The sequence below is a fragment of the Dermacentor silvarum genome, chromosome 1 (assembly GCF_013339745.2).
Source record: "Dermacentor silvarum isolate Dsil-2018 chromosome 1, BIME_Dsil_1.4, whole genome shotgun sequence".
NCBI classification, from domain to species: domain Eukaryota; kingdom Metazoa; phylum Arthropoda; class Arachnida; order Ixodida; family Ixodidae; genus Dermacentor; species Dermacentor silvarum.
The window spans coordinates 46,380,275-46,434,213 of NC_051154.1; the positions used below are offsets into that span (position 1 = coordinate 46,380,275).

The 53,939-nt window shown below is 44.0% G+C and overlaps 1 protein-coding gene across 1 annotated transcript; it reads left to right on the forward strand.

Annotated features, from left to right (window-relative positions):
- Positions 1-5,887: 5,887 nt before the first annotated feature.
- On the forward strand, positions 5,888-25,036 carry LOC119462100 (zinc finger protein 184-like). The gene is made up of 4 exons (XM_037723449.2): positions 5,888-8,010; positions 19,947-20,137; positions 21,319-21,649; positions 22,185-25,036. The coding sequence occupies exons 1-4, from the start codon at positions 6,397-6,399 to the stop codon at positions 23,241-23,243; spliced, it is 3,195 nt and encodes a 1,064-aa protein (XP_037579377.1). The 5' UTR covers positions 5,888-6,396; the 3' UTR covers positions 23,244-25,036.
- The last annotated feature ends 28,903 nt before the right edge of the window (positions 25,037-53,939 follow it).

A 53,939-nucleotide genomic window follows, 5' to 3' on the forward strand; every position in this document is an offset into this window, starting at 1 on the left:
CTCTTCCTCCGTTGTATTATTAAAAATTATTCCGCCAGCAAAGAAACAGCTTGACTTGGCCTTTTGTCTCATTCTAACGACGAAAGCCTCCACAAAAGTTATTTTTCTTGACTCTAAATGTAATACAAGTCATATTCCAATGTGGTTAACTGTCTGGCTGCACAACTCGAACTGACGCCCTTCTAAAGCAAGAATTTGGAGGGAATGTATCCGATAAATAAATTCATTCACTGCATTTTATGTCAAGTGAAGAATTTTGACTCTTAACTAAGGCAAAATATTAAGCAGTATTAGTACATTGGGCTTCGCAATAGCAAAAAAAAAAAAAAAAAAAAACCTTGAGAAGTAAGGCCAGAAACTTGAAACGAAATCCGGGTTGCACTGCTGCCCCGAAGTTCCCCGCACTGGCTCGTCAAGACGTCACAGATTTTGAAAGCATTTGAATTTATCTATAGTTAACTGTTTTCTCATTAAGCAATTAAGGACTACTGTTTACACTACATTTTGAATAAACCCAAGGCTCAATTTAGCGAGTTTTGAGATCTGGCGACAAAACGCCTTAAATACAAAACAAAATTCGACATTCGTGACGTCGTACTTACGGGACGGTTCTGGGGCACAAAAAAAAAAAAATATCAGAAAAGAAAGTTTCATCTTGATGTCATCAATTATTTAGCAAAATATTTCTCAGAAAGAATGAATCAAAACTTGCGGATGAATACAGCAAAATGCCTCGAGCGGCCAATCGCGCGGCAATTTTGCGTGTTTTCGCGGGCTTATTTCACGCTAGGAAAAACACTTTTATGTAGCACCTATTGAGCAACAGAAAGCTGTATCGGGAGTTTTTCATGTTGCTCTACAGTTTTCTCACTGACACTTTTCATCTGATTATAATATTTTATACATTGATTTATTAATTAAGACTAAAGGAATGCAAAAAATAATCTGAGTATCTCCAAGCGACGGCAAACAACATTGCGAAATCTTGGTTCTGTCCAGCTACGTGGCATTTGCCTATTTTTAAATATTGGTGCATGATAGTTGGGACACTCTGTATAAAAGCATCGCACGCGTAATGCGAAGACGTTCGTTCGTATCCCACCTGCGGCCAGTTGTTCTACAGCGAAGCTGGTAGCCTCTATAGTTAGTCGGGATTTTTCATGTCCGCGTGCGCGACCTCTGCTCACACAAAAATGTGGGCCGATCCCGGAGACAGTGCAAAGAAGCGGGAAGCGCACAGTGTGCTGATTCTCCAAGAGCCATCACATGACGTCCTCAGGAGACATCATCAGTTGATGAAGATGTCATTACGTGACGTCACGTTTGACGTGATGAAGTCATCACATGACGTCATCAGGCGACGTCGTGACGATGCTGGTATCACGTATAACGTAAACTTTGACGTGATGGCGTCATCACGGGACGTTTGAGGTGATGACGGACTCACGTTTCGTTATCATGTCAAACCTGACGTCGGCACTTGGTCACATGGGTTTTGGTACCATCGGATGTTAACGCCAGATTTTTCGCTTCATGGGCTATTATTTCGTATTTTTAAAGAATACCCGCCTCAGCAGTTGTAGTTGGGGTTTTCCACAGCTTCGCCGGACATACGCTTTCGCAGGGCCGGGCTGTCGATTTTTCACCCACTTTCTTTTAGATTTATTTTTCCTTGCTTTAATGCAATGAACAACTGCAGTTAATTTCCCCTCTGCTGTTCTTGGTGTCATTGTTGGTTTCTTATGATATGACTAATAAAAATCGGGCCCCTTGGTTTCCTTTCTTCTCGTTCACACACACACACACACACACACACACACACACACACACACACACACACACACACACACACACACACACACACACACACACACACACATATATATATATATATATATATATATATATATATATATATATGTAGAACACAATTTCTAATTTCGGTTTCCGACATACTTCCGCGTAGACAGCTCTAGCACCAACTAGCACTGGTGGTTCGGAGCTTTTTAGCGATTCTGAGCACGTAACCTTATCAAATACTGACGCAACAAACTGCAGTTCACATTTTGTACCCAACAGCACACTCGCTTTTCACCAACAAAGACTATTAGAACTTGAAGCTGACCGACTCCAAGTTTGGCCTGTGCAATGAAAAGGATGCGCTGTGGGTTCTCAAAGCGATGGGTTTCTCAAGGCATAATTCTAATTACTTCATCAATCTTAAAACTAAATGCATTATCGCAAAGATTCCCTTTTATTGCGATAGCAATTATATGGACACCCCAAAGCGGATTTCTGCCGTCGGCGTCGCCGTCGTCGTCGCCATCGCCGTGAGGTTCCGTATGACGTCAATAGCGATGAAATCGTCGCCGCGCGCCGTAAGCTGTATGTGCGAGTGAAAGGGCGCAAAGGACGCGCGCTTTCACGGGGAGCGAACTCACGGCGGAGAGCTAACGCGCGTTCTGCGCCGTTATCCATGAAGGGCTGCAGAATCAGCTGTCGGAAATGCAACCGGATGTTCGCTAATGCACTGTGCCCAATTCATGCTGCGTTTAGCTGCGGCACCAACTGCCTATTTATGTAAAAAGGCTGTGAAGCGAGAATGTGGTAAAGACTTCCGACGCTGCTCGACTACAGCTCGACGAGTGTCCCGTTCTGATCACGTCGAAAACCTCCGAGCCGCCCCCAGAGGCACCGGCAACAGTCACCAACGCCGCGCGCGTTTGACGCGAACGCGGGCAAAACACCGACGGCGTCGACAACAGTTCTGCGTGTTGCCGGTGCTGCTGCATGTCCAAGTTTATACAGCTGATAAAACTACTATCCTTACTCCGTATAGCTCTCTACTAATTTGCTATCGCAATTGATATATGCTTCGCCTATCAAGTGAAACTGCGACAACTTTTTTTTTCCCCTTTCGTCCAAAGTTGTAGCACAACATTCCCCGATAAAGGGGAATTTCCCTGCACGGAACATCCCTGCGTATGCCGCAAGCATCTCGCTTTCGAGCTGGCAGAACGCTGTTCTTTCCGTCCGCCGCATGTTGCCAATTGTGTGCTGCGTCACCCCAACATCAACATGTCGCATCCGCGTAAAAAATACCGTCCGAGGAGTTCAAGCGCAATGCTAAACTTTGCTATCGCTTTCAAACCTTCGCCTTTAACTCTGGCACATTTCTTGCCTTACGTACTCACTGAACTGCGGCCGCCGCGACCGGGATCGAACCCGTGACCTCGGGCTCGGAAGCGCAACGCCACAGCCACAATAAGCTACCGGGGCGGGTTACTAGTTATAGAAATAACTGTAATTCACTGTAAAGTAATTTACATCCTTAAAGGTGAATGAGGATGTGAGTTAGATTTGCACTCCTCGTACCCATATTTACATCCATATTCACTTTTAAGTATTATACTGTTTAGGGTGTAAATTACTTCACAGTGTTGACGCATGTTCAGTTTCTTAATTCCATTGAATGCAGTGGTAATCGGTATTCTATAATTATATATATATATATATATATATATATATATATATATATATATATATATGTGTGTGTGTGTGTGTGTGTGTGTGTGTGTGTGTGTGTGTGTGTGTGTGTGTGTGTGTGTGTGTGTGTGTGTGGAGAGAGAGAGGAAGTCAGAGGGCCTGAGGACTTGGGGCTTGCTGCTTGCTCCCACGCGAGAACTAGTTCTCACGCCACTGGACATTACGTGGATATTCCTCGAGAAATAAGCATTCACACATTTTCTCGTGTGACTAAACCATGGTCACGGTCATCGTGTGTGCAAACAGTGCAATGCTATTGCATTGCACTGTCTGTTTTTAAGGGTGTAAATTACTTGATATTGTTGACGCATGTTCATATTCCTAATTCCATTGAATGCAGTGGTAATCGGTATTGTACAATAATATATATATATATATATATATATATATATATATATATGTGTGTGTGTGTGTGTGTGTGTGTGTGTGTGTGTGTGTGTGTGTGTGTGTGTGTGTGTGTGTGTGTGTGTGTGTGTGTGTGTGTGTGTGTGTGTGTGTGTAGAGAGAGAGAGGAAGTCAGAGGGCCTGAGGACTTGGGGCTTGCTGCTTGCTCCCACGCGAGAAATAGTTCTCACGCCACTGGACATTACGTGGATATTCCTCGAGAAATAAGCATTCACACATTTTCTCGTGTGACTAAACCATGGTCACGGTCATCGTGTGTGCAAACAGTGCAATGCTATTGCATTGCACTGTCTGTTTTTAAGGGTGTAAATTACTTGATATTGTTGACGCATGTTCATATTCCTAATTCCATTGAATGCAGTGGTAATCGGTATTGTACAATAATATATATATATATATATATATATATATATATATATATATATATATATATGTGTGTGTGTGTGTGTGTGTGTGTGTGTGTGTGTGTGTGTGTGTGTGTGTGTGTGTGTGTGTGTGTGTGTGTGTGTGTGTGTGGAGAGAGGAAGTCAGAGGGCCCGAGGGCTTAATTGCTGCTTGCTCCCACGCGAGAACTAGTTTTCACGCCACTGGACATTACGTGGATATTCCACGAGAAATAAGCATGTACAAATTTTGTCGTGTGACTAAACCGTTGTCACGGTCATCGTGTGTGCAAACAGCTAGTGCAATGCTATCGCATAACACATACACTTCGTGATGCGTTCTGCGTAATTTATGCAGATTGTGCGTTCAGTGTTAAAATGCTTCGTATATAACATTGATCCCGCAGTGCGTGGGATCTGCATAATTGTTTTTGGCATCGCATGTGCACATGATTTCGAAGATCCAGATGATGAGCAGCAGCATTTCGAGTTGCTTCATGGCTCGGGCTGTCAGCGCAGTTCATCGGAGTGGTTGAGGAATACTTCAGTTTCGCTGTCATCCTAAAGACTTCAGTGGATATGTAGGGTTGGTGGAATTTTTTTTATTATTATTTTTCTTAGTAGGGGTACCCACGAGAGAGGGGTGTCATGCAACTTTTGTTATGATTATTGAAAATGTAAAAACGTTCGTGTGACATGCGCTGAGGTCCAGCTGGTCAAAATTAATCCGGAGTCCCTCACTACGGTGTGTCTCATAATTCAACCATGGTTTTGGCACGTAACAATCCAGAATTTAATTAATTGAATCATTCGCGTTTGATTGGCACTGTTTCACGTATTTAATATTGAAACGTACGTAGCATTAGCCAACTAGGCCAGCAACAATTGCAGCGATACGTTACATTTTTCCAAGTTGTTGGAAACACCCAAGGAGGTTTAAATATGTGGTCAAATGCCCAGCGCGAAAAGCCTACCGTGGTTGTAAATGTTCTGAGTCCAGTTCGCCTTCTTTATACTACAGTAGTAGAACCTAACTAAAGTTGAAGTTTGAAGTTTATTTGTAGTGCAAGAGCAAAGAAAGCATACATCTTAGGTAGTACATTAGGAGGTCCCAAAGTAGAACTGTCTGGGAGACCTCCTGTTTTACAATGCATACGATATAATCACAATAAACAGCAGCAGGATGCATCCAACAAGCGATAACAACTTTACACAAATCAAAGTGTTATATAAAAACAAAATAACAAGAAAATAGTATAAAAATAAATATCATAAAAAGGTTATTTCATTATGATGAGCTAACAAAGGCATAAAAACAGATTATGAAGATAGTTTAACACCTCTCTCTCTGCACAATGTCCGACAGTTTTCCCCGCGCTTACTACCAGTGCTTACTACACCATATTGTAAGTTACTACACCACCGAACACGGCATGCTCCTCGGTTTTGGTTTCATAAGTTTCACATTATGAATGTGCCGCCATCTAACGGAACTGGCAGAAAGAAACATGCCTAACACAGCGTTGCTAGGATGTGTTTGCTAGTACCACGCGTAGAGTTTCCTCCGCCGCCCACCACCCCCGCCACCACCACTACGGACTGGGGTGCCAGTATTGAGCTTGTCGACGCCGTTAGCGTTTATCCCAGTTTATGCTGGTCGTGATGTAAACCGTGAACACTTCTTGACGAACTGCGCTTCCTTTCGTTGTATTGTGGAATGCCATATTCGTGGTTATGCGCTCTTCACAGCGGTTACCGGAACGATACTACGGTTTCTGCAAGAGTGGTAGAATTTGACGACGATTGACTTCGGCCACTGCTCTTCACTGGGAAAACAATGGTGATGAAGCAATCACTGACGGCACTATGGACCACCGTGTTTCGTGTTGCATGCTATACGATCGTCTGAGTCACCGGAAAGAACGATGCAAAATTGAAAAGTCTTTCGGTATTTTTAGACCGCAGTGGTTTTGTGCGATGTAAGTAAGCTAGCGCAAAGCGCGCGGTTCCTCAGCGCCATCATCTGGCTTGCAGCATCTCTTTGTACTACTAAAACGCGGTCATGGAAACCCGCGTATTCATAAACATCGATGTGGAGCCGTTTTGTACAAAACTTGTTTTCCCCGTTGGTGTCCCAGCAGCTGGCTATGTTCGGATTATTTTTGGAGATTTTGCTAAAACTTGCTCGAAGTACAGAGTTGAAAATGGTGGTGCGGCCAATTGTGAAAGTGACAGTGCGACAGCTGTCAATGACAAAGTATTCGTACGATCACCATCTGTTGACGGGGAACCTTTATGCACATTAAAGACAGCAGCTTTGCCCGATGACTTGAATGACGATTCCGTTGCGGCGGAGGAGCCGGAGGAACCGAAGGAAATTTGCGAGGAGCTTGCACCTCAGGTACCTGATCCGGAGGAGCCGAATGAACCCTCAGAAGCCCAGTCGAATGCCGCGCCCGCAAATGAGCTTTCCAGTGACCGGCGGAAACAAAAGAATCCTATGAAAATACGGTTAAGGACCGGGCCTCTTTCACCATTGCCTGATGCCGCACGAAGGTCGAGCCGGACTCGCAATGCAGCTACCGTTCGTTACGTAAGCAGTAGTTCAGATGATGATTTTAATCGTGACAGCGGGGACTCCGATTGGAGCGGGTCTGATGAATCGTACGAAAAGGCTCCAAAGCTCAAACGGACTAGGAGGGTCTCAGCACCAGTAAGAAGGGTGTCAACTGTTGGGAGAAAAGCGACGGCATCAAGGAAATCGTTACCGGCCAAGAAAGTATCAACACCTGCAAAAAAATCGTCCGCGCCTGTGCGGAAACCTACAGCTCCGTTAAAAAAGACTGCTGCTGTTGCAAAGGTTTCAAGTCCTGCGACAGAAACCCCAACTCCCAAAATTGCACCTCTCAACATAAAGGCACTGAAACAACAGTCTAAGGAGAGGCAAGCCTTGAAAGCGAGCAACAAAACAAAATCAGATGAAACTTTTACATGCGAGGAATGTGGTCAAATATTCAGTTCAAGACTAAAGTATAAAAAGCATTCATGGACACACAAGCCAAAAAATGAGCATCCACACAGATGTGATGTGTGTGACAAGCTCTTTGCAACCGCATTCACACTTGAGCGACATCAGGCTGCTCACTGCAAAGGCATGCCTAACTGCTGTGAGAAATGCAGGAAAGGATTTGCTACTCCGGAGGATTTGGCTAAACACGAAGAGACTCACAAGGACTATCGATGTGAATGTTGCTCCCAGCTCTACTTGAGCTATCGAGGGCTTCGAAAACATTACACACAGTTTCACAAAAATGAGATGTTACAGAAACAGCAAATCAGTAGCACTGCAAGAGAAGATGGAGCAACAGGCAAGGGTGAGTCTGAGAACGGTGCTGGTCAGAAGGAACACAAGTGTGTTACATGTGACCTCGGATGTGACAGTGAGGACGCATTAGCAGCGCACTACATGGAATCTCATCCAGATCAGCAAGTCTTTCCCTGTGAAACTTGCCGCAAGGTGTTCACAGATCGTGACATGCTTCAGACACATTTGCGCAAGCACATGCAGATTAAAACTGGAGAAAACTCAAGTGAGCAGACTTATCTTTGTAACATCTGTGACAAGGAGCTGAAGTCCCTGTCAACTCTTCGTGTTCATGTACAGTCTCACAACAAGGTTAGTACTGACAGTCAAGTTCTTTCTTGCACTTATCTTTTGTTGCTTGCCATGCTTATGCTGTGTACTGACATTAGTAAAATTACCTTGTATTTGCTCAGATGTCTTAACAAATGAATGATGTTATTGCTAGCTTCTAGGTAAAACAAACCATTTACATATTAGGGCACAACCAGTGATGCAAATGCTAAAATAGAGCATGTTTTTTCGAACAAAAGAATAAAACTGAATTTTCTGATATACTGTTTATCCCCCATGGATTTCCTGTGTCAATTATTCTGAAAATGTCAATAACTTAAATGTTACTGCACAAAATTTTTAAGCAAGAGAGCTGAAAAAAATTTTCTTTGTAGCAAACGGGGGGAGGGGAGGTCCATCTAGAAATGAAAAGTGCAGTCTGTGTGTAGCTACCACACTGCACTTCTCAATTCCAGACTGCATATACAGATGCTATGAAATTTTACTTTTTGGTGCCCTTGGGCTATTTAATTATTGCAATTAATTGTGCCTAACTGAAACACTGGCTAACGCTCATCAGTGCCATTGTCATATGGCAACTTTCACACATTTGTGCATAACTGCCGTATGATAATATTTAGGAGATTCTAAGACTGCTTACTCTGTAGTCAAACATAGGCAGACTTTGCTGTGTGTTTTGTGCAGTGTTACAGACAATGCTTGATACATGTTTTTTCATGCTTTTGTTCAAAAATGTTATAACCGGTATGTCTACAAGCAGTGTGTCCTTAAACATTGAGAGCTTCAAATGATGTGTAGCTCTCTGTTGTGGGTGTTGCCTTGGCCACTGATGGTCAACCTTGACACCAAGTGACTATTTTTTGCATGTGGAATAGGACAATGATTTTGCTAAATTATCTTGATTCTTATTGTCATCTACTGCAGTTCAGTACATAATTCATTCTCACATTCAGAAAAATGAATGTGGGATTTTTAAAGGCAATTTATTTTCACCTCAAGCTTCAAAATGTTTTGAACAGCGCTGAAGGACGGGAACACAAAGAGACAAGTAGACTAAGTTATTTTTCTAGGCTTCAAAGATTCCTGGAAATTTCACATCATTGCATCTACCTAAACAGGCTTCTTAAATAATTGAAGTTCAAAAAAGTTTTCAATAATACAAATTAGAAATGTAATTATCAGCATTTGGCACAACGCACTTGTGTCAAGAAAAGTTGATCTTGTGCGTTTAACAACTTTTCTGCAACGGTGAGGTAATTAGAGGGATGGTTCTTAAGCCCCGTGCATGTCACTCTGGCAAGTTGTAAACCAAGCAAAATAGGAAGTGAGAGACTCATAAGAAGTAAGGATGAACCGTTGCCTGCTTGCTTACCTGATATGTTGTGCAGGTAATGCATTGTCGAACCATCCTCAGCAAGCAAACAGTCATCATAGAACTTAAGCCATGTCATCTGCCATGTTCTATCAGTTTCAAGTATAAAGAGCAAGCAACAACATTGCCGATGCTTACTGCTTGGTTGCATCGCATGTCACTTTGTCCTACATGCACTAGTTTTTAATTTCGGTATTCAATCCACTATTTCTAACCAGAGAAAACAAAGTGAAAAGAAAACATGGAAGGCTTTGAAAACAACTTCAGAGGGAAGCCTCAGCTGCCTGTGATTCTTGTTGCTAAGGTAGAAACTCTTTCGGACTCTCCTAAGCAAGTGTTTTGTGTTGCTGGTTCCAGCCATGGAACATGAAGTGCCTAGTACTTTTTTGGGTGCTGACAGCGAGTTGAGTTGTTGCAGCCCACTACATTTTAATTATGATACAATAAGCTCTGCATATTGATTTTGTACATTGTATATTGAACATATTTTAAAATTTAACACTGTGTAAAGGCAGAAAAACATTAGCTGTATCATACAAAAAAAAGGCATTCAATATCTTGAATATGTACTGTTGCCAGTGCACTTAGATTTATTATTATCTGTTTTTTCTGAATATAGTGCAGCTGCAGAGTAAATACCTATATGCCTGCTTTGTAATGAAACCGCAATGAGCTAATAAAATGCCCTATGACTACCCTAGCAAAAAGTGGTGCCACCGCAACTGCTGGGCCAACTGTCATTGAACAATGTTAACAGTAAAAAAGCTGTCATACACTACTTTGCTTGCTCATTCTTCCAGCAAGAGATATTTGGATAATAAGCTTTCGTGAACCAGGCCAGATTTCGTCATCCAAATGCTTCTAATTTGGACTTATCTGAATTGCGGGATATGTTTAAACCTTTTTGTAAGCTTTTCTACAAGTATATCAATGGTTGACTGGAGTATGTGCATGCACATAGTACAGTGAGCTGCCATGGCCATTATGTCAGTTGCTAACATACCCTGAATGCATTTTTATGTTTGGAAATGGAAACTAGCATTCCTTGAGAGGGGGGGGGGGGGGGGGGGGATTGGAAGCAGAAAGTCAAATTGAGTTATTTTGTTCTGGTTAAGTTTGGGCGGTTCAGGTCCCATTCAACTCAGGAGTAAAAAATAGAGATGGTTCAAACCAGATTTAACTGGTTTTTAAGTTTGTTTGCTTAACCTAACAATAATTATAGAAAAAGAGCACAAATTTATTTTGCACAAAAACTCGCCGGTGCTCCTGAGCTGCATGGAAAGACAAAAAAAACAAGAAAGAAAAAAGAAAAAGGAAAAAAAAAAAAAGGCTACACATGCTGTTCTTCAGGCCACGAGTAGTGAAAAAAAATTACAATGTGGATGCACATCAGAAGCAATACGTCACTTCTATCACACCTACTTCAGTTCACATACCAGTGAGATAAAAAAATGATCGCTCTGCTAGGAAGTGCTCTTTTATTTCAGCAATAATACAACCTTTGTCAGAAAAGTTCCAGGACTATGCTAGTAAAAAATAATTTGTTCAGCTTGCAAACCAATGACTCTAGGCCTTTTCAAAGTAGTCCTCTCTGCTATTTATGCACAGTTGCCACCGTTCTAAACATAAATGTGCCATCACTTCTGGCCCTTTCCAAAAGTTCACCAGCAATTGTTTGTCTGGTTTCTATCTGTTTGTCTGTCGGTATGCGAGGGACGATTTTTGCATTCAATTTCTGTTTCCTTGTATGATTGCATAAGATCTAGTGACACATCCCTGTTCAATTTCAGGTCTTCTGATATCATGTGCACAGTACACGGTGATTTTCATGCAGTAACTGCACTACACATTTCACATTTGCAGCAGTATGTGACATAGATGAGTGGCTGATCCTGGGATAGTCTTGCATCGAATCTCTGCCCTCCCAAAACCTTTGGTGCCATTCAAAGACACAGCTTCTCAATGATGCTCCGTCACCAGGCCATTTCCCTAGCTGAATGCAGAACTTAATGCTAATTCTTTGCTCAGAATTTGTGTTCCTCATGTCGCTTGTTTACATGGGAGTCCTTCCAAGGCTATGTCTGCTCTGAACACATACAAAGTGACTCAATAACACCCATTTCTTGAGCTTTCATATCATAGAAAAAGAAATAAAAAATCAGTCCTGGGGGGGGGGGGGGGGGGGGAACTTTTCTGACAAAAAGTAATATTAGGTCTCCCGCCACCAGAGAGCTATATCCTCCTAAGACCCCTTTTACATGCCATTGCACATTGCCTTCTACATTTTTTATAATTTCACTTGCAAGTGATTACGCAAAATATTCATTCTGGGTATAAAGTACAGTACATGTGTAACTGTACAAAGCCACAAATGCGTGGATGAAAAGCTCCAGAGAAGGGCCAAGACAACGTAAAACTATTCCAATCTATTTCTATTCCAAATCCGCCGTTAGCCTTCCATGATAGGCCAAATGGCTCGGTTTCAGCTCTGGACCCGAGCCATTTTGACCTATTGCGGAGGGCTAACGGCGGATTTGGAATAAAAACAGATCGGGAATAGTTTTATGTTATCTCAGCCCTTCTCTGGAGCTTTTCATCCATGCATTTGTGGCTTCGTGGCTCAACCATGATACCTCGTTTGGAAATGCACATGAGTTTGCTGTCAATTTAGATGCAGCCATTTTGACCTATTGCAAAGGGCTAATGGCGGATTTGGAATTAGACAGATTGGAATAGTTTTACATTATTCCGGCAGAGGTGGCCAACTTGAACAGATCCATTATATTTTCTTTTCGGTTTCGTCCTGGAGTGAAAGAAATTGCAATATTCCAGTTTAAGCAAAAATAGCTGTTCTTTCTTTTTAGTTCAGTTCTGACTTGCAATGTGTTCTGGCCATCTGTCAAGCCTCATCCTGTTGGATAAGACTTCCTTTCATAGTTTTGTCTGGCTAATGCATTCTCGAACTTAAGCTGTATAAACACTGCACATCGAAAGCATTGATGTACAGCCACTAGTAAGCATCCACCTCATGGCCACCAGCCTTCTTTAGCCGTCTTTTTTTTTTTTTTTTTCATTGCCAGTCTTGTTATTTCTCGTGGTGCTGATGTGTAGTCATCGGGAACTGATGGTATGTATGACTGACGCAGTAGTTGAAATGGCTCTATAGTTGAATTACAATTATTAAAGGGACACTAAAAGGAAAAACGATTTCTTCTGTATCAGTACATTAACCTTCCAAAATACCGAAAACACCATTCTTAGCGCGAGAAGCCGCTTGGTAAGCCAGAAAAGAATGCAAAACACAGAGGCGAGTGACGACGCCACCTTGAAGTTCCCGCACCAGCAATCCGTGGCGTCATAGATTTTGACAGCGTCTTCTAGGTCCCAGTTAATTTTTTAGCGGTAAAGATTGACTACATTCTGTTCTAAAGGAGCTCAAGACTGAATATGGTAAGTTTCGCAAACTTTTACTGAGCCAACGTGGCCCAAATACGAAAAATTACTTTAGAAGTCGTGACGTCACACTGAAGTGCTGACGTCGGGGTTACCGCGCGAAATTAAAAGTATTAACTTTGAGCTTCATTTTCTCTTTTAATAATTGACCTATTGCAGTGTAATTAACGCCAGCAGAGTTTTCTAAGAATACTTTATCAGTCTAAGTTGATTTATTGTTTTGCTTTAGTGTCCCTTTAAAGCACACTTGCCTGGAAACGGGACTATGCATGTGGTGGTTGTCTACAGGCTTGCCACTTCACCAAGGCATGCATCTTAGCCATTGAAAAAAGTTATTTTCAAAATTAAAGATTATTATATTATGCAGAAGACATTGTTACTGCACAAAGAGGCACTTAATTTGTTGATCAATTCTTTATTGCACTACTGTAGCAATCTCAGAAAAACTGAAAATTGATTACTTGTTATTAATCACATTTGAATTATTTTGTAATTGTTTGATTACATTTTAAAGCTGTATATGTGTGTGAAAATTTGATTAATCCTTAAGTGGTGAATTGCTAGCTACATTATTCAGCAACAAAGTCAACAGCAATACAAGTTCGTGCAGGTGGCCGAGAACACTGCCATTGAGAATACCCCATGATTGGCATTACAACAGTTGAGCTGCAAAGTAGCCACATGCATGAGCATGTCTAGAAATTCGAGCCGAGCAGCTACTACTTTTTATTGTGATAGCAATTATATGGACATTTCAGGCGCATTTTCATTGTCGTCATCGCCGTGATGTTCCGTATAACGTCCAAGTGCAACAGCATCGTGGCCGTGTGCCGTATGCTGAAAGTGCGAGGGAAGGCATGTGAGGGGGGGTGAACCAACGATGGTGGTTCGATCTCGCCGGTGCAAAGGAAGCGCACCGTCTTCCGTCGTGCGCAAGGCACCGAGGGGGAGGGGAGGGGGGGGGGGGAGAGAGTTTTACTCTGGTGGCCGCTGCGTATGTATGGCAAAGCGATCTCTGATGGGGACAGAGTGCGCCGAGTGCCGATAGCTTCGTGTGCGCAGTGTTCTCGCCACTTGTTTCGCATTTAAGCGAGAGCCAGCACGAAGGTAAATTCACTTGCTGCTGCTGCCGCGCTTCCTCACGCCAGCGTTTTGATATCGAGTGTCTGTGGTCATCAAGTGAGATGTCTTCATGTTTGCTTGTGCGTGCGTGACACCACGCTTGTTAATTAAGTTAGTAAGCTAATAATGTTTACAAGTTTATATGGCCGATAAAACTACTATCCTTACTTCGTATAACTGTGTAATGATTTGCTATCGCAATTGATGCTTCGATTTAAGAAACTCCAATTTTCTTAGAAAATTTTTACATTCTGATGTGGCACCATGATAAAAGAATGTGTGGGCTATGGGATGCAGGTCTAGTGCATGCAGATCTGCCAACCTCAAAATTTAAATAGTACAGTCACGGCCAAACAATAATACATTTTGTTGGAAAATATCAAAACTTTTTGTTACTCACAATGTTAACTATAGTCGAGTACAGCTATAGAAGGCAGCGGCATTTTGCCCTCAAAGGCGGATACGCGGGAACCTCCACCAATGGGCGTGCACTCTAAACTGCCATCATGAGCCGGACGGCCAGTGACTCCACCGACGGGTAACATGGTTGCCCGCGCTTCGAACTGGGCGGAGCTCTTGAGTGGGACTATTTCTTTAGTCGCTGCCGCACTTCGGTCATCTGGGCAAGGCCTCTTCTGCCTTTTTAAGTTGTACCCGACTATAGGGGTGTACGAGTAAGGATTTTTGAGACTGAATGGAATACGAATTTAATACTTTTCGAATAATGAAAAGCCATTTTCGCAATTATAATATACAACGATATTCAAATCTTATAGTCGGGTACAACTTAAGGCAGGAGAGGCCCCCGTCCAGATGGCTGAAGTGTGGCAGCCAATTGCCTCCACGGACAGGGGTGGGGAAGAGGTTCAAGGGGCTAGCACTCTTTTTAGCACATTGTTTTGGTTAATTAAGGCTGAACGCATTTTTTCAACAAATGGTGACGGAAAAGCTGCTAATTTGCAGGAGTACACTAATTAACCTTTTAAGCAAGCATATTAAACCACATGTTACAAGGGAGTTCGTTTTTGTTGGTGCATGTCGAGCTGATGTTGCGCAAAAAATACTACAACGAAGGTGAAGACAGACAGGTACAGACAGGCGGGTACGAACGAACTCTCTATAGAAGGCCAACATGTGTGTCTCGTTTTGCGGGATTATAAATTCAAGACTATATTTAAACACCCTTGGCATTCTGTCAGCACGTTTGAAAATTGCAAATATATAAGGGGGGGGGGACAGCGTTTAGAGTTTTCATTCGATTGCATGAAGTTTATTTTTTTTATGCAGAACAAAGTGAAGCAAATTCTTAATTTAAAAGTCTTGATAGAACAAAGTGCAGATGTTTTCAAAACTAAGTACAATATCATTTTGCACAAGAAAAAACGAAAAAAAAAAAAAAACCTAAGCACTATAGACACGGAGCAGCCATATACCTTAAACAACACAATTAAAATATAACTAAGAACAAGAAGTATATATGCGCCCAAGAAGTATATATACGCATCATGTCCGCTACAATCCGGTACATACAATATCCAAAGAAATCACTAGGCCAACCGTGGCTGCCACATTCACGAAATAATAATTAAAAAAGAAATAACTGGAACTACACAAACTATACAGTTGCACCGTGTCACCTTGCACATATCTACAATACCCAACTAGGTTTCTTGGCCCACAACATGTAGGCTCGGTCCACAAACTGCAAATATTTCTTGTTTTCTTCATCTATTGCGTTCCTAATATTAGGTACACTTGGATCTTCGATAGAAATTTTCATCAGCGCGTCGACATGAGCCAGTGTCATGTGACATCTATCTGATGTTAGGATCCTGTTCATGGTGGAAAAGCTTCTTTTAACGGCAGCAGTTCCTAGGGGAAGAAGCAGTATCTTCATTGCAGCTGATGACAAAGCAAGGAACATTGGTTTTCTCTTGACTTATTCGCACGCAAGCATTAGCAGCGCTTGCTGTGAAGCCAGCTCTCCAGGATGCCGTCTGTAAATTAAATACTCAGCCACCATGTCAACCTCTGATGTCGTCCTCCCTGCGGGTCGCTGAATAGCACTGTCGTCTGCGCGCTGTGGTCTGCACGCTGAACATCAAAATTGGGCCTTAAAATTAAGGCCACGTAGCGTCCACCTCTGCAAAGAGTAAAGATTTCTTGATAGTGATCACCACAGTGCATGGGATCAGCATATCTTTTTTTTCCAGGATTAGTGCCTGTCTGAAAGAGGGGTGGGGGGGGGGGGGGGGGTTGGTCTGGAATCTGGAATAATTTTGGGGGGCTGTCGGGATCCTCCTGGGGGGGTTGTTAGGGGGGTGTTGGGGGTGTGTGTATAAATTCCTGGTGGGCCGTTCGGTTCGTGACGTCAGTCTAGTGGGCTTGCCCAGTGGTGCAGGCTTGTGCTGTTCAATCTGGAGTCCCACAAGGATCCGTAGTAGGCCCCCTTCTATTTCTCATTTACATTAACGACGTTCCTTCTTTAGTTTCTTCTAACATTCATCTTTTCGCTGATGACTGTGTAATTTTCCGTGAAATAGTTACTGATAACGATGCTAACATTCTTCAGTCAGATCTAAATTCTATATCTAACTGGTGCAATACTTGGCAAATGGAATTAAATATTAACAAGTGTAAAGTGATGCGTGTCTCTCGTGCATCTGTTAGTCCTTTTCCATATTACCTGAACAACTCTCCCTTAGACGCGGTTTCATCCTATAAATATTTAGGCGTTCATATCACATCTAATCTAAGTTAGTTTTTGCATATTGAGAAGATAATTAACAACGCTAATCGCATGTTAGGTTGTCACTTACACCGTAACTTTTCAGCAGCTCCTTCATTTTTAAAGCTCTTGTTATATAAAACACTCATTCGATCTAAATTAGAATATGCCACTCCAGTCTGGGATCCAAGCACTAACAATTTGGTTGCGTCACTAGAAATGGTACAGAATTGCTCTACTCGCTTCATCTGTTCCTGTTATAACTGCACTGCCAGTATAACTTCTATGAAATCTGATATCTCTCTTTCATCACTAGCATCCCTCCAAAAAAAATTCCGCTTGAACTTTTTTTATCGGCTTTACTATCACACAACCCTCCATGACGAATTCATTCTTCAGCCACATTATATATCTGACCGTGTTGACCATCGCTTTAAGGTTGGTATCGAGCCATGTCATACTAAAAACTTTCTTTACTCTTTTTTACCTCGAACTTCACAAGATTGGAATCGCCTTCCTTTCGACATTGTTTCCATTAATGATAACACCCGATTTAAATCTGCCTTAGCTAACATTGTATAATTAGGAGTTACCATGCCTTACCATGCTTTGTCATATTATTGTACACTATGTCTTATTCTCTACCCACTTCCCTCTGTAATGCTTCAGCCCTGAGGGTAAATAAATAAAATAAATAAACAGCTTGGCTAACGTTGGCTGGGACATTCTATATACTGATGTTGTGAAGAGGCCCTCTGCTCTACAGTTGCACCTAGAATTACTTGCAACACAAACAAAAATATTCATGAAGTTTACTAATAAAATATTCAAGTAATGGTGGCACAAATCTCGATTGCCATTGTACTTTGAATCTGTGGAGTGAATGGCGGTGATGCAAGTAGGTTCTTCGAAAAACTAGGCTCTGAAAAATAAGTCGTCAACTGTTTTTGCTTCCTTCTGAACTCAGTTTTGCCCTAAACTGCGTGCAAAAACAAGAATTTTGGTGTCATTGTGACAATTGTAAGCAAACACGTAAAATTTGGCAGGTATGCCCCTGTAGTTTAAGGGTTGTCAGCTCTGCAGCTAACGTTTTCAGAAGATGCCACAGAGTTTCCCATGAAAATGTCTGAAAACAACTTTTGAAAAACTGGTTTTAAAGGAGTATTGATGTGGCATTTTCAACTTTTTGTGTTAAATAAAGGCCAAACCCTCTCTATCCTAGAATAAATCTTAGCAAGCATTGGAAAACACTAAATAATTTACTATAGTACTTGTTTCTACAAAGCTGTTTTAGTTTCAATACCTGTAAAGTGATGGATGCATCATGCCATGATACACTGGGTTGCTTCATTCCTGCAATTGCAGTGGCTTCCAGATACAAGTGCAGTCATAAAAAATGCATGTAGCACTCTTCTTTATTGTTTTTATGGGCAACACCATCTTATTTAGCCTTATTGCTGCACAAAACAAATGTTGGTCTGTTTCATGACATCACAGTAACGTCTATAATGGCAAGTCTGGCATTATAAAATCAACTTTGGTATCAAGTTATCAGTCTTATTATTGTTTGTAGTTAATTATATTGGTTCATTCAAAAATTGGTTTCAATTAAGCACAAAGGACCCTGCAATATTAATACACCCAAAATAAAAAAGGGGAGCCTTTCTGAGTCATGTTGCTTATGTGTAAAGTGGCATAGGTTAAATTTTAGATGCTGGAATTTGGCCAGTTTGGTATGTTATGAATTTTCGAAAGTCTTTTAGAAAATTTTAAAAATGTTTTTGCATGAACCATGGTATTCTGTACTGTGATTAAAACCTATTATGCCTAAAGCTGCTCTTGAGTTAGGACAAGGCAACATTGCAAAACATCAGTGCTGACTAACGAGCTAACTGAGAAACCATCAATCGTCATTTGTAATTGTAGAGGCCTTTTGCAGTGTCAGGTCATTTAATACTGTGACCTATAGTGTTATTACATCATGTGACTCATTAAAATACTGTTGACAAAGACAACACACACGCACACAAAACATGGTTTGTTGAACTGACATCTAAAAAACTGCACTTTTGAAACAAGTTTTTCGTGTCCACTGTATAATACAAAAATGTAATTTTCTTTACTTTTCGTTATATCAGAAATTTAAGGGGGCCCTGAAACACCCCTTTCTTGAAACCTGAGCAATACGTTGGAATGAGTATAGTGCCTTAAGGAATATAGCGCCAAAGGGATTTTTGGAAAGGGCCTTATATAAATATAGATATAATGAGTGGAATATTTACTTTCCCCATTCTCCCTCAGCTGGGATGGTGTGGTAACAATGCTCTGCCTATTGGTTCTTTATTTTTCTACTTTTTGCAGTGTGCTTGTGTAAGTAACCTTGTAAGGTAGGTCTTTTCAAGGTTACCATAAAATGTTGTTTGCAGGCATTGGCCAAGGCAGAAGGAGAGTGAGGAGGGCAGTTTGCCTGCTTGCATCATTTTTACTATTGGCTACTTCTAAAAAATCCTTTAAACATTCTTGTGGTAGAAGCCTTCCAAATGGTGCTTTACAAATTTTAGTAACTTTTTCTGATGAGGCATAGCAGGAGGCACTTGCAGCCTCATGCTTATAGTCATTGTTGCAAAGGTTTATTCATAATGAGCTTTGCAATAACATGCAAACAGTGATGACCGAAGTGATTTTTTCACTCCTGCATTCTCATTAGCCTCAAAATTTTTAAGTGCATGTGTGCACTCCTGCATTATAGATAATTTGCAAAAAACTGGATGTTTGTGTCCCTGAAAGGTTCTTTTTCAGCCAAAAGCCTTAGTCCACAGGCTAAGTTCAGCATTGCTTTTCAAAAAAGAGATTGGGGAACACCATATGACCTGCATGCTTTTCAACAACTTGAGGTCCCTGCCTGTTAGAATGATGTGAAGTTGAAAAAAACGGACATCCTACATGCAGTTAATGGAAGTAACTGCAGTGGTTTTGCAAGGTAGCTAGTTTTGTGGAGTAGCCTGGATGCAGACATGCTGAGAGCTGAAAGAACCCATAACAGGTACCGCTCGAAAAGGTGACCTCTGCCTGCAATTACTGATGGGCTTCAGGAAGCAAGAAGGAAGAAGCCCTGTCACATGTTCCCATGTTGCAGAAGTGCTACGCTATGTGTCAGAAATCTTTAGCCCATTTTTAGTCACTTTTGTAGCAGTTTGACATGTCAGCAGTACAATGTTCATGAGCAGAACCCTTGGCATGGGATTTTGATTTTACATAATGATGTCATTTTTTCTGGTGCAGGTCCGGTCATTCACGTGCGATATTTGCCAAGAAAAGTACACTACAGCAAGTAACCTACGCAAGCATCGCAAAATCCATAACACAACGCGCATGTACAAATGCCCCCATTGCCCAAAGGAGTTCACGACTAATAACTACAAGTTGAAGCACATCAAGCGTGTGCACACAAGAGATTTCCAATATGGCTGCAGGTTTGTTGTACAGTTATTGTTGTTAAATTTTCTGTTGTGTAAGCCACTTTTTGTAAGAGCAGGTTGGAAAGGTAATGCATGCTGCACTTTCCTCAATATCTGTGCATGCATGTTTTAAGCTTTTCCAAAGTTTTTCATTAAGTTGTGGTCACTTTTTTTTTTCTGCAGTGAGTACTAGTCTAGTGCAACAATCTGGTTTGTTAGTACTGTTGTCCATAGGGGGGGGGGGGGGGGGGGAATTCTACTGTTTTAACATGTGAAATTGAGCTGCTGTAACCTTAAAAAGCATCGCTTTGAATTCATTATGTGTAGTTCACTGCTCATTATGTGTACGTCATATTACTAAGCAATGAACATGGGTAATTTTATAGCTGTGACATTAAACATTGTGCTTTAATTAGCAGCAGAGGCTACTGAAAGATTGTCTTTTGAATGCCCAGTTAGGACTTCTTTTTTATGGGGTAGCAGAGAAGTTGTGCCCTTCCATAACTACTGAGATTATTAGGTCTTACTGCTGCAAGTGAGTGGCCTCTCCTGAAGGTCAATTTAGCTTCACACAGTGATTGAGAATCATTTTGTTCTGTTAGGTAAACTAAAGTGAGATCTAAATGTGTTTTCACTTGTGTTTATCATTGATCTCCAACACATGGCAGCATGCGACCACAGAGCTCTTCTGTTTCATTAGCAGACATTTGGCATTCATCCATCCCTCACAAGAGTACATTGCAGTAGTTGCAGGAAGCTTTGCACAGACAAGTACTATACATCAAACCATGGAAAAACTTTGCTGCCTCCTATGGTGGCGTGTTTCTGTATGTGCATCATTGCATTTTCAGGCTGTGGCGTAAGCTGTCATCTGAAAAGCCTGCATTGACTGGGGGCAATGGGTAGTGATTTAAGTTTTTAGGGAAGACATACTGAGGAGCTGGAAGCCGAGTTGTAATGTTTCACGTTTCTCTGACTCCACTGTTACTTTACCCCTTAAAATTTTCCTGGGGGCACATCTCTTGGACAGTGTCTTAGAACCATCATAGAATGCATGAAAATATTTCTGATAGGAGTGCTTTATGGGCTCCAGGTGCATTGAAGGAGCCAAGATGTTTAACAAGTAATAGTCAGCAAATACATTGACTTAAAGAGCTTATTTTGTGTTTCCTCACCTTTTTTTTTTTTCTTTTTAGCCATTGCCCAAAGAAGTTCCTGGAGAAAAAGCGATTCCAACAACACATGGTACTCATGCATGCCAGTATGCTCACTGAAGACGACTATGCAACTATGACACTGGTAAAGAAGTTGCACTGTAGCCTGTGTTCCTACGTGACATACAGCAGCAAGAGCTTCAGGCAACATGAAGTTACCCACACTGGAAAGTATCCCCATACATGCAGTGAATGCAACAAAGGCTTCACATTCCGGTTCGAATTGACCAAGCACGTGCGCTGTGTGCACCAGGCCCAATTCTTCCGCTGCGAGAGCTGCAAGCGTACCTTTACAGCCGAGGAAACCTACAAGGTAAGCCAAAGATGCAGTGCACGGTGATTAAAACAAGTAACATCTGCTTGAGGTACAAAGCCCCTTGTGCACTTTTCTGTCATTCTACCATGTAATATTAACATCATGATGTTGCAACTAGTATGAAGATAAACTTCCTTGTCTTAAACACTAGTGTCAGGCTCCATCTCAGCATGTGTCCTTTCTACAGTCATCATAGAACAAGCTAGCAAGCCTCATTGCTACTTCGATCATCACATTTTTGAGCATGTCTGTAGTGTGCTATTCCTGAACATTACATATTTGCATGACATCAAATCTTCAATTATTATATATTTGTGCATGCTCTGCATTACTTATGGTATCTGCAATACTCTACATCATATAGGACATATAAGACTTTGTATCATTAGTTCTACAGGTGTGTCATGTCTTTAGTGGAATTCTCTGCTTGTTCACTTGTGTGCTGGCCCTAGGCATAGCTTGCAATCAGAAGAAATTATCCACCTCTTCTCTGTTCTTTTGTGAGTCTTACAAATGTTTTCATGCTGTGCAGATACACAAGGAGCACCATGACCGTGGGCTTGGTTTCACATGCACCGAATGTGGAAACATGTATGAGACTCAGGGTCACTATGAGCAGCACATGCAGGCGCATTCCAGTGACCTGCCTTATGAGTGCCCCACTTGCAACAAGCGCTTTGCCTTGACACGATCACTAAACCTTCATCGCCTCTCGCATGACAAACAGAGGACACCCCGGCCACGGCCTTACAGTGGAAATCGCAGTTGGGAGTATTACTGTGAACTTTGCAATGTCTTTTACAAATATGGTTCTAGCCTGGTGGCCCATCGTGTGTGTGTGCATGGAAATGGCCCGACTACTACTTGTCCTTATTGTGATAAGAAGTTCAATAGCCGGCTGACGCTGTCAATGCACATACGCATGCACACTCGGGAGCGCCCCATGCGCTGCAGCTATTGTGGGAAAACCTTCCGCGTCTGGAACAGCCTCAAACGACACGTTGTCACAAGTCACACGAAGGACTTCAAGCTTTTCTGTCCACTATGCAACAAAGGATTCGTCTCGAGGTCCTACCTAAAGGTGCATCTTAAGAGTGCACACAAAGCTGTAATGTCAGGCCCTGGTAAGCGGAAGCGGTTGCCTGATGGCCCCACTGCAGCACAGCATCCTCCTGCACGCACGACGACAGTACAAAAGCCGCCTGTCATCATACCCATGCCCGCTAAACTTGACCGCTCCACCCTCGTACCACAGGCCAGGAGGCCACGCCACCACACAGCAAAAGCAGCTGCTGTGTCCACTGCCCCTGTGGCTACCCAGCTTCCTCTGGTGCCCCCACCCACGCAGGTGGATGCCTCGCAGCAACCGCAGCCACACCGCCCACAACAGCTTCCAGTGGAGCGGCCTGAGCTGCAACAGCAGGCACAATTGCAGCAGCTGCACTTGCAGCAGCTACAGCTGCAGCCGTCACAGATGCACCCACAGCACCTACAGCCAGCTCGGCAGCATGCACAGCAGCAACGGGATCTTTTTGAAATGCAACAAATCCCACACTTAGAAACAGACACTTACTCGCTCATGTTATTGTGAAAATCTTTCATTTTCCCATCACTTGCCTGCAATTTCTTGGGCAGGACTGTTGCTCTTGTGGACTGCTATCAGGAGTGCTGTGTGCTTTGTGCATGAATCATACTGGGTTGAGGATGGAGGTTAAGTATAGTTCACAGGCTTATGCAAGTAAATTTCTGACCTGGGCTGTGCTGCAACTTTTTTTGAAATGAGTAATGCTGAAGTTTCACTTTGTTGAGGTGTAGAAACATTGAAAAAGATGTTACCCACAGAGGATTTAATGGGTATTTGCAACACTGAGACTCACTCAAGTGAACCATTTCTCTGTGTGTTCTCAACTTTAGCATTCACTAAGCTTTTTAAGTTTTGTAGTATTCATTCAAGTTGCTAAAAGTAGCGTTAGAATGTCTGACCATAGTAGGTGTTAAGTACATCTATCATCACCCAGTGTTTCCACTTGTAGAAGTTTTTGTGCAAAGCATACACCTACTTGTGGTTTATTTTTATCACCCATAGGAAAATAAAATTTACAAGCAAGCAGTGCTCCTCTGATTTGAAAGTAAACTTTCCGATATATACTAGTATGTCTTTATTTTTATAGTCATAGCAAGCATTATATAACATTAAAATGTGAGAAACTCAATGTGGCATTACAAAGCACGTTTTCCTTTTCTTACAGAATTATTGTTACAAGCTTGCATAGTTATGGTCACTTATTCAGCTTTCACTCATCAGAGAGATCAAAATTCAATATATTTAGTTCATGTCTTCTTCGTTTATTTATATAACATGAGAGCATGTAAAAACCAGCCCAGTGTTTTTATTCTTATTTTTGTGTGTTCTTATGGAAGCTTTCAATTTTAAGCTTGTATCGCTTTCAGTCACTTCATAACTCTTCATCCGAGTGTTTCATAGAAATATATCTGTAGTTCACGCCTTCTATACTATTTTTTTAAATTTTATGATCATTGAAAGCGGTAAAAAATTGCAAAGCTTATGTAATTTTTTTGCCCGTGGAAGTTTAATTTTATCATTGCAAAATGTTTAGACATTCATATTCATTTTGAATAAATGATATACATTGCAGTCCACTTATAAAGATAGCACTTATAATAACAGGTTGTAGCAGTGGGCTTTGTCTGCAATGAACTGTATAGTGAAGCTCTGTAAGATTGGTCTGTGTACATACTTCAATTATTGAATTTTCTAATACTCTTAATGCCTTTATAAGTAGACTGCTATGTGAATGTTGTTCATGTGTACTTTGGCAAGTCTGTAACATGCTTTAGGATGTTTGCTTCTAGGTCTGACAGGGAACCAAGCATTGTAATATGTGAAATGACATGAAGCATAATCCACAGGCTTTCCAAGAAATCTGAGGTCGCAAGCTAGCATTTGCTATGAACATTTTTGTAAAAATCATCTGTTCAATACTCACAGCAACAGCGCACGAGCAGTGAACAGAGTGGGCTGTTAAAGGCAGACTGCACTTTGGTTCACAGTAGGATTGCATCACAGCTTAAGTGTTGTGCTAAGCAAAATTATGAATGACTTTGCTTTTTACAGTTCAGCATGCTTGTTACATATTGCATTAGTCCTTTACCTCAAAAGGAACTGTCCATTTTTGTGGCCATGTACAACAGTTTTAAGTTATTCTTTGTGTTTATATGTCATTGTGTCCTCATTTTCATTGTTTCATGTGCTTACTGCCCTAAGCATCACTATGGAAAGAAGCACTGCAAGCAGGAAGGTCAATGTAAATGTTTCCTGAATGCAATGCTTTGCTGCATATGAACCAGTTTTATCACGTTTGTCCTGAGATGTTCAAGCGAATTGTATGAAATATACACTTCATTGCGAGGCTTATATTTGCCTTGAAATGAAAGCCTAAATTTGTGACGTCTTTTTTGTAATACGTAAGCTTTAAACCTGGCTGCACATTTTTAACATATGTCAGTGAGCTGTCGACATCCTAGCACCTTTGTAGCAAACATAAGCAACAATTCTCACAATCCTCAAATTATTGCTGGTGTACATTCTTTCCCGAATCAGCTTGGAACCATTCCATTTGTAGGGACAGGAACACCAAGCAAGAAAAACTGTCCCCCACAGATGATACTGATCTATGATCCGCAAAAAAAAAAAGGAATGCTGTCTAGGTTAGAAGCTGCAGAGCGCCGATATGATTATGATTGGCACTTCTGTGCCGGTGTGTGACTTTACTCTAGAGATCAGAGATGTGCATGCATATATGCCACACTAACACCAACTGGCATTGTGCTCAAACTGTCAGCCCAACTGTGCTAGAAGCTAGCTGAACATATGCCGAACACACCGGTGTGCCCATGGAATCCCAAGCACAAAAGTTGATATCAAGAACTGTCGTCGACCTCCGGTTGCGTAACCTTCCTGGAATCTAGCTTGCGAAAAATAACGTGCAATAGGCGACCCCTCTCTTTATCCTTAGGGGCTTTGTTCTCACGCGGTGCGAGTGAGCAGCGACGTGAACAAGAGATGGCAGCGCTGGTGCTTGCGTCGGGCAACCGGTTACCTGTGGCACTCGCAACGCTATCGGTGATATTCGACCGCTCCTCAGCTAGCCGATTCGGGCTGAGTCACTTGCGTTTCACGAGATAGCAATTTCTTTCTCGATGAGATTGTGACAACACGGCCTAGAACATGCGCTCATCACCACTCGTCGGTCGCGTATGCTGTCTCAAGGTGGAAAACAAGCACGCCAATATACGATGACTCATTCATTTATCGGGTACACGCATCTTGGCTAATGAAGCAGACGACGCATGCGAGAAGCGTTTCCGACGGAATAATCGTACGCTTTGAGTTAGCTGCTTTATTTTTACTGAGGATTAAGGAAAACTGTTTTGCTTTATCATATTGTTAGATTCAGTGCCTCCATTTCAGTTTCTTAGGCAAAACGTCAAGTTGCGTCACGTTACGAAAGCAAAACGGGGCATGAGCGCTATTTTGTACGCGTTGCGCCTACGTCACGCCTCGAAGAAAATGGCGGAATGTCCATCGCGAGCTGCCTGTGTGTGACCATAGGCTAGGCCTTCATTAGGGGCATATGGAGGAGGGCACACCGGGCACGTGCCCAGTGCATAAAATGATCTGGCATGAAGTGACGTGCGACAACACCCGCCTCACCCCCGGTCAGGTGCGTGCCCCTTGCACCCTTGCAAAAAATTAGTGGCCACGCCACTGGCCTTCACCCCTCGATATCGAGAAGCGATCTCAAGAAGGTCGCGGAGATAACGCCGAAACTTTGCTGCCGAGGTCATTTTTTTTTCTATGTAAAGCCCTGATGTGAACACCGCTTATCGCGCCATCTGGATACTAGACAGTGCGAAAAAAATATGGCGCGTGTCCCAAATCACCATGCATCATGGAGGAAGGAAAAAAAAAAAAAAACCTTTTCTTCCTACATGCCATGCATGGACTGGCGCTGGCTGCGACCGTTTGCACCATCGCCTCCATACTTGCATCGCAAACTAAGCATGCTCTTGCTAAACTTAACCATTCCTGACAACTTCAAGTTTCTGTATATAAATGCACTTTAAAAGGTGTCCTGCCTGATCTTCAGAAGTGAAGAATACAGGTTTGTTTGTAATTGCCTTGGCAGAGGCAGTTATCGATACTGAAAGAGTCGGAATTGAGAAACAAAAAAATCCCACAGAACTAATATTACGACGAATGTCGACATTAAAGACATTAGCAAAGAAACAATGTAGCCACACATCATATTACATCTGCAGAGACGCGTCATGTTTGAGGTGTGTATGCAGCAGGGCTCCTCTCGCACTTCGATGATGTTGATTTATTGGCATCCCCTTTGAAACGGGGCGGTGACGAAGTCACCTAGCCATGCTTGAGTTACTCAGGTATGCATACATGCTTTTCATTCTAGCATTTTTGTATACATCTCTTTCACCTTTTCTTTCTACTCTGCCAACAACCGCGCTCGTCGCTCGCCCACACCGTCTCTTATCTCCACACGGCTCTGACCTTTATGCACCGTGCATTCGCCGCTCAGCTTCTGTTGAAGCGATAGACCGCACGTACCTCTGCCCACTGCAGTGTATGCGCTTGCTGCCAGCGTTTTGACACTCGTCTGCAGTCATTCAGTGTGATCTATTCATGTTTGTTTGTGCGCGCTCACACCACGCTTGTTCATTCAGTTAGTAATAGTTGGGCCACATTTTCCAACGCACGCTACACATCTAATGCTGCCCGGATCGGCAGTGCAGCGCTACAGGTGTGTCCCTTCGCACGCGCTGCCCACGGGAAGCGCTTTTCATCAACACCACCGTTTCACATGCGCCTTCTCGTGGTCATCGAGTCTCTCTTCATGTCAGTCTACTTACGCCGCAGCACACCTGCTTACTTAATCAGCTCATGTTTACTACAATTCATATTGCTACCAAAGCCGCTCACCTTACTTCGTATGACATTGCTGTGTTGCTATCGCATTCATTGCTTCGCCCTTAGGGCGAAACTGTGACATTTTTTTTCCACCAATACTCTAAACGTCTCTTGCTTACCTCGATTGCTGACCGGTTGATGCTTCCATGCACTTTAAGCGCTTCTGGAAGGTTTACGTTAGCCCACTGGAATTCAACGGACATTAAAAACCAGCGCCTCTGTTCTCTGGATCCTAATCTGAAGCTCCGCCTTCCACATGGCTTACCACGATGGGAGGTAACTCTCATTTGTCGTCTATGGCTTGGAGTAGCTTTTACCAACGCGTACTCCTACCTTATCGGAATGGCCACAAGTCCAGATTGCGAAACTTGCGGGTGCAAAGAGACGATAGCACATCTTCTGTGTGATTGTCGTCGTTTTAGTGCACAAAGGAAAGTCCTCAGCACCACGCTCGACAAGATAGACAGCCGTCCCCTTACGGAAGCCAGAATTCTTGGTCCCTACTAGAGTGTACTAGACACCGTATTCTAGTACGCTCTAGTCCCTACCCGCCATGGTTGCTCAGTGGCTATGGTGTTGGGCTGCTGAGCACGAGGTCGCGGGATCGAATCCCGGCCACGGCGGCCGCATTTCGATGGGGGCGAAATGCGAAAACACCAGTGTACTTAGATTTAGGTGCATGTTAAAGAACCCCAGATGGTCCAAATTTCAGGCGTCCGCCCCATAATCAGATCGTGGTTTTGGCACGTAAAACCCCATAATTTAATTTAATTCTTGGTCCCAGCCGACGTCGGAACGAACTGCTTTAAAAGCGCTGGTTACGCTTTTTAAAAGAAACAGGACTTAGTGAATTAATGAATAAAGCCTTTATTTTATCGAAGGGGACGGCTCTAGGCCGTTGTTGGGGATTAGGTGGGAAAGGAATGTGGGTTCCCGGATTGTTGGCTGAGGCACATCTTCATCTCAGTCTTTGATCTCCCGCTTTATGCAGACTCAGGTGCATGTTCAGTCAGGTGCATGTTCAGTTCCGCCGCTCTCGCACGGGCTGGTCGACCCCTCCTACACTACTCGAAACAAGCCACTTTGTCTGCCATACGTCGCAATGGCTTTCTGTGTTTCAGGGTTAGTTTGTATTCCAATTCCTAGTGTTCTAATGTCTCCGTGCAGTAAATGTTGAATGTTGGATCTCCCTTGTGAAAAAGCTGCACAGCTCCAAATGAGGTATTGCAAGTCTGCTCTGCATGACTCCTGGCAATGTGTGCATCGGGTATAGTGTTCGCACTCGTAGCTTGTCTGGTTTGGTGCCATTTCTCAAGTATGTGTGGTGTGTATGCAGCGTTGGCCATAACCTTGTTAAAAAAAAACCTCTTCCGTGCGAGTAAGCCCGCCCTTGTCAAACACATGTACTGGTGTAGCTTCTAATAGTCTCCGTTTACTGTCTGCTTTTATTTTAGTGCGAATGTAATGCATCAGTGCTAGGAGAGCCTTCGGCCAGTATCTTTAGGTATGGATTTTGGTCCGCGGGGTTGGCGAGGAAATGAAGTGTGGGGAGCTGTACGTGTAATCAAGCCCACCCGCTTGCGCGGCAACTGCGTGAGCGGCTGCGTTTCCCCCATCCGTGCCGGTGTGCCCCGGTGTCCATATGATTTCAACATTTGTCCCATTGTCCTGTATTCTCTTTACCTTTTTTCTGGTGTCGTTGGCCACAGCATCATCTGTCGTAGGCGCCGTTAATAGACCTCTCCTGGGGTACGTCACACCACACCGGCGACGTCACCGGCGCACATGCGGTGGCCCACTGGTTGGCAAAAAAACAGCCGCCGCCGGCTTTCTGCGTGGTGCGGTCGCGCGTAGTTGGTGTAGCTGGGCGCCACGTGAACGCGTGTTTATATTTCTTTAATTTTATTTTTACGTAAACCTCCACAATTCTCTTGCCAGCCAGATTAGCAGTAATGTGTGTCGGAGAACATCGGCGTGTGGTAAACTGCGTGATGAAAATGTGGCGACGCTGGCCTTTCTATGGAAGTGTGCCACATTTGTTGTGGTAAAGTGTGCGGCGAGAACAGCGACGATATCAGCTTACCTTTGCGTAGTGAAACGGACCACATTGTGTGTGTGTGTGTGTGTGTGTGTGTGTGTGTGCGTGCGTGCGTGCGTGCGTGCGTGCGCGCGCGCGCGCGCATGATGTACTACGAGATCAGCAATACATCTAGCCATACATAATACAATACATGGACGCGTGTTGCGTGTAATAAAACCAGTCATAATGATCAGGCGCCGATAGAAATTCAGGACCCGTAATTATTGAACTGCTGAGAATGAATGAGATGCGATGATCAGTGAGCGCATGTATTTCGGGGCCCTCCGTGCTGTGTGCAAAAAAAAAAAAAAAAAAAAAAAAAACCTTCGTTTAAGCCTAATTTATCAGGCACCCTGCAATGCAGTTTGGCTGTACATGTCGCGCCACCTAGCAGCGGCGGTGAGCACCCGCGAGTAGGCCCTCACTGCCATTTCACCTTGGTCCGTACTGCGCTCAGGCGCGCCTAAAAGCTTCCTTTTCCAATTTTTCAATAGATTCACCGCGACCACTCGGCAGCTCCTCCGTAAGAAGTGTGAACAAAAAGAACATGCGCATATACTGCTGTTTTAGGTATTTTGACAACCGTGAAGGGGATGTCGGCATCAAATTGTGCCGCTTCCCTTCAAGACTGTGGGGAGAAACCCGGCGGCTGAAGGTGGATCGTCGCGGTTCGGCCCGTCAAGAGTCGCTCTTGCGAATTTCTGATGAACTAAGACGCAAACGCAAACTTAAAAAAAGGATAAAAAGAAAAAAAAAAAAAACACAAGGCAGCATCCGTGAAAACGCACAATAAAGCGACAACTGCATAAACACGCGTGATCTGATTCCCGCTCTTGTAAATTGGTTTGGATAATTGTTGAGCTATTCTCGCTCCGAAACAAATGCGCAGTCGTTGTTATGTGTCAAATCTAGCTTCGTAAGCACTCCGCGTTGGGCCTTTGTACGCACTGTAGTTCTTGTTGTGCATTAATAAGTTAACGTGCAGTTCCTTTCTGCGCCTGGATCAAGACGCGACTGCTGAAAACGGGCTCATTCATGCCGATGCTCTCTCGCGTTTAGAACAGAACTAAGGCTGGAGTGCACCGCAGCACACATCGAGTATTCGCAAATTAGCACTTCTCTCGCGCACGCTAGCACACATTTATTCAGTCTTGGTGTTGAGTGTCAGCTGATTGCTCTCTGTTATGTTTCAGCAGTGATGACCTCTCACACTGGAGCGCGAATGACAACACCAGACTATGTTCGAGGTACTTTGTCAACGGAGAAAAAAGCTCCATAATCATTCAAGTGACCTTCCAACTCGCCAAAACCTCGACAAATGTGATGAACAAGGCACACTTGAAGTATACTGAAGCTACAAATGATAGTTGAAAAACGTTTACGGCCGTATTTGCCCACTTAAGCGGAATAAATTATTTATTGGTTAACTTACTTTGAGTTCGACGTCGTAAACGTGCTTTATTTGGTGTGACAAGAACTTTGCTGCGATGTCCGTCCGGTTTACTTTTTTGACACGATATATATGGTTGTTGTCGTAAAGTTGACGTCCTTTCTCGAGTGTCGGTGGTCGAAAATGGGCCTCAATGTTTTCAATTGCCTTAAAAACCACAGTTTTGAACGCCCGACTTGTTTCAAACGAGCGCCGCAGAAGCATGCCTTCGTAGAAGTGGCCGCCTCGGTGTTTCGCGGAACTGACACGGCGGCGCTGATGGCTGAGCCGATCGCTGCGCCGCCTGACCATTGAAGGGAGCCTCCTACGATGTTTTGAGCACTGCCGAAGCTGCGTGTATGCATTTAACCATGGGGAATGCCCAAAAGGCTAACCACTGAAATTATCGCGATTTAACGCAGATCTCACGGACGGGTCTTAAGTCAAACTAAACTTTTTTTTTTTTTTTTTGTTATTGGTACGGACTTTATGCCGTGATGATGCAAACAAACATGCAAAAGTTGGGTCTTGCAAAGTTGAGAGCAGCAAAGGAGGCAGTAGACACAGCGAAGTTACCGCGCGCAACGGATTATATACTTATGCAAGCTAGATTTTGCTTTGTACATTCACATGGACCGAAATTAATAATTATAATTAAGTTATGGTGTTTAACACCCCTAAGCTGCACAGCGGCTTATGGGGGACAGTGTAACGAAAGGCTCCGGATTAATTTTGTTCACCTAAGGTATCTTACCATGCTCCTAAAGCAGGTTAATAAGTTTTTCTGCATTGCTCCCTCATCTGAATTTAGGCGCCGCTACTTGGTACGGCTCCACCGAGCCGCCGTGTATAGTTGTAGACGAAGTTCATCTTGTATATAGTTTAAAGCTACAGTGTTAATGGGGCGCGAATCAGTGCATTCGTTCGAAGACCAGTCATTTTGCCAAGTATCACTTTGCCACCACGAAAATGTCCATCATCTGTGATAAAATGTTCGTTTTCGAGGAGTAATACATGTTTGTGGATGTTTGATCTACGGAAGAGGCGCACTTTTACGAAATCACCACACGCTGACTTACGGGAACCATGCACTCGGCAACAACGCTACGTTGTTGTACCGGTGAAACATGGACGATTATACTTCCTAATCACAGTTCCTAAATGCTGTCATTTCAAAAAATCGCAATATGCCGGACTTACGATCGCGGCAGTTGATATTCAAGCAACGCTCTGGAACAGGTCGCCCGAACGTTTTTTGCCAACCAGTTGGACCAGTTGGAACGTTTTTGCCAACCAGGTTTTTGCCAACCATTTTCCTCCTCCTTGGACACGTTGCGCCTTCTAGCGGCGCCACTACGAAGTCCGCGTTTGGCGCGTTGGTGAATATATATTCAGACAAGATTGTCTGAATATATATGACGCAGGTACAATTCCCCCTGCACTGGAGAAATGCTTTATGATTTTTTTTTTTGTTGCCATTGAAGAGTTACACATACCCAGTGGCACATACCTGCAGTGACTCAAGTTGACGTCAAAGAGGTTCATTGAAGGGTGGCACAAACCCAGCAGTAGCGCACCCAGGATCTCTGCCGGGGGGGGTTGACAGTTTGCCTTAGTTTGCCAATACCATCTAAACAGCACTAATTAAAATTTCTTCACGGGAAATTGTCAAAAAATGCGCTTTTTGTGCAAGTTTGCGAGTGTGCAGAAGATTGCGCGTCTCACGTCTTAGTTGCAGTACTCAAAGGCGCAAGGAAAGAAAAGGGGTCAAACAAAAGGGAAGGGGGGAGTTAGAACCCCCCCCCCCTCCCCCGTCGGTGCGCCACTGAAACCCAGTGTCCCATATACCCAGTGACCTAAGTTGGTCCGATGGTTGGTTTTGAACCCGGTTCCCTCAGCACAACATCCCAATGCACTATCAATTAGACCAATTTTTGAGTTGTCTAGTTTAAGGCAACTTGTCCAGTTTAGGGTAACTGGCAAAAATATCGGTTTTGTTATCTCGTTGAAAATGAACGTTTATCGCTCGAAGACTATATGTGCCTCATTCCATTTCAACTCCATTCCGGAATCTCGGGCTTTCATTCCATTCCCATTCCGTTTGTCCGACTGGTGCCATTCCATTCCGGGAGTTCGAAAATGTGGAATGACTCCGGAATCATTCCAACTCGATCTGGAGTTGCAAGCCAGTAACTCCGGTTTCTAGTCGCCCTGCGCGGCTGCGTTGGTAACTCCACCGCTGTAGAGTGCTACACTACTACTACTAAGTGGTTCGTTGGGAAAGGGAAAGGTTGGCGCTATCTTCTGCAGCCCTTGAGGGAGCACGGCTCAGCGCCAACGGGGAGGGGAGAGTGGGAGGAGAAGGAGGGTATAGAGGAAGGTGTTGGTGTCGCCATGGCAGGGGCGAAGCAGACCGGTGGGCAGGAACGGGGTCACGCCATCCGGAGGGTAGGGCCTTGACAGCTCGCAGCTGGCCTGGTGTGGTCAGCCAGTCCAAGGCTGGGTGGTGGGGCAGGGCCGGAGGGCCTGTTAAGCTCCCTGAATGAAAAAAAGGGAAAGCCCTTCCATACCCCATAGCGGCGGTGGCGCGTGGATGGAGGGGCTTTAAAAAAAGGTAGCGACATTCCTTCTCGCCCGGCCTCTTCTTCTCTAGGTCTCCTCGCCGCTCGCCCTTTCTCTCGTCGCTCGCCCTCGCAGTTTGGCCGTTCGCTCCGGGGGGCGCCGGTTTCGCCCATAGAGTAACGCGAGGTGAGACATTAAAAATTGTTGTTGGGTGTTTGCGCATTAATTTTTACCATATTTAAGGCTTGTTTATTGTGTGCTGTGCTAAGAATAATGACGGAACGCTATGAAACTGGCAGAATCAGATGATTTTCGTGCTTTTCCGGCAGAGTAACTGCGCTCTTGCTTTGCGGCTTCGGGTTGGCTGCCTGCTTCCAGTATTAGGAGCTTTTTGAGGCTAGTGTCGTGGATAAATTCCTTTTTAGTGTCGAGCTTTAGCACAAACGTCAGAGCTCTTTGTCTCGCCAATAATGTATACGTAATGTACACTGATATTCATATACCTGCCAGAGCTTTATTTGAGTGCTATGTCGATCACGACCAGTGTACCTACAGGCAAAAACGCTGTCGCGGCTTGCACAGATCAAGCTGCTTCGCGAGTTATTTCTATTGCATTTATGAGATTCTTTATTTGGCTTTCTAAAGACACTTGCCCGGCGTGAAAGAGCTACGATTGCTGGACTTCTTGAAACCTGCGAGGAAGGAAAAAAAAAAAGGGGGACTATCAATAGGTACTTAATTGGAAGACACATAAATATATATACAAACACAGGGTGCGTGAGCGCGAAAGCTTGACTTTGCGTCGCAAAAAGAAACTGTTTAGCAGCGACCACTGTTGGGATCGCGATCAAGAAATCGGATCCGGACCGGCCCCGATCACGATCGAGCCAGCCAGCCAGCATAGGTGCCGACTGCGGGGGGGATCCGGGGCTGGAGCCCCCTCCGAAATTTTCCCGGAGGGAAGGCAGAGCCCCCCCCCGCCCCGGTGATATGTAGCCCCGTGTTTCCTCACTTCAACATTTTTTTAAAATTTCCGCTGAGAGCACCATGCACAGACACAATATATTTAAATATATACACAGGGCAAAGTTTTGATATGTTTTAAAGAGAAGGAGGTAGCCAACGAAATGGATAGCCTATGACTGGAGAATGAATATGTTGATGTATGTTCACCTCACTTCAAATTACTTTGCGTGCTTTTTTGACCCAAAAAAAAAACAAACAAACAAACACTGCAGACTTCAGTGACCCCTTCGGCAGAGTCTTCTATCAACGGCGTGTGAAAAGCACGTGAGTGATATGTGTCTCAATATTGATTCTCTTTCCAGTAGGCAATGCTAATGACTGGCGACAAAAAGAGAAAAAAAAAAAGCTCTTCTAATTATTTACAACATTTACGTATTAGGGATGGAAACATCGCGCCTCTTGCATGCAGAGGCCATAAATACGGGGTGTTTCAGCAAACACCTTCAAAATTTCTTGAAGCTTGCCTGTGACAGATAGCACAATTCTAGTTCATGAGCTGGTCTACCTAAAGAGGCGGACATTACTTGCACAAAAAGTGAAATGAAATAATTAACCAAAATTCCCCAATTAGGTATTTAACATATTAACTTCATTATGGCCCATGTTGCAATTTACAAATTCTAGCCGTGGAGTTCGCAAGGCGGATGCACTAGGAACTAATTCTCAGGATGGCACCAGTTTTTATATATTAATTCCCGAACATTGCGGAGACATACATTGGCGTTCCAGTTACTTTTGTGCTTACCCGCCGTGGTTGCTTAGTGGCTATGGTGTTGGACTGCTAAGCATGAGGTCGCGGGATCAAATCACAGCCACGGCGGCTGCATTTCGATGGGGGTGAAATGCTAGAACACCCGTATACTTAAATTTAGGTGCACGTTAAAGAACCTAAAAGGGTCTAAATTATTCCTGAGTCCTCCACTACGGCGTGCCTCATAATCAGATCGTGGTTTTGGCACGTAAAACCCCATAATTTATATATCTATTCATACTTTTGTGTTTCGATGCATAAAACGACGTTTTGTTAAGTGACTGGCACGCCAATGCATTTCTCCGCAAAGTTAGAGAATTAATATCTCGACACTGGTGTCAGCTTGAGAATTAGTTCTAAGTGGATCCGAACTCCACGGCTAGAATTTCTAAATTGCAACATGGGCCATAAGGCAATTAGCTAAAAACTTAATTGATTAATTTTGTTAATTAGTCGATTATGCATTTCAATTTTTTTTTGCAAGTAATGTCCGCCTCTTCGAGTAGACGAGCTCATGAACTAGAATTGTGCTATCTGCCACAAACATTTTTCAAAGTGTTCGCTGAAACACCATGTATATAGAATTCACTCAGTAACCGAAATAATGCCAAGCCGGATTCACTCGAAATCAGAATAAATAGTAGTCTAGAAGTCATGCGCAGCAGCGCTTATACTCGGACTCAAAGTACTAAAAAAAAAAAAGGGGGGGGGGTGCAGTTTGGCCGGGAAGGCGAAGCAGTGTTAGTGATAGCGAAGTAGAAGACAATTACACGAAGGAAGATTCATACCGTGTAAATCCATGTAAGGATCGCACCCGTGTAAGGGCCGCACCCCCAACTTGACAACCAATATAAAAATAAAATAATAATAATAACCAGCTCTTCCACTGTCGAGAAAATGGGGGTAAGGGATGCTTGTCGTGTGTGTATATATGACCTTCGTGGTGATTGTCTCTCTCCTTTTCTCTCTCTCTTTATTTCTTTCTCTCTCTCTCTCGCTCTCTCTCTATCTTTTTTCTCTCTCCTATTATCTTTCTCTCTTCCTTTCTCTCTCTCAATTTCTCTCTTTCTTTCTCTTTCTTCCTTTCTCTCTCTCTCTCTTTCTTTTTGTTCCTGCATGATATGTGCCATTGATCTTGCACCCTTTCTGCAATATCATCAGGATCGGCCCACTCTTCAGCGGGACACCACCACCACCACCGCCGACACTTGGGAGCCTATAAAGCTTCGCTTAAAATATGCAAATGCCATGTAGCTGGACAGAACCAAGATAATGTTTGCCGTCGCTTGGAGATACTCAAATTATTTTTTGCATTCCGCCTAATTACTTAATTTATGATCTTTACAAATCTTATAATTAGATGAAAAGCGTCAGTGAAATATTAGACCTTCGGGATCATTTTCTTTCTTTCTCTCTCTTTCTCTCTATCAATCTTTCTTTCCCTCTCTCCTTATTTCTTTCTCTCTCTCTCACTCTTTCTTTCTCTCTTTTTTGTGCCTGGTATGAGCCATTGAGCTTGGACCCTTTCTGCACTATCGCCAGGATCGGCCCACTTTTCAGCGCGACACCGCCGACAATTGCGAGCCTAAAAGCTTCGCTTAAAAAGACATCCAACCGAGAAGCAATCGCGTTCCGTGCGCTGATTCTGATCGGGCTCAACAGCGAATTGTCGCCCGCAGCGCACTTTCGCTGGATGTCGAGAGGAGGCGATCTCGGAGGTTTACGGTGTATTCCATACCCGTAGTTGGAAAAACGAGGTCAAATGGCCCGGTCCCATGAAAGGCCCGTCAAAATCGCGACAGAAAAGTGCGGCCCTTACACGAGTCCATACGTTATAGTTATAGTGGCCATATAAATTGTAGTAAACATTCACCTAAAATTAAAATAGCAAGCATAGTGTAATGCACGGACCATGTAATTTACCTGCAAATACCTCACTGGATGAACTCGAGCGCTCGCTTTCAGAACGCAAGCATTATGAAAAACGCCGGCGGCGGAGGCGAACGGTTCGTACAGCCACGTGATTCACCGCAACTTCGAAAATTATATTCATCATCATTATCTGCCTATTTTTATGTACACTACAGATGGCCTCTGTCAGTGATCTGTAATGACCTCTGTCTCTTAACTCTGCAACACTAGGGGCGCGGTAAGACAGTCCGGCAAGGAAGACAGCGCGCGTGAAGTTATCAGCCATCCCTGCTCGCCCATTATTATTGCACCCACCAATAATGATTACCAACAATTAGATATGGCACGCGAGCCGCAGAAGCGTCAGCCGTGCACAGTCGTTCACAGCTACGGCAAGGCTAGAGGAGAAGACGCGTTCTCTCCTTCCCATTCGCGTTTGATTACGTGATCTACAACTAGCCCGAATATTGAGCGCGTGGGAAGATAATGCCCATCAAGCCGCCATCCTTTTCTGCTCACTGTTACGTGCTCTTTCCCGCACGCACAGTGTATGGGTCGCTCATTTATATGGCTTTTGGATTTAATACGGAAAATCACGGCGACGACAAGAGCGAAACTTTGCGTGAAGTGTCGATATAATTGCTTTCGCCATAAAGCGAGAAGTAGAAAATTGTTAGCAAATGGTATATATATATATATATATATATATATATATATATATATATATATATAGAGTTCAAAAAATAGAAGCACGTAGGAAAAACATAACAAGACTTTACTGACGTTTCGGCCGGGGTCCGGCCTTCATCAGGAATCTCTTGATGAAGGCCGGACCCCGGCCGAAACGTCAGTAAAGTCTTGTTATGTTTTTCCTACGTGCTTCTATTTTTTGAACTACTTCTGTGCCGGCTCCGGTTACTCTTTACTTCACTGATATATATATATATATATATATATATATATATATATATATATATAGGTAGGTTTCGGAAAGCTGGTGCCCCCCCCCCCCCCCCCCGGAAAAATGAAAACTTTCCGCCAATGGAGCCGGCTGTGGAAGATGACGACGAACGCAGGAGGCATTGTCTGAATATATATTTTTCCATTCCGGATTGCGTTCGATAATGAAGTCAGGTAAAAAGAATTGCGCTAAATACGGCTACAAACCATTCTCCCTGAAAGTCTGCGGCTGGTGCTAGTAACAAGAAGAAAAAAATTGTCATAATTTGAAAGTGCAGCAGAGAAAGTACGCGTGTTACATTTTACCAGGGACCGACAATAGTGTATGTGCAAGCTATGCTTCTAACGCTGTTATGCCAGTCAAGTACTTCGCTTAAATGGTAATATAGAGAAAGACATTCAGCAAGAGCGGACACTGCCATAGAGCCCAGCGGTTGTATTGACAGTAGCGCAACAAGCCCCCGGCATCAAAACGTGAACCACACTACAGGTTTCGGTTTTGGGCGCGCGCGTTTTGAACGCTATAGCCGGCTGGTCTTATCGGCGCGGCATTTTTTATTGCTATAGCAATTATATGGACACTTCAACCGGATTTCTGCCGTCGGCGTCGCCGTCGCCGTGAGGTTCCGTATAGATAAAATCTTCGCCGCGCGCCGTATGCCCGAGCGGAAGCGTGCGGGGACGCACGCTATCACGGAGAGCGAACGCACGCAATCTCCCACGCGCAAGCAAGGAAGCGAGCGCCGGAGGGAGCGGGGGGGGGGGGGGGGGCACTTCTACTCTGCCAACAACCGCGCTCGTCGCTCGCCCGCACCGTCTCTTATCTCCACACGGCTCTGACCTTTGTATGCGCTGTGCATTCGCCGCTCAGTTTCCGTTGAAGCAATAGACCGCACGTACCTTCGCCCGCTGCGGCGTATGCGCTTGCTGCCAGCGTTTTGACAGTCGTTGTCTGCAGTCATTCAGTGTGATCTATTCATGTTTGTTTGTGCGCGCTCACACCACGATTGTTCATTCAGTTAGTAATAGTCGCGCCACATTTTCCAACGCACGCTCCACATGCAATGCTGCCCGGATCGGCAGTGCAGCGCTACAGGTGTGTCCCTTCGCACGCGCTGCCCACGGGAAGCGCTTCTCATCAACACCACCGTTTCACACGCGCCTTCTCGTGGTCATCGAGTCTCTCTTCATGTCGGTCTACTTACGCCGCAGCACACCTGCTTACTTAATCAGCTCATGTTTACTACAATTCATATTGCTACCAAAGCCGCTCACCTTACTTCGTATGACATTGCTGTGTTGCTATCGCATTCATTGCTTCGCCCTTAGGGCGAAACTGTGACATTTTTTACATAGAGGTTGTTCGGAAAACCCGCCCTTAGTGGGCCAGCTCCCTACAATACTAGGTGGAGTCCCTATTCAGGGACCCCATTGGTCGTGGCCGCTGTCGTGACACGCTGGACCATGGCCTGTTGGGCCGGAAGGTCCAGGCAGCCGAGCAGGGCCGCCTCCCAGTCCTCTCGGGTTGGGTTGGGGTTGGCAGTTAGAGAAGGATTGAGTTGGCATGCCCATACCATGTGGTAGGTGTCAGCCAGCTCCCAACAGTACTGGCAGAGGCCGGAAAAGGAAGAGTCAAAGTGTTTGAGCACTGCCGGGCACAGTAGCGTATTAGTGAAAAGGCGAAGAAGAATTCTCTCGTCCGCCTTCTTGAGCCCTTTGCAGAGCGCAGGAAAGCGGCGGTGGGAGTCCCGATAATGGGTACTTATGTCTTTAAAAGTGCGAAGAGGAGGATTGTATTCTGGATCAGAGTAGCCCCCTCGCGGTTCCCTACCGGCGGCTTCAATGCACCCCATGGGCGCTGCGTGCCGCTCGGCACACTTCCCCATTCTAGCCACTGTACTTTAGTAAGCCGTATCTGTGGAGCAGCCGTGGCTTCGGACCGGAACGTCATCAGCGCACCTGGCGCCGCCGCCTGCAGTGGTTTGCTTGCCTCATCAGTTCACGTTGCGTCGCCTTCAGCAGCAGTTCGTGTGGCCGCAGCGCTGTCGGATTTACCGTAATGGCGCCAAGACAACCGCAGCCGCTGAGCAGTGCTAGAATTGCCAGCAGTGTTCGCTTACCCCCATTTACTCGACAAGGGAAGGGCTGGTGATGTTTTTTGTTTAGCCACTCTCGAATGTGAAAGTAACTGGCGAAATCTTTCTTTTGATTGTTATTTTTGTGCTCTTAGCGGCACATCATTTATCTCAAAGAACGACCTTTGGTTAATAGGTGAAGAAGAAGAGTGCTTACAAAAGTTGTCCACCTCTGCGCGCGGCGCTCCATTTAAGCATTTCCTCAACCAAAAGTTATGATGGTGTGCAGTCGCTCTGCCCCTACGGATAACGTTGGAGCCGGTGGCATCTGTCACGCGCCGGCACGTGACTTGGCTGGCGGTTTGCTGAAAACGACTCGCACACCATCAGAACTGTTCCTTGAGAAAGCTCTCGCTCGCAATCTCGCTTTTGATTAAATACCAAAGCTAAAGGATGCAGAAAAAAAAATGCCGGCAGATCCCACGCACTGTGGGAATCGATGTTATGCGAAGCAGTGTGCAGGGAGCCTACGAAGTTAACGAAACGACCATGAGAGCACCAATACATAGGCGGCTCTTTCATGACATACATGACACCCATGTCATGATTCACGTCATGAGTCCTCAGGAGTCCCTTTAGCTACACCTAAGAGACCTTAGGGCAAAAGCCTTAGTCATACTCGTGACTATGACTTCTACCACTATCCTTTAGTGTTTACTTAGTGCCCGCGTCCGAAGGCATTTCAGTGTTTTTGGCTTGTTATTGTTATTTTTGTTGTTATTTATATATGATTGTTATTTTTGTGCTCTTAACGGCACATCATTTATCTCAAAGAACGACCTTTGGTTAATAGGTGAAGAAGAAGAGTGCTTACAAAAGTTGTCCACCTCTGCGCGCGGCGCTCCATTTAAGCATTTCCTCAACCAAAAGTTATGATGGTGTGCAGTCGCTCTGCCCCTACGGATAACGTTGGAGCCGGTGGCATCTGTCACGCGCCGGCACGTGACTTGGCTGGCGGTTTGCTGAAAACGACTCGCACACCATCAGAACTGTTCCTTGAGAAAGCTCTCGCTCGCAATCTCGCTTTTGATTAAATACCAAAGCTAAAGGATGCAGAAAAAAAAAGTGCAGGCTGATCCCACGCACTGTGGGAATCGATGTTATGCGAAGCAGTGTGCAGGGAGCCTACGAAGTTAACGAAACGACCATGAGAGCACCAAGACATAGGCGGCTCTTTCATGACATACATGACACGCATGTCATGATTCACGTCATGAGTCCTCAGGAGTCCCTTTAGCTACACCTAAGAGACCTTAGGGCAAAAGGCTTAGTCATACTCGTGACTATGACTTCTACTACTATCCTTTAGTGTTTCCTTTACTTAGTGCCCGCGTCCGAAGGCATTTCAGTGTTTTTGGCTGAGTCATTGTCATTTCTGCTCCGTCATGGTCATGACTATGACTTCCCACCATTTTGAAGTGTTTCCTTCACTTAGTACCGACGTCCAAGAATTAATTGTACTAAATGGCTGCGAGAATTGTAACCGTAACCCCGGTGCTATGGTTTCTTGTCGCATAGAATTCAGTAGTTGGCGTATTTAAAAAAAAAAAAAAAGAAAAAACAATTTGTCGTTTCACTGAAAGGCAGGCATTTCTTTCGGACACAGGCGTCGATCTGCATGTCAAACTGATCAAATGTATACTACCTCAACGTAAATGGCAAATATTTGACAAAATATAAATAGAACGCACCTAATTACACAATTAAATTTAACCCGGCTTATAGACGGGCACCCCTAGCGGTATGCCGCGCAGCTGCGCGATATATGGTGGTTATGACTTCGATCTCAGAATCGCACGCGGCGTGCTGAAAAAGTGTTCGAATGGGATTTGTTCCATAAGATACACGAAAACGGCTGGGAAGTGCACTAGCACTCAGCAGACACTGTACATGTGAAGTGACAAACTGGAACGTCGGTTCGGGTCACGACGGCTCTGGGTTCTGCGTCACTACCGTTGTTTGTAATCCACGTGTTCGCATCTCTTCGCACACAAATATTTGCGATGAGCCTTCTGTGCATAAACACTATCGCTGCAAATACCTTCTACGTGAAGCCAAATCTCGCTGAAGCTGGACCGCATGTTGTTTCATGCAACATGCAGACTTTTCCGAACTTGACACGAACGTAATGAAACAAAATTACGCATATTTCTCTGGAATATGGTTAGCACAATAACCACAGCAGTTGTAACTGAGGAGGAGATCCTCGGGTGATTTTTTTTTTTTTTTTTTTTAGTGGTCTTGGTGGCATCGCAGTGTCGATACGCGCACAAAGTTCGGGGAATGAACTGCTTACTTTTAGAATTCGTATAGATTTAGAAACATTCAGAATACAATATGGCGTGCATTTGCTATGCGTCCTTCAAGTTTGAAGTTAATTCAATAGGGTAGAGCTCAGGCTGTCGCTCTGAGGGAAGAGTTTGTTGTTGCATCATCTATGATATACAATGCAGTTATGAGTTCCTTTGTGACGTAGAGCACAAATAAATTTCACTTCGAAAGAAGACATTTAGTGGCGCAATTTAATGTTTTTAGAAGCTGTAACGTTTCTAGCATAATGTGCCGTGAACTGCGTTGCTGTTCCAGTTATCAGTTTTCTTGCACTGCATATTTTCACAGTGCCGAAAGATATTAACTAGAACGTCTATACATTCGCGGCAGATATTGAGTGCTTATTTCTCGAAACTGTGGGCAAGGCAGCGGCACAGATATTTTAGAAAAACGTTATATGCACACTTTGAGAACCGCTTGACCTAAATTCTGCAACTACACCATGCATCTTTAAATGGTTAATTAGAACGTTTATTATAGTGAAAATATTTTATTGCGATAGCAGTTATATGGACACTCCAGGAGCATTTTTGCCGTCGCCGTGAGGTTCCGTATAAAGTCCAAGGGCGATAAAATTGTCGCCGCACGCCGTATGCTGTTCCAGTCGCGCGCAACGCTCCGGAGAGAGGGTAGGGAGAAGGGGGGGGGGGGAGACGTTCTACTTCGGGCAGAGGGTGGGAGGAGGGGGGCGCGTTCTACGCCGTGCGCGCCCGCCTGGGCCGCTGGATCTTGAAAGCCATCTGCGGCGGGGACAGAGTCCGCCCTGCACTGTGTTTTCGCGGCTTAGTTCGCGTTGATGCGAGCGGCAGCAAGAAGGTCAATTCGCTCGGTGCTGCTGCCGCGCTTACGCACCCAGCGTTTTGACAGAGCTTCCGTGGTCATCCAGTGAGATGCGTTCATGTTTGACTGTGCGCGCGGGACACCATGCTCCTTACTTCGTATAGCTGTCCACTAATTTGTTATCGCAATCGATGCTTCGCCTTTTGGGCGAAACTGCGACTTTTTAAAATTTTCGCTTCTACTACTGAACCACGTGCGGTCTTGGTGCAGCATCGTTTTATTATTTAGCAAAAATGATTGCGAACGATCTTTACAAGCCTTCATCGAATCTGTGCAATTTCGTAAAGTAGACGCAAGACGCCTTGTGAAATGAGAGAATGTTTAATTTGCTCTATATAAATGTTTGTTCCGTGCTTTTTACGCATTCATCCAATGCTGTGGCACCACGAAAGCAGCCATAGTTATCATACGAAGCCCCACCGGACGGCATCAGCTGAAAAAAAGTAAATTACAAGCATGTGTCATTTTGGTATTTAGGAATACTGCGTCTAGAGGTGAAGCGTGCGAAAGTGGTGAATGGGTGGCATTAAAAACAAAAGCAACTTTTACTTACACGGCGTAGAAAATACCTGACTCATCCCCCCAAATACCATAAAATATGAACATCTGATTTCCAAGCATTCCCCATTCCCGGGCACTATTTCCTTAAACTCGGGCGACTGCGTGTTTTCGACACAACTTGGCCTCAGCCAACGCGATGGAATGCTACGTATACGTACGTACGTACACAGAGGTGGCCACAACACCGTGTCCGTCAAAAAAAAAAAAAAAAAAAAAAAAATATATATATATATATATATATATATATATATATATATATATATATATATATATATATATATATATATATATATCCTAAAAAATGCGTTCGCGTTCGAGTTAAGATCGTCCCGAACTGCTTGAAGCCTGCGTTTGTTAAACCATTTCTGCAAAGGAAACATGACTTCATGTTTGAAGTCAGGCGCAAACTTGCCCAAAACGCTTCCACATGGTTTTCATCTCGAACTCATTTGCGAGTGGTATGTAGCAAGATACAGCCTACCGGATATCGAGCGTGTATATTACGGTGACGGCAGAATCCAGTATATTGCAAAAAATTTAAAAAAAAATTTCAGTAGGTCGGGGGTGGACTGGAAATTTTCGTGTGCACGCGCGCGTGGGTGTGCCTGCTTTGCTTACTGCAACCTGTGACGACTTTCATGTGTGAATACAGTATTTTAGCACAGACTGATACCAAAGTTCTTTAATACTAGAGGGCTCTGCCGATACGGCTAAGGCTGTAGGAGCCCTGGACTGACGACCCCTCCCCGGCGCGGGAGCCCCGTGTCCCTGCGTTCACGTTTTCGTTGGCATACATTATTTTTTTTTCTCTCTCTCTCTGCCGATACGATGCCTCATGAAGCCCTTTACGCAGCTGTGCTGGGACGGCACACGCCTAACGCAGGGCAAAATCAGGGTTCAGGCTTACTAGCTCTTATCGTGATCAAGCACGTGCAAGGGAGGTGGGAGGGGGGCGTATGCGCGCGGCCCTCGCAAACGTATATAGTACGTACGTTTGTGACGTAGTACAAACGCCGTGACGTAGTACACAGCGCGTTGAATGTTTCCGGTGGTTTTGCTCAACGAGCCAATCAGCGCGCACTGAATCGAAATTTGTGATATCCCCGAAAGTGACCATCTGAGAATAGGTGGCGGCTGCAAACAGTGGACGAATTGAGATGGCTTAATTCATATGCGCTGTCTTCCCGAATCTCGTTTGGGAGACGCGTTGAAGCGAGGCAGCACGAAACGTTCGCTCCCCGCTGCCGGCACTCATCACACCAGCGTTTGACGGCGAGGGTTCGCGGTCATCGAGTAAGATCTGTTCATGTTTGCCGCTGCGGGCAACACCATGCTTGTTAATTAGTAAGCTAATGTTTACTGCAATTTATATGGCAGTAAACATTAGTAAACAAAAATTACGAACCTTACTTCGTGCAGTTGTGGAATACTTTGCTATCGCTATCAATGTTTGCTGTGCTGACATAAGAGCGATAGCTATCGCTATCGCTCTTATGTCAGCACAGCAAACATGAAAGGACACAAACACGTTTTTCTCTTTTTTGCTATGCTGACATATAAAAATGGAGTACCAAGTCACCCCAAGCAGTCATCTTGTTAAGCCAATTTCTGATTATCTCGAATGTATGCAGAGATCCTAACTGGCCCACAAGGATGCTGCTTTAAACTTCTTTCTGATAATGCATAAGCATTCTCCAAGGAGTCCACAGTATGCAAAGTGCTTATTTGTTTCTAATGCTCCATTTGTTTTTGAGTAAACATGAATTATAATATGCAGTGTAATGGCACAAACATTCGAACATTACGTATTTTAGGATGTGAGCACCATTTTATTGAACAGTGAAAAAAATCAGTATTTTAAATAATATTCAATTCCATATTCATTTTGGCCTTAAAAATTGCTATAACAGTGGACACTGGTGCACCTCAAGGTCATCAGTGGCATAGCCAAGATTTATTTTTTTGGGAAAGTGAGGGGAGGCAGGCCTAAAGTGCCAACTGCCTGCTTTATATTACTTGCAATAAGCTCATGACAGTCAAAGGTACTTGTTTCGGTTTCACTATGGCCACGGAGGGAGATTATTTAGGAGTAGAAACTCGCGTCAGCGCGTGCGACCAGATAACATCACATTAGTATGCGCCGACGGATGGATGGGTGGATGGATGGATGAATGAGGCTGAACGTGTACCCTTTAAATCGGGCGGTGGCACACGCAACCTAGCCGTGACTATTAACATATTTTGTACTGTGTGGAGGGTGAAATTTCACCCTCACCTTTATTTTAGCCACCAATCAGATCACCTCCGTCTGGTTATTTCTACCCCCTTAAAGTCTATTTTGCCTCCACTGTCCCTAAACCCCCAATGCTTTGAAAAAATCAGCCCCGTTGCTTTGCACTGTAGGGTTAAGCCCTTTACAGAAAAGTATGAGGTGTTCAGCCGTTTTTTCTTCCTCTCCACACGCACTGCACAACGTGTCTGTACCTTGGTACTTGACTCTGTACATCTTAGTCCGCAATACTCCCGTCCTGGCTTCAAACAACAAAGAGCTTCCCCTAGAATTATCAGATAGTTTCTTTGGCAATTTCTTGCTTGAAAGTTCTGTATGTTCCCAGTGCTGATTTCGTCTGCATCCCTGTTTTCCTCTCTGTTTCTTTAACCTTTTTCTTAACCGCTGTTTCTTGGTTTGCACCCCTCCTGCAGTCCAAATATTTTATTGACAATTTTCTGGTCAGCTTCCTTCATTTTGTGTCAACATTCCTCATGTAAAAATAACTGAAAACTCTCCTTGCCCACCGCTTTTCTGCCATTTCTCTCAATCGCTCCTCAAATTGTATCTTGCTGCTAGCTTCCCTGCCCTCGGATGACGTCCATCCCATGTCACTCTGTACCCCCTGATTTGGTGTATTTCCGTGTGCTCCCAAAGCAAGCCTACCTATCCCTCGCTGCTTAACTTCCAACCTTGCTCGAACCTCTGATCTCATGCACAGGACCGCATTGCCGAAAGTCAAACTAGGGACCATCACCCCTTTCCAAATCCCTCTCAGCACTTCGTACCTATTGTAATTCCACAGTGCCCTATTTTTCATCACAGCTGCATTCCTGCTACCTTTAGTCGTTACATATTTTTCATGTTCCTTCAAGTACTCAGCCCCATTGTTTATCCACACTACAATATATTTGTACTTGCAGTACCTCCAGCATAACCTCCTGCATCCTATGCTCGCTGCCCTGATTATCATAAAAAATCATGACTGCTGATTTTTCTTTACTAAACTTCAAACCTAAGCTATCTCCCTCTGTACTACAGATGTCCATTAATCCCTGCAAGTCTTCCTTGCTGTCAGCCATAAATACAATGTCATCCGTGTACATCAGTCCTGGTAATGACTGTTTAATCCATTCTCCTGGCTTGATAAAGGAAGGGCTTAAGCCAAGTCCGCTCCTCTAATTTTTTCTCTAATCCTTGTAAATACAGCATGAACAACAATGGTGACAGAGGGCATCCCTGCCTAAGCCCCTGCTGTATCTCTATAGGCTCAAATACCTTGTATTCCCATTTTATAAGCACCTTGTTACTTTTATAGATATCTTTTAAAAGATCACTTACTCTATCTTCCACATCTAGTGTACAGTATGTCCCACAAATCCTTTTGCATTACACTGTCATAGGCTCCCTTGATATCCAGAAATGCGAGCCATAGGAGCCTGAGTTCCTTTTCTGCTATTTCAATACACTGCGTCAATGAGAACAGATTACCTTCTAACCTTCTTTGTTTCCGCAACCCATTTTGTAGTTCCCCCAGCACCTCCTCGCCCTCCACCCATGCCTGCAGTCTGTCCTTTATAATCTGCATCACCACCCTGTAAACCACTGATGTCACTGTTATGGGACAGTAGTTGTTTATGTCGGCTTTGTCCCCCTTTCCCTTCTATATCATGCTCATGCTCATCCTGCTCAGTCTCCACCTGTCAGGGGCTTTACCTTCCATTATCCTTTTGCTCACAGCCTCTCTTAATGCTTTCTTAGATTTTGGGCCCAATGTCTTTATTAACATAATTGGGATGCCATCAGGACCTGTCGACGTGCTACTAGGAATCCTCTTTTCTGCCCTTTCCCACTCGCTTTGTTCAAGCGGAGCCACTGCACTAACCAGTCTATCCTCACCTGATTGAGCACATGCTACGTTTCATTCTTCAAATTTTTCTGTCATCATTGTTCTTATATGTTCCATTGCCTCATCTCCTTCTAGCCGAACACCTTGAGCCAGTGGCGCACCGAAAGGGAGGGGGGTTTCCGGTGTTGTAACACCCCCTGAGGCCGAGTTAACCCCCCTCACGCTTCCAGCCCCACCAGTCCGACGTGTACCTTCAGCGCTCTGTTCACATTGTCGTTACAATTCAGGGGGTGGCTTGAGGTCGAATTTTCCTGCTTAACAAAAACGCTCTATCACTGTCTTGTGTTTGTTCATTCACTCTTAAATTACTTTGAGTAAAATGCTGAAAAAATAAACATCGTCATCATCCTTGGTGTCATTATTATTATAATTATTAGGCATTTCATTTGCTGTTGGATTCCTCTGGCTAAAGCAAGGAAATTGCATATTATGCAGAGTGCTTGCTTCTCCAGAGTGCTTGCTTCTCCTGGATCGCGTGCCGATCCAGGCAGCCGTGCTTCCGGGACCAACCAAAAAATTCCTTCCTCCATGCAAAAAGTTCTGTGTGCAAGCTTGATGTCGACCATCACGGCGGCAAGGACATTTGGTTACAACGGGTTGCGCAACAAAGGATTGCCGTAGTTGAATGAAAATGTATATATAAATATAACTGCAAATAAAAATGGCTATATTTCGCTATGACATATTTTGCTCTCTTTTTGTGTTTGGCTATATTTGGGTGACAATTTTTCTAACTTTGGGCTACGCCGCGTCGTCCCACCTGGCAACACTGCTTGCGTCATGCAAGCAGCCATGGTAGCCCATGGAGGAGTTTCCTTCCTCTACAGTGCATTCTAGGCACTGTACTTCCATCTGTTCTGTGGTACTTCCTCCGTGCAAGCAGCAGCAAAAAAAAAAAAAAAAGTCGCAGTTTCGCCTGAAAGGCGAAGCATCGATTGTGATAGCAAATTAGTAGAGAGCTATTCGGAGTAGGGATAGTAGTTTTATCGGCTGCATAAACTTGGACACATTGGCTTACTAACTGAATTAACAATTGTGGTGTCAGCGCGCACAAGCAAACATGAATAGATCACACTGAATGACCGCAGCCAACGACTGTCAAAACGCTGGCAGCAAGCGCAGGTTCGCGCGGTCTATCGCTTCAACGGAAACTGAGCGGCGAATGCACAGCGCATACAAAGCCGTGTGGAGATAAGAGACGGTGCGGGCAGCGGGCAAACTGCAAAGGAGAAGTTGTTGGCAGAGGAGAAGCTGCCCCCCCCCCCCCTTCCCCTTTTGTGGCTTTCGCGTGGGAGATTGAGTGGCATGATACGCCTTTGGTGCCGGAGCACAGCGCCGCCCCGCCTCCCTCCCTCCCATACTCCCACGCGACGGTCGCGTTTGCTTTCCGCCGAGCGTTCGCTCTCCGTGATATAGAGCGTGGGGGAGTTCGCCCTCCGTGATTGCGCGCGTCCCCCGCGCGCTTTTGCTTGCGCATACGGCGCGCGGCGACAATTTTATCGCCCTTGGAATCTATACGGAACCTCACGGCGACGGCAGAAATCCGGTTGAAGTGTCCATTTAATTGCTATCGCAAAAAAAAAAAAAAAAAAAAAAAAAAAAAAAAAAAAAAAAAGCAGAAGCTCGGCTCGGGCGCGTTCTACTCGGCGGCGCCCGTGTCTCCCGCTCAAAGCAGACGCCAAGCAGACGACACGGGGGTTCGCTTCAGCGTGTACGCCGTAATGTTGTTTTTGTGGGCATTTAAGTCAAACAGCAACTGTTCTTGTCGGTGTCTGTTCGAGGGCCGTAATACTAGGCTAGCAAATTCCGAACAAGGTTACACGTGTAACCTTGTTCGGAGTTTGCTAGCCTAAGATGGGACGCAGGTGAACGCGTGAGTGCCCTCAGTAGAACTTGTGATGCGCGCGGCCGAACGGGAGCAACACACGTGACCGGTTGCCTTGGCAATCAAGACGGCGATAATTTCTTTCTCGGCCGCCAGCAAATGTGGCTCCGCGGGCTTGTGACATTTTCTGGTCGCCGCAACTGGCAGAGTTTCCAATCCTAAAGGTTTCTTAATCCGCGACTATGGCACACAATTATGAATTGATGAGGTTTAACTAGATTATTCTGACCATCTCCTATTCTTTAATGTGCACCCAAAGCACAGCACACAAGCATTTTTGCATTCTATCATCATCATCAGCCTATATGTATGTCCACTGCAGGACGAAGGCCTCTCCCTGCGATCTCCAATTACCCCTGTCTTGCGCTAGCCGATTCCAACTTGCGCCTGCAAATTTCCTAACTTCATCACCCCACCTAATTTTTTGACGTCCTTGACTGCACTTCCCTTCCCTTGGTATCCATTCTGTAACTCTAATGGTCCACCTGTTATCCATCCTACGCATTACATGGCCTGCCCAGCTCCATTTATTTCGCTTAATGTCAACTAGAATATCGGTTATCCCCGTTTGTTTTCCAATCCACACCGCTCTCTTGCTGTCTCTTAACGTTAGGCCTAACATTTTTCGTTCCATTGCTCTTTTTGCGGTCCTCAACTTGTTCTCGAGCTTCTTTGTTAACTTCCAAGTTTCTGCCCCGTATGCTAGCACCCGTAGAATGCAATTACTGTACACTTTTCTTTTCAACGACAGTATTAAGCTCCCAGTCAGATTTGGTAATGCCTGCCGTATGTACTCCAACCCAATTTTATTCTTCTGTAAATTTCTGATGTGAGTAACTGACCTAGATAAATGTACTCCTTTACCGACTCTAGAGGCTGACTGGCAATCCTGAATTCTTGTTCCCTTGCCAGGCTATTGAACATTATCTTTGTCTTTTGCATATTAATCTTCAACCCCACTCTTACACTTTCTCGGTTAAGGTCCTCAATTATTTGTTGTAATTTGTCCCCATTGTTGCTAAATAGGACAATGTCATCTGCAAACCGAAGGTTACCGAGATATTCGCCGTTGAGTCTAAGAGCTTGAATACTTCTAAGCATGCAGTGAATAGCATTGGAGAGATTGTGTCTCCTTGCCTGACCCCTTTCTTGATAGGTAACTTTCTACTTTTCTTGTGGAGAACCAATGTAGCTGTGGAATCCTTGTAGATATTTGCCAAGATATTCACGTATGGCCCTGTACTCCTTGATTACGCAATGCCTCTATGACTACTGGTATCTCTACTGAATCAAATACCTTTTCATATTCTATGAAAGCCATATAGAGAGGTTGATTGTACTCTGCAGATTTCTTGATTGCCTGATTGATAACATGGATATGATCCATCATAGAATATCCCTTCCTGAAGCCAGCCTGTTCTCTTGCTTGGCTGAAGTGTTGCCCTGATTCTATTGGAAATTATCTTGGTGAATATTTTATACAATACTGAAAGCAAGCTAATGGGTCTATAGTTCTTCAAATCTTCAACGTCCCCCTTCTTATGGATGAGTATAATGTTGGTGTTCTTCCAGCTTTCTGGTACACTTGAAGTCATGAGGCATTGCATATAAAGGGCTGCAAGCTTTTCAAACATGATATCTCCTTCATCTTTGATGAAATCTACTGTTATTCCATCTTCTCCAGCAGCTTTTCCCCTGGTCGTGTCTTTCAAGGCCCTTCTAACTTCATCGCTAGTTATAGAAGGAGCCTCTGTATCCTGTTCATCACTACATCAAATGAAAGTAGCTTGGTTGCTCAGGGTACTGTACAGGTCAGTATAGAATTCTTCCGCTGCTTTTACTATTTCATAGAAATTGCTGATATTACCCTGCTTATCCTTAAGTGCATACATTTTGCCTTGTCCTATGCAAAGTTTTCTTCACTGATTTCATGCTGCATCCATATTTTACTGCTTCCTCAATATTTTCCTTGCTATAATTTCGGATATCCCTAACTTTCTCCTTGTTTATCAGTTTTGACAGTTCAGCAAATTCTATACGATCTCTCAAATTTGACACTTTCATGTTTTGTCGTTTCTTTATTAGGTCCTTTGTTACATGGGAGAGCTTACCTACAGGTTGCCTTGGTGCCTTACCTCCCACTTCAATTGCTGCTTCTGAGATCAGCCTAGTTACGGTTTCATTCATTACCTCTATGTTGTCTTCATCTTCCTGTTCTAAAGCTGCATATTTGTTTGCGAGCACCAGCCTGAATTAGTCTGCTTTTACCCTTACTGCGTCTAAGTTGGCCTGTTTATTTTTATTTTCTCCCTTCAATTTGACAGAAATCCTAGACCTCACTAACCTATGGTTACTGCACTTTACCCTACCTAACACTTCTACATCCTGCACTATGCTGGGGATCGGCAGAGAGTATGAAATATATTTAATTCCTTGTTTCTCCATTAGGGCTTTTCCAGGTACACTTCCTGTTGGACCTGGAAAAGCCATAATGGAGAAACATTCTATATATATCTAATACATATATCTATATACAAGCATTCTATATATATATATATCTAAATGTGGCCGCAGTGGCCAAGAAGCCTGCTACATCTTGCTTAGCAGCAAAATGCCATATCTACTAAGCTATTGTGGCAGGTGCTTGGTTTTGGAATCTTACAAAAAAAAAAAAAAAAAAAAAAAAAAAGGCCACTGCCAGTTCCATGCATTACTGAATTGTGCCACACACATGAGCATTTAAGGAGCAATGACAAGAGGTGTAGGTGCCCAACTTCTACTTAGCACCGTCTAATGTGCTACACATTCGATAACAAAAAGGTGCTGATGACTCGGAGGTTGGTTGCTGGTGGCGCCTGTGTGTGGTCATGTTGCACCTTTCGTTGTTTTTTACAGTATTAACACCAGGGACATTTCTGGAATGACTGTCGTCTCCCATTACAATGCACATAAAATATTTGATTTATTCTTGTACTTAAAGAATTCTTTACAGATCTGGTGTGGAGATCACATTTGCAAACATTGTGAATCTTGCTTAAACGTTTCTTAAATTTGAAATCTTTGACAGCTGTTATAATGATGCTGAAAGAACTGGCTTTATGAGAGACACGTCTTCATTTAAATATTTCGAAAATTGCTCAAGATTCAATTTTATGCTGGGAATGTAACCACTGAATATGTGACAGTAATTAAGTGCTTGCACATGAATGCACAATTCAGCATTCATGCAAGCAAGCTCAGAGGTGATGCACAAGAAGAACAAACTTGATTTTTTTTCCATTCACGAACCACATTTTGGTCACTCATGAAATTTTCTTACACCAGCTAAGAATTTTTAAAACCTTTGCTTATAAAAAAATTCTACTACTACTAATAATAATAATAAAAAGGGGGCAGGTTGGGGAGGCCGAATTGGCCCCAAAAGCTCAAAAGAGCTTCACTGGACTAAAGATTCTATCCACGTGCCACCACCGCTTTTGCCAAGTAGTGCCAACCTTTGATGTGCACAGCTGTTTCCCAAGTCATCATTCGCACCAGTTCCGCTTCTGCACTTTCAGCTTCCAGGGTTTCTGTTCCGCTTCCGGGATTTCCAGTTCCTGAATTCTTGCTTGTGCACTTGGTCCTCTAT

Bases quoted from the DNA above. Each gene is read 5' to 3' on its own strand.
- LOC119462100 (XM_037723449.2), top strand. From the start codon at position 6,397: ATGGAAACCCGCGTATTCATAAACATCGATGTGGAGCCGTTTTGTACA. The intron at 8,011-19,946 runs GTTAGTACTGAC...TTTCTGGTGCAG, and splicing joins ATGTACAGTCTCACAACAAG to GTCCGGTCATTCACGTGCGA. The intron at 20,138-21,318 runs GTTTGTTGTACA...TTTTCTTTTTAG, and splicing joins GATTTCCAATATGGCTGCAG to CCATTGCCCAAAGAAGTTCC.